At 39.7% G+C, this 72,089-nt stretch overlaps 2 protein-coding genes across 4 annotated transcripts in view; both read right to left on the reverse strand.

The window, feature by feature from the left end:
* Nucleotides 1-2,294: 2,294 nt before the first annotated feature.
* On the reverse strand, nt 2,295-44,391 carry BLOC1S5 (biogenesis of lysosomal organelles complex 1 subunit 5). Of its 3 annotated transcripts, none has more exons than XM_036870030.1 (5): nt 44,245-44,391; nt 39,778-39,860; nt 23,344-23,473; nt 16,302-16,360; nt 2,295-6,085 (listed from the first exon to the last, which is right to left on the reverse strand). In XM_036870030.1, the coding sequence occupies exons 1-5, from the start codon at nt 44,360-44,362 to the stop codon at nt 5,891-5,893; spliced, it is 585 nt and encodes a 194-aa protein (XP_036725925.1). In that variant the 5' UTR covers nt 44,363-44,391; the 3' UTR covers nt 2,295-5,890. The 3 variants fall into 3 exon arrangements, with proteins under 3 accessions (XP_036725925.1, XP_036725926.1, XP_036725927.1); XM_036870031.1 differs by lacking the exon at nt 23,344-23,473 and adding an exon at nt 12,290-12,358 and having other exon boundaries at nt 5,932-6,085; XM_036870032.1 differs by lacking the exon at nt 23,344-23,473 and having other exon boundaries at nt 5,932-6,085.
* A 14,786-nt stretch (nt 44,392-59,177) lies between these two features.
* Nucleotides 59,178-72,089, reverse strand: part of EEF1E1 (eukaryotic translation elongation factor 1 epsilon 1) — a 16,213-nt gene continuing 3,301 nt past the window's right edge. The window contains exons 2-4 of the mRNA XM_036870079.1: nt 71,314-71,514; nt 65,174-65,269; nt 59,178-59,913 (exon numbers count right to left, since the gene is read on the reverse strand). Coding sequence (XP_036725974.1) covers nt 59,773-59,913; nt 65,174-65,269; nt 71,314-71,514 — 438 coding nt within the window. The 3' untranslated portion in view covers nt 59,178-59,772. The remainder of the gene's footprint in view (nt 59,914-65,173; nt 65,270-71,313; nt 71,515-72,089) is intronic.

Here is a 72,089-nt window from a genome sequence, read left to right on the forward strand (position 1 = left end):
GAATGGGAAAAAGTGAAATTCTATAGGATAATTTGGCTCTGCAACTGATAACTGTCCTAGGTCCCCATCCCTGTGGCCTAGAAGAACCCCAGTTTTAAGGACCCGTGCCTGCACGGGGGCAGGAATCATGGCCTGGGACTGTGTTAGTCTGCTTGGGCCACCATAACAAAATACCACAGATGGGGTAGCTTACACAAAAGAAATTTATCTTCTCACAGTTCTGGAGGTAATAAGAAGTCCAAGATCAAGGTGCTGGAAAATTCTATCCTGTTGAAGCCTCTCCTCCTGGTTTGCCAATGGCCACCTTTTCTGCTGTGACCATATGATCTTTTCTGTGTGCACGTGGAGAAAGGGTGCTCTGCTGTCTCTTCCTCTACTTATAAGGACACCGGTGCTATCATATCAGGGCCCCACCTTTCTGACCCCATTCAACCTTAATTATTGAGTTAAACCTCCTCATAGGCCTTGTCTCCAAATACAGTCACACTGGGGGTTAGGACTTCAACGTATGAATTTTGGGGGACACAATTCAGCTCACAACAGGGACTGAGCTGGACTGCAGTACAATTGGTGAATCCCCAAAGGGCACCACTCTCAGTGAGTGAACTACGAAAACACCTAAAGTTTCTCTTCTTTATTCCAAGTAGAGCTGTGAAGGATGAAAAAAATCTCTAGGAATGTCTTATCACAGCCTGACACTGGCATACATTTGAGGAAGAAATTCATACTGCCTGTGAGTAAGTGTCTGTGAGCACACACACACTGAATGACAGGGAGGGAGTGGCAGGAAACTCAAGGTGAAAACTGACTTTGAAGTGGTCCAGGGTTAGAGGGCCATAAGAAACGAAATGGAGGTGCTAGGAAAAAAAACCCAAAAACCAAAAAACACAAAACATACCAAAAATTTCCGAAAATAAAGTTCAGAGGAATGTAAACTCACAATGAAAATTCACTGATCACATCAGAAAACAAGTCACCACAAACTTGTTTCAGACAAAACAACAAACAACTAACTGTAGATTCAGATTCACAAAAAAGGAGAAAAATACAGAAATCATCATATGCAGAATGCAAAATAAGTACAAGAACATTTAATATGTTCAAAGAAAAGAAAAAGAGGGAATAATGGAACTATCCCAAATGACCAAGGAAGTTTGAAAAAGAACCAAACAACACTTTTGGAAATGAAAAAAACATACCCATAATTAAAAACTTGACAGGTTAAATAGGTTAAAGACAGTGACAAGACAGAATTAGTGGACTGGACAACAGATTTAAACAAATCATCCAGAATTCAACACATAGAGACAATGAGATAGAAAATACGAAACGGAGATAAAGCAATATGGAGAACAGAGTGAGATGGGAACACTTAAGTCTAATTTGATCTCCTAAAGGAGAGAATCCAAAGAATGTAAAGGTACAATATTCAAAGAGGTAAAAGTTGAGAATTTCTCATAATTCATGAAAGGCACTAATTCTCAGATTCAAGAAGCTCAGTGAATCTGAATAGATTAATGAAAAGAAATTCACAGTAGACATGTTGTAGTATAATGACATTTGATTGTAGAATGCCAAAGATAAAGAACTTAAACATAACCTGAAAGAGAAGACAGATTATCTACAAAGGAATACTGAGCAGACTGACAAGTGTCATTTCAGAAGCAACACTGGACGTAAGATGACAGTGGAACAACATCTTTAAATACTGAAAGAAAATACTGTCTATATAGAATTGTATACCCAGATAACTTTCAAGGATAATAAGCAAATACTGACTGTAAAAAATAACTATTTTTGGAGTTAAACTGAGATAAAACTAAAATTCTAGACACTTATAAGTTAACGGGAAGCAATCACTTTGTTCAGAAGTCTACTGTTCAAATAAGAGTAAAGACATAAACTTTAGATTCTGTTAACTATGCAAACTAAATTTCATGGTAAGCACTAAAAAGATAAAAATTGAGTTTTACCTTTCAAACTAGTAGAGGAAAATTAATTGTAAAACAAAACAAAACAAAACAAAACTCAGTGTGGAAAAAGAAAAGGAAAAAACCCCAAAGGCAGTGAGGAAACAAAATGGTGGGACAAAAAGCACAGTAAGATGGTACAGCAAGTCCCCTACACGTGAACAAGTTCCGTTCTGAGAGCGCATTTGTAAGTCCAATTTGTTTGTAAGTCCGACAAAGTTAGTCTAGGTACTCAATTAACACAATCGGCTATATAGTACTGTACTGTAATAGGTTTACAATACTTTTCACACAAATAATACATAAAAAACAAACACAAAAAATAAAGAAAACATTTTTAATCTCACAGTACAGTACCTTGAAAAGTACAGCAGTCCAGTACAACAGCTGGGATACTGGGGCTGGCATCGAGTGAACAGGCAAGAAGGGTTACTGACTGGAGGAGGGAGAGGAGGTGGGAGGTGGTAGAGCTGAAGGATCGTCAGCAACAGGAGACGGAGGGCGAGCGGCAATTTCACTCACGCCTGATGTTGATGGCACAGGTTCTGGTTCCTTGCTGGATTCAATTCTACCTACCCTCTTGTAAAAACGATCCAGTGATGCCCGGGTAGGAGCTCTTTTTCTTTGTCGTCACGGATGACCCGGTAGCACCGGATCGCATTCCGAATGGCTGCTGCAACCTTCGTGTACCGTTCTGCGTTCGGGTCCTGTGCTCAAAAACTAACAGTGCCTCCTCAAATAAAGACAATCCCGTTGTCATTTCCTGTGTCGTGAATCTCTTCTGTTCTTCAGTTACTTCTTCTTCCTCTTGTCTCTCTTCGTCCTTTCTCTGGGCCTCCAATTCTGTCAGGTCTTTATTAGTAAGCTCCTCGTGTTGCACAGCAAGGTGTTCAATGTATGAAAGACACGTGAACTAGCTTATGTGATTGGACAGGCGAATGCAGGTTCACATCTTTGAAAATTCGCAACTTGAAGGTTCATATGTAGCGGACTTACTGTATAAATAAATCCTATTATATTAGTAATTTCAACAAATGTAAATGGATTAAAGTCTCCAGTTAAAAGATAATTAGATAGAAAGAAAAAATAATCTAGTTACAGTTTTTAAGGGGCACATGAAAACATGATATAAAGGTCCAACAGAAGAATAAAGAAATATATACCCTACAAATTATTAACCCGCTGGTGTGGCCTGTATAAATCTCTCTTTTAGAAATACAGATTCTAAAGCAATATAAACTGATACAAAAACATTACTAGAAATAGAGGCTGTGACTACAAATATAAGATTCAATTCTAAACTTGGAAGATAAACAATTCTAAACTTGTATGTACCTAATAACAAAGCTTCAAAATATATGAAATAAAAACTGACAGAATTACAGGGAGAAATCAGAAAATCCACTAGAGTAGGAAATTTTAACACACCTCAGAATCTGGAAGATCAAGTAGAAGAAAAAAACAACAGTAAAACAGAGACAATTTAACCAACACAATTAACAACTTTGGTCTAATGAACACCCAACAGTTGGAAAACACGCATACTTTTAAGCACTAACACAACATTTACAAAAACTTAGCATATTTTAGGTCAGATGGCAAATCTCAACAAATTTTAACATCTCAAGTCTTATATGAATCTATTCTTGGACCACAATCCAATGAAAGCAGAAATCAATAATAAGAATAGAACTTAAAAATCTACATGTTAGGAAATGGAAAAAAAAAATCCACATATATAAGTCAAAAAAGAAATCATGATGAAAAATAAAAAATACTTAGAATTTAAAGACAAATATTTCTATAGCACTTTAAGTTGACAAACATTATTTCGTTTGATCATTAGAAACTAATCCTGTGAGGCACACAGAATCCATATTCTCTCTGCTTGACAGCACAACAGCAGAAATGTTGTATATTATGTAACGACTAAAGCTTTTTATATATAAATAAAATACATATCAAAAGTGATTTTAAAACTGGGAAATATAAGTGAAAGTGTTCACTACTAAAAATATTAAAGGGAAAGAAAAGCAACCCTCTCTTTTAGAAGCTATACTGAACAGCTAAGAAAGTCACAAAGAAAGAATTTAGTATCAATGTTTAAAGCTCAAAAAGTCCATTAAATCATTTTGGTTTAAGAAGTCTCTTAGATCCTTCTATAGTATATACAAACTCATATGGTAAAGTATTTATTATTCATATGAGATGAACAAACACTGTCAGAAATCTCTGCACAAGTTGAGGAACCATTCCTGCTCACACACAGTCCTGACCTCCTGGTTCCAGCATCTGTTCAATGGTGCATTGGCAATTAATGGCTCTCCCAAAACTGCCTATGGTACAAAAGGAATTTTCATTTAAGGTTCCCCTCCCTTTTCATGTGTGGGATATTTTGGGAAGTATGTTTTCTTTTTCCATCCACTGAAAGAGAATTAAGAAAATCCCAACATGCCTGAATGTCAGCAAGTGCTCTTTTTCGTCCAGGTACCAGAGGATGATGGATGAACCTGTCAAGCCTACAGTAGCGGACAGAGGGAGTTGGCAGAAGTTCAGTGTTACTGAAAGAAATCTCAAATACTTATTTCATCTCCTCTATTAACTTTAATCACATTTTCAACATGCAGCCAAGAATGAAGCCTTGACAGCAAGCCATAAATTTACACAAGCAAGCACTGTCACTTTTCTGCAGTAGCAACACTGAGATAACACAAGAGTTGAGTATTTTCTTTCTTGTGCCTTTCTTTACTGAAGAGCAATAAAAAAAAAGACCTGAAAGATTTATCCATACCTCAAATTCATTTGCCATAAATCTCTTAAAATTATTGCATTTAATTCTGCTTGGTTTATGACAAATAAACAATCAACTTAGTTCCTCAATTAGATTGTTAAATGCAGATTTTTAAAGATCACAGTGATGACAGAACTGGTATATGTTTCATCTTAATACACCTGCTTATGAGAACAGACATTAAACACTAAAAAGGATTTACATTTAACATGGATCACTTGCCATGTGGGCAAATACTTCTGGTTTACTCAGAGCCAGAATCTTTATATGGTTCCAGAGGGACGCCTTGGCAGATTTTGCTGATTACTCATTAAACAGTTGAAACATGTATAGACATTATTTATCTTACAGAGCTTACCCACAGCAAAACACATGTAAAAATGAGGTAAATCTGTGGGCAAGATTATGGTTCTTGGAAAGGTTAAAAGTCAACTCTATTTTTGGTAAGCTTTTCCTTGTGAGCACATTTTAAAAGCTGAAAATATGAAGTGCTGGACGGCCACAAACTTAACAAGCATGTCTTGTCTTCCAGCGAAACACGGCATTACTCTGCCACGCAAAATCTGCAACTTCTCCCAACAGGCCATTCAGAGACCAACGTGGCTCTCTTTGAAGAGCAGAGACAAAGTTTTGACTCTCTCCAGTGTGGTCTCCGCTCCCAGGACAGTTGTTTCTCAGGGCATGACTCACGGAGTAACACTGCACACATTCCTCCAAGAGCCAGGGAGGCTCCGACAGGCAGCCGCCGTATCGGCCTTCTGGGCCACAATAATAAAGTGACATTAACCCTGCGTAAGAATGAATTAAATCACTTTTCTAAGAAGTCTGTATTTACAGTTCTCCGAGTTAATCAATGGAAACTAAGACCAATCCTCATTAACAAAGCGCATGTTTATACCATTTTCCTCCTACTTCTCCCCATTTATAGATATAGGCAGATACAAGACTTAAAACTGGGAAGATGTGGCATTCTTCTTCTAGGAAACAGCTAAGACTCCGGTAGCAGTTTCTTTTTTCTGCAGAAGAGTGCCACTGAATACACTGCTAATAAACTTGAGGCAGAGGCTAAGCGGTTTGGTGGGAGCGGTTTCTGAGGGGAAGTTAATGTTTTCTCATCAGTTTGTCACTCTTATGGTTCAAGTTCTCCAAAGGCTGGACATTTTGCCAGGCCCTTCTCCATCTCGGCGTATTGTTCTTTAAGCCTCTCCATGGCTTTTCTGTGCTCTTCGTCCACTTCAGCCTGTTTGCTGTGTTGTTCTTTCATGAAATCCTCCCACTGCATTATATGCTGTTTCTCACTAGCTATTAAATGGTCACTATGCATCTGAGAAAAGAAAATTTGAAAGTCATGGGACATTTTGCAGACAATTATTTTTCTATGCAGAGAGACAAAAATAACTACCTCTTGATATTTGCTCACTACAGTCTAACAATCGGCTTGTAAGTCACAATGACAAAACCCCTTTCTAGTTTTAATGTCCAAGAAGAACATGACATATTAGAAACATCTAAGGCTTCTCTTACTATGCCCAAACATGGGCATTCACATTTCTGAAATTTCAAAAATGTCTAGTATTTTAAATGACAGAATCAAACATAATCCAGGTAAATTTTCATACCTCTATTTCTCCTCAAATTCCATTTAATCGCATATAATTTAAAAATTAAGTTTAAAGAATACATGCCAAAAGAATTGTTACTTTAAGAAATTAAAATGCATGTCTCACATAAAATATTTTTTGGACACATTAAAAGAATCACAGATTATTAATCAATGGAAGAGAATTTAAGAACCCTCTCTTGGTTCAGTTCCAAAACTTAAAGCAAATAAACAGCAAAAGCATCTGTGTCGAATATCTAAGTTCATCTTGAGATGTCCCTTAATATTTCTATATGAGGACAAATTTTTTCTTTTGAGTAACACAACAATAAAGATGAAACAATATATAAATTAAAAGGCATAAATTTAATATAATTTAAATTATTATCTTTGAATATGTATTGGGTTGGCCAAAAAGTTCGTTCGGATTTTCCCGTAACATCTTGCAGAAAAACCTGAATGAACCTTTTGGTCAACCCACAAAGAGCTAAATACAAAAAGAAAGTATAAAAAAAACTTTATATCTCTGCCTCAGTATTCTACATATGTGTCTAGAAGTTTTGCCACAGACTAAGTCCTGTTAAAAAAAAACAAGCACTGTGACAGATGCAAACTATCAAAACCTACAAAGCACCAAAAGGCTTACCAATCCCACAGCTCTAATGAAAACAGGAGGACACCTGGTTACTCGGAATACTGGTAACTCAGATGCTGAGAGAGCTATCAGGAAAAAGATGGAAGCCGTGTTTTCCTGCCACCCATAATGCCGCCCATTATCTTCTCTCTCATCTGGGCCATGATGAGAAGCAAGGTGGAGAAGCCATGGTGCTCTAAGTATCTATGAAAGGTGTATTTCTGCTAGTTGTTTTGTATATCTTATCTACTTCTGAGGTTACAGGATTCTCATTTTACAGATGAAGAAATTAAGGCTTAAGAACACTAAATTTACTTCTCCATGGTCACTGAGCTACTACACTGTAGACTCAAACTTAGGACTTGCTGACACCCAAACCTATGGCTTTTCTGTCATGAAGTGCAAATCAGATCTTTCCAGGGAAGTTTTACGTAGATGGCTAAAGGTCTTCTGCAAAACAAACAAAAAAAAAACTATTGCAAGAGTTTTTTCTGCCAATCTGATCTAAAGTTCCTCAGCACCAAGGCGAGAGGTTAGAAGTGAATCTGAAGTTTCAGTTACAGTGAAACAGTCCCCTAAAATATGTCCCGCAGACCCATGTGATCTGAGCAGGCAGTACAGTGGTGGGGAGAGAGGGTTAGGATGGGGTTTGCTGATCCAGTAAGTTTGGGAAACAGGTTAAACAAAATTCAAAACATTTCTTCTTAACCTTTCAGCCTCATGGACTGTAATTCTTCAAAAGATGAATAAAACATGAAGAGTTCATTAAATTCTTTTCATGGAACTTTTACAAAACTATTACATTTTAAGAGAAAAGTCATAGAGAAGAAAAATGCAAATAAATTTCATCAAAATGATACCTTGCTTTGGCTGAAAATTAATTTCTAGTAAGTACAGAGGACACTAACCCGGCATGCTCAGAAGCTGTTAACAGATTAGTCTTTTCTTTTTAACTGAAGCACTGTCATTAGCTCGGCTGACCCTGTGATCTGGGCCATGAGGCAACAGCCCAGGTTCTCCTTCCCACCAGGCGGCATGCTGCCATACAGCTCAACAGAGGAAAATGAAGATTTGGGAAGTGGATAAACCTGGCTTCAAATTCTGGTTCACCTGTTACCAGTTGCATGACTCTGGCCACGTTAAATTTTCTATAATTTGAAAATGAGGAAAAGAGTATTTACATTCATAAATAAATCTGTATCATGTCAGGTTCCTAGCTCAGTGACTACAGTGCCTGATAGAAGGCACGCATTATTATACAGACATGAGCAATGCATCTAGAAGGCAGATCAAACCACTTTTTAATCCTCTTCAATTTAGGGTTTTAAATCTTTAATTTTAATAATCTGATTTTAGCAATCGATTTTTATAATTCAAACAATACAAGGCAACTCAAATAAAAGTAATAGTTCTCCCCTCCCAGTCCCATACTCAATTCAATCTTCCTGGATGATTCCACTATTTACCACTTGGCTGTGAGAGAAGACTTTAATTAAGACATTGCCGAAGACCAGTATCTCCATTTTGCAGCTTCAGAATATTATTACCAAAAGACATACACATCCAAGCAGCTTTTCCAGATGACCTATCACTTCTTGGTCTCCTAGTGCAGGTGAAGAGAAGCTGAATACTGACAATTCCCTAACCGAGCTGAAAATCTAGTCTTGCTTTCACGTCAAGAAGTTTTGCAGACTTGTGGTTGCCAAGGGGGATAGCGGAGGGAATGATTGGGAGTGTGGGATTAACAGATGCAAACGTGTGTGTGTGTGTGTGTGTGTGTGTGTGTGTGTGTGTGTGTGTGTGTGTGTGTGTGTGTGTGTGTGTGTGTGTGTGTGTGTGTGTGTGTGTGTGTGTGTGTGTGTGTGTGTGTGTGTGTGTGTGTGTGTGTGTGTGTGTGTGGGCGCGCGCGCGTGTGTGTTGGATAAACACCAAGGTCCTGTATAGCACAGGGAACTATATTCAATATGCTGTGAAACCACAGTGGAAAAGAATATGGAAAAGAAGATATATGTATGTATAACTGAATCACTTTGCTTAAGCAGAAATTAAACACAACATTGTAAATCAACTATACCTCAATAAAAGTAAAAGAAAAAGGTCTGGAAGTCACTCTTATCTATCCTTTCTTAGTCTCCCACCTTTAATAACAATAACTGCTTTGCAATCTTGCATTCTCCACAACAATCAGTAAAGAAAAAAAGGGAGGGGTAGCTTGTGTATTCCTGTACTGACAACACTGTAATCTTTACCTATAAACAAAAGTCAGCTACCAGAAAAAAACATCTATCTGAAACTCAGTTGAGAACTTCATGGTAAGAACTTTAAGTGGTCAAAAAAAAAAAAACGCACATGCACACACACACACACACACACACCCCAGCCCAAAATGACAACATAACACAAAGTCCATTTAAAAATACTGCAGTATTCATGAAAAACTCTTCTGATTCTGAATTTATTTGCCCTACCTTACACACAATTCTAACCAGGTTAGTTAACTGTTTTCCAAAGCTATACCATATTAAAAGTCAAATTAAAGAAAATGCTGATAAATGAGATAGAAAGAAATGATAGGCATCAGCCTTACAAAAAAGAAGACAGATACAGAAACTTAGAAACAGACAGTATCTGAGGGCATTTGAAATAGAGAAACATTTTTTTCTCTCTAATTCCCTGAGGACACCACCATTTTCACCATAGCGTAAAATTTTACATTCTCAGTAATTCCTAATTCATAAAGAAAATTAACTTGTAACATTTAATAAACTTTTTATAAAAACCAGAAAAGCGTGGAATATACTGTTAAAGATTTCCATCCAAAATAGTTAAAGTGATAAAAGTACTATGCTTCAAGATAAAAATCTCAGCTTTGTGGCTGACCTGGCTATACGCAATGATTCGTGTTCTAAGACTTCTAGACACATGAGGTTTTATTGTATATAACAGCAGAAAAATTCCGAGTTAGCTGTATTTCACATATCACCACCCAGGAGCAAGTTAAAAACTATTCTAAGCCAACAGGAGTGAAGGTTACCTCAGGGCACATCTATTCAAAATGTCAGGAAATGCAGTCTGGGCAGCGGTAACCTCACCAGAACAGAACAACAAGGAGCTGAACTGCTCCTTGATCTGAAGCAGCAAAGACGCCACCTCCTCATGAACCGAGCCCATCCTAAGGGCAGCACGCCTCCAGTTCACGCAGAGCAAGTTATAAACGCCAAAGATTTGGCCTAACATGCCAATGAGTCTGTTTACAACTAAAAAGAACTCTCAGAAATAAGGAACCATCTTTTATAGACAGTGAGCTAACTGCAGACCGTCATCGCCTGTGCACAGTAATTCGGCTTTCACTTTTAATATAGGGGGCTTCTACGTCAGGTTTAGTCTGAAAGAAGGACTCCTCTACAGTTGAAATGCGTTTGAAAGATAATGATCATATCTAACTATTCGTTATGTGCAACAGATTCACACAAGACTAACAGAAGGAACACAACATAGTAATGGAACTACTTACCATTTAAAACTTAAAATTACCTGTAATAGGTAATTACGGTTAGCAGTTAAATTTCTAGCAGCTACCAAAAGAGTACATACTAAATTATACGTTTAAAACTTGATGTTCATGGTGGTGGCAGTAATTAGGGTCTTTGGTGAGCAATTTGCAAAAATCTATCAAAATAGAAAGTATAAATACTTAAGGCTCAGTAATTCCTCTTATATTAGCATTTCCCCTTAATTTTTATTAAAGAAGTATCACAGATCTTAGAAACAAATTCAAATACAAGGATATAAAGGGACAGTCCCCCCCCCCAACATACACATACAAATCCTTTCCCTTGTTTCCTTTTTCCTAGTATTTTTACTAGTTTGATGGGTACACTTACGCTTTTTCCTTTGTTCATACAAACCTATTTACTTAATTACAACAAAATGTAGTCATACGACACATGATGGTCTGCAGCTTTCTTTTTTCAATAACGATACAATATGTACTAATGGCATACCAACAGCACGAGGGTGGGAGAGCTCTGCCCTGGGTGCAAGCAACAAGGGGGTGCACTGTCTGAACAGAATTTAAACCAATGACACACACAACTGAAAGACTGGTTTTTATTATCACCAGGTGCTGGCAATACTGAGTAATGTCAGTGATAAAATACTCTTAACCCCCAAATCCTTCTGAGTTCTAAACAATTATTGAGGTTACTGTTGAAGTTTAGTAATATATAAGTTTCAAATTAACACACTTTCATTGTTTATCCTTTAATAAACCTTGAAGTTAATTTAAAGGACTTCCAGTTACAGAGCCAGTCCTGAACAAAGTGAGTCAGCTACACACGTTCATTTCCAAAAGTAAATTCCTAACAGTTCAGAACCATGTCAGCTTTCTTTAGATGCTCAGCCCCTCTAATCCCTGAATTACTAAATGTCCTTGCATTTAAAAAATGATCCAGGACTTCCCCAGTGGCACAGTGGTTAAGAGTCCACCTGCCAATGCAGGCGACACAGGTTCAATCCCTGGTCTGGGAAGATCCCACATGCCAAGGAGCAACCAAGCTCACGAGCCACAACTACTGAGCCCACACGCCGCAACTACTGAAGCCAGCGCACCTAGAGCTCGGCTCCGCAACAAGAGAAGCGACCACAATGAGAAGCCCACGCACTGCAACGAAGAGTAGCCCCCGCTCACCGCAACTAGAGAAAGCCCACGCACAGCAATGAAGACACAACACAGTCAAAAAATAAATAAAATTTTAAAAAATAAAATAAAATAAAAAATGATCCAGCAGAGCAACTGCAGAAATAAAACCTGAATTAGTTCAAATCTATCATTCTACATTACTTTTTTTTTTTTTTAACTTAGATTTGTATGTTTCACTCTGTAGTTAAAATTTTTATACTGTGGGCACACTGGGAGCCACTAAAATGGTTTCCAAAGAAATAAAGATAGTATTACAATTTCTAGAATTCATTGTGAAATGTGACTTTTATGAATCTCTTCCAGACTTATTCTTATGTTTAATACTTTCCCAAATGACATATCTGTGTATTTTATCACAATAAAAATAATTCAAATCAAGTTCCAGAGGGTTCTTCCTAAATGAAATCAATTGCATACTCAAAGAAGTGGATACATTTGTTTTCCCAAGATAAAAAAGAAAATGCTAACTTTAAAAGAAAATAAAGAGAAAGTTTATTAATGAGCTATAACTGTGTACCAAAAATAATTAGCTGTAATGGTTTTTGTCTCTTTCTACAACAGAGAAAGAAATAGTAATAATAACCCAGCTTACGTTATGTCCCATTGGAGGTACATCTGAAGAGAAGTCAATCCTGAAGGCAAACTGTGTCTAGCACCAGGTCTATAAATGAACTCATGGATACATAATAAAAACACATTTTTGCACGCATTAGTCTAAGTCGGTAATTCTCAGTGGGGGGTGATTTTGAGGCTCCTGTCCCCCAGGTTTTTGGTTATCACAACCCAGTTGGGGGGGGTGGTGATACTGGCATCTAGTGGGTCGAGGCCAAGGATGCTGCTAATAAACACCCTACAGCATGCAGGGCAGACTCCACAGTGAAGATTTACCTGCTCCAAAATGTCAACAGTGCAGAGGCTGAAAATCCCTGGTCTAAGGGAAAACTCTGAATAAAGCAACTAATGTCTAAAAGGTTCTTTGGAACATCTGTCAGCAATATGTGTGCCTTTAATTTTACATATGCCTTACACAGATAAATGAAAAAGTATTTACTTCAATAAGAAGTATCAGAATAACAACTGCCAGTAATTATTTTAAATATTTAGAATATTATGTACAGTCATCCCGTGGTATCCGTGGGGTTTTTGGTTCCAGGACCACCCCCCCACTATGGATACCAAAATCCACGGATGCTCAAGTCCCTTATAAAAATGGTGCAGTATTTGCATATAACCTGTACATCCCCCCATATACTTTAAATCATCTCTAGATTACTTATAATACCTAATACATATAAATGCTATATAAATACAGTGTAAGTGCTACGGAAACAGCTGCCAGCATGTGGCAAATTCAAGTTTTGCTTTTTGGAACTTTCTGAAATTTAAAAAATACACATTTTAAATATCTTGGTTGAATCCGCGGATGCAGAAGCAGCGGACGCAGAGGGCCGATTGTACTGACCCACTACCCTGCATTTTCAAACTCGATCAAGAAGAAATGTATACACCATGCTATCTCATTGCTCTCATAAAAAAAAATCATACAGAGGGAAAACTGAATTTAATAAATATCTGTGGACAAGATGAATCAAAGGATTCATGTTTACTTTATTATTATCTCTAGTCTGGTTGAAAAGAACTTCAATAGCTGATGCCTGTGCGTGAACCTAAGTTTAAACCAGTGAGATACTAATCAGCTCATCATCTGCCTTTGACAGCTTATTTAAGTCAGTGAAGTTTATAAGCCAATTGTATTTTCATTTCACTACTCTTATTGCTAGTGCCCAATATGCAACTTGTATTAGTTACCAGTTTTTAAGACATATGTCAAATAACTGGGGAATGTGCATTTATTGTTCTTCTGAATGTACTTTTAGATATCAATTGTGGGAAATGTGATTTGGATGAATGACGTTTATCATAACTTACTTCCCACAGAATTCCACAAATTGTCTTGACATAAAAGAATGATTAATGGCAATAGTCTATTTTATTCCATTACTACTCCCATCTTTCTTTGTTCTGAGAGCCATTCAAATATACAAAATGTAGCCAATAGAATAACCGAGGCAACAATTAACATTAGATTGTAAAACGCAGCTAGAGGTCAATTTTGCTTTGTACATATTTGCTAGATGAGAAATTAAACTTTACCTCTTTGTCTTACATATATGTAGTCTGAAACCTCTGCCACACGAAGTTTTGACAAAATCAGATATGGCAGTTAAAAAAAAAAAAAAAGACCTTAAAGATCCGTATTTCAAATGTTCTGCTAACTAGATAAGCACTAATAAAAGAAATAAAGACTACATTTCAATATATTCTAAAATACTGATTTTTAATGTGTATTCCATAAAAAAAATAGTTCAATAACATTCTCTGAGATAGTACCTATAAGAAATATATTTAAGACCAAAATACCCCAAGGGCTTTATTATTTCTTGAGGCCTTTTTTTTTTTAAACCAAGGGACAGTATCTTTGAATTTAGAAAATCAAGTGCTTCACCAACCCTACAGACCACAGCAGGGCTCTTATCCAGAGTGATTGCCTGCATCTTAAACAAACGATCGAGGTGGTGGGGAAAAAAAGCCACCTGACATTTGGAAAGTAAAGCTATTTCACATAAATTATATAACACAATATATCAGGTAAGTAGAACATCAATCTATCAGGTAAGTAGAACAAGTATTTGCTTTGAAGCTCAAGGACTTGTCCAAGGGCATACAGTTAGCTAATAAAGGCAAGTACCAGAAACAGAAGACACCAGGTATTTTTTACCCAATCTGGTAATTTTCCTACTTACATACAGTTAATACACCAAACATGAAAAAAGTTCAAAGTGACAAGAGGAACCATCTATCCCAATTATAATTTAATGTTAGGTTAGTTCTGCTTAAGAATGACAGGGATTGCCATTTTATCAGAATCATAACTGCCCTGAGAATGTCTTAGAAATAAAGACCAATATCATGTGAGTGCATATTCACATAAAAACACCCCTTTTCTCATTTTTGTTTTGAAAGCCAAGAGAACTGCATAAGTTACAGCCAGTAACAGCCAGCACAGCCAGTGTTCTATCAGAAAAAGTCTTTCTGATTCTCAAACACAGGAATGTTCCTGGTGCTTCCACAACAAATTGCTTAACATTGAATGCTTGATTCTCTACACTCCTCTCTGGAAACATCCATCTAGACAGTCTACGTACCAGCTCCGTGAGACCACTGACTTCTCCCATCTTTTGCCTTTGCTTCCACTATATCCCTTATCCTACAGTATCTTTCTTCCCATCTTCTATCACTTGAATTCCTACTCACTGATCAAGGTTGGGCTCGGATGCCACTATCTTCCTAGTAAATTACACTTCTTGCCAAGATCGTGCAAAGTTCTTTGTAACTATCACAGCCCTTACTTTATCCTACATTATATTAGCATTAGTGGTTTGGGACTCCTAGACTTTTAGCTCCTACATGTGTGAACTGCCTTAAACTTAAATTAAAATCTTTCACCCCCAGTGGCACCTAGCCAAGCAGAGACTAAAAAAATATCTGCTGTCCAGCTGGGCATGGCGCACTGAAGCCCCCCATGGCTGTCCCCACCGTGCTCTCCGGACACTGTGCAAGCACTGCACCCCGACACCAACTTCCCTGCCCACGGCTCTGCCCTGCCATGTTATCAGTGTTCTCACAGCAGCCCTGCTTCCCAGTCTGGCCTGCTGGGACCCTGTTCCTCTCGGGCAGCCTTCCCACCTGGCTTAACTGCCTTTTCAGTAAGGCTTGATTCATCAAATTGTTGAATTTTTAAATTTATATCAACATTAAGAGTTGAGCAAAGGGTGGAGAAATTTAAACTTGGGCAAGGTTCGTATTTTTTTTTTTACAGTGCCAGATCAGTACCATTATTATGGATAAACCACACATTCAGGAAAAATGGAAATAGTAACACTTGTTGATATAAACACGCAAAAAGGCATTATTTTCAGAGTGACTCAACATTTCTTAACAAGTGTACCCCCACTAGTTTAGAACAATAAAGTTATAAAAATACTTTATGAAAACTGTAAGTTAAAACACCAAATTATTACAGGAACTTAAATTCTTGTGCTGTTTTTCCACGTCTGAATTTAGTTAAGATATAATTCAAATAAGCAAAGCACTACCCAGCAAGTGATTCACACACTCTTATGACTATTCATTAAATAACCCATCCACAGGCATGAATGCCTCCTTTTCTAGAAGAAATATACATAATATACTCAAGGCCTCAGGCCTGAAGATTTATATTTCCAATCTGGTGGGTATTTTTTGTTCCATGTAAAAGTCCTATTCTTTCCCCTCTAAGAGACAAATACCACCTTCAGGGAAAAGTTGAAAAGGAGAAAAAGAGGTCTGCAATTTGAATTATAAAAATACAGATCGTGCAATTATGTGACCATACCTCCTCAACACATCTTCAATGAATTAGCCATTTTTTAATCTTTTAAAATCACTGCATAAGAGAAAACAAATTCAGAGAATTTTTTAAAATCAAAAGCAACTGCTAATAATATGATGATAATAAAAGCCCTGGAGTTACAGCCTCCATTATCCAAATGGTCCACTTTTACCTTTTTTCGCTCCTGTTCCCTCTGTTGGAGTCTACAGACCGAGTCAGTAGCTGCTTGCACTGAAACAAAACAGAGTGGGTTTTCAATCAGCAGCCCTTGTTCAAGGAGAAACTTACCTGGATTAAAACAAAAACAAAACCAAAAACAAAACACAACACTTGTACTGTTTTAGAGCTCAAGAAACTATGCAAAAAAAGCTGGTATTATTTTGGTCATGGTAGGGTGGCTAAAAGGGGGAAAAAAAGTATTCAGGATGTCATAATGAGAACCACTATCATTTGTGAGCTTTGAGCTGCAAGCCAAGGGCATTTAGTACTAATTCCAACGATAAGTTGTCATAATGACCTCAGAATTCTCTAAAAAGATATAAAACACCTGATAAATGTATCATTCCATTCTGATGGATGGAGACTTTACAGAGTCTCTCTGATTCATTAACTTCCCCTGCCCCTTCCTCACTGGTACCCCTGATCTCTTGCAGGCAGGACTTGATACCCAGAATGCTTCGACGACTTTCTACTATTCTTCTCACCTCTTCTAATTCATCCTGGCTGCCACTGCCAGATTCAGGTTTCTCTGGACTGCTTCCTTTTGAGTCATTTCCCTTTTTAATGACTTAAAATTGCTAGTAATAATTATTGTAGTTATTTGCTGAGTATTACTATGTGCCAAGAACTGTGCTAAGTACTTTCCATGTATTACTCCTCTTAATTCCACTTTCCTACTAGGTGAGGATCACTATCCCATTTTACAGATTTTTGTCATCTGTAAAAAACTGAGGCATAACGCAGTGAAATGTCACTCAAGGAGGTAATACGACTAACAGGCACAGAAAGCAGGACTTAAAATCAGACCCCTGACCCTAAGACTTGGCTCTTACCTTCAGGGCTCTACCTCTCTTATAATTTCAACAATGAAACTGGTTTTAATCCATCAGTCGTGCAAACCTCTTCCTTTACCGGATCCATTTTATTTCTGTACACAAACGTTTTCACTTACTTCGCTGGTTGGTGTGCGGGCTAAGAGTCAGCCTTCCTCAGTCAAACCTCGAGTTGAACTTTAATGACGTGTGTGACTGACCTTGGGCTTGTTTGCTTGCTCATTCATTCAGCCATTTGTCAGGTATTTACTGAGCATTTGCTATGTGACAGGTGCTACTGTTGCTGCTCCTAATCTCTCAGAACCTTAGTTCCTCATTTGTAAAATGAGCTTAACAACTAATAAGAGGACTTCAGAATGGACATGAGAAGAGGATGAGATAACGCAGTAGACAGTATGCTTAAAAATAACTGAAAGATTAATAATAAAAGCCACTCAGAGCAGTTCTTCACACATGGTAAGCAGTCAAGAAATGTTACTGTTGCTATTATTCTATGCACTGTCCTCTCCCTACTGAAAGTGCTTTCCTTATTCCTTTCCTCTAATTAAAATGTTTATATGTCTCAAAAGCCCAGTTCAAGGTTTAGTGCCTTCATAAAGCCCTCCAGTTGAATCCTTTCCCTATAAGGATTTTCTCTTATTTGAAATTCTTTTACCAGGTATGTGTATATCCTACCACTTTATCTTGCATTTGCTTAAACAATTTTACCCAGTTGTTTCACAATTACGCCTTTCTACCTCACTCAACCCAGCCCCAAGTTCAAAGTTCCATACAGGGCAGGGGCTGTGACTTCTCTTTAAGAAAAATGTTAGGCCCCTCCCTGAGAGAGTATGGCAAAGAGGAGGATTCAGCTTTTAAAAAGTCATGTTTTTATCAGTAACCATTCATTTTAGTCACATCAAAGATAATACTTTAGTACTAAAAATTAAGGTTCCCAATCATTGTTTGTTCTAATAGAAAAGTTGAAAACACAACAAAATAGGAGTTGATTAGCTCTGCCTTCTTTCTGTGGTATATTAATATTACATCATCTCTCCCGAGTGGTGGTTCTATCATTTCCTGTATTTCTTTTTTTCTTGGCTCTGAACATAACTTTTAAAAAAATCCATTTTGTGGTCTTTGGGTGCTTCATCATTTTCAGATCATTCTGGGCTTAATCTAAAAGAAGAGTTACAGGACTATGACATTTATATTTTGTCATTTGTTATATACTTTAAAAATTTAATTAGAACACATTGGACAAAGGCACACTTTAGTTCCTTATCAGGATTATCTTTGTACTTAGAATATCCATTTTTAGAAATTTCAGTCCCTGAAATTTTTCATTCTTTATCCACATGATAAAAAAGGTTTGCTTTCTGAATTTAATGAAATCTGCTCTTCTAAAACCTAAGAAAATCACCTAACTACCCTTTCTTCCCCTTTCTTCACAAGTAGAGACTCCGAGAGGAAAAGGGCCATTTATCTAAACCTTCCTATCACTTCTACACCACATACTGGTCATTCCTGATTCAGTAGGAAGCCATTTCCCCTGCTGTCTCAGTGTTTCAGGAGACTATATTGACTTTAAGGAGTTAAGAATTCATAAAATTATTTTCTCTAAACCAAAAGATTACTTGAGGAGATTAGCACCACACACAGTAATTGTTACATACAACAGCTAACAGTGTCCCTATGTCCTCACATAAAAGAGAAACAAATTCATTCTGTCACAGTGCGTATGTGTAAACCGCAAATACACACCTAAGAAAGCAGCTCTGGTTTGGCACTCGGAGCAAATGTTGGCTGAATTCTCATTCATTCATTTCAATGAACAACTAGTGTGTACAGACGGAAAAGATGTCCCAGAACCAAGCCTTAGGGCACCCCAATGTCAGAAGTCAAGGAGAGAAGTGGAAACTAACAAAGCAAACTGAGGAGGAGCAGCCTGTGCTGTAGGGGAAAATCCAGGAGAAAAGGTGGACTTTCCTTATGACCTTTCCCGCAGAAGCTTCATTCTGAAGTTGAAAGAGCTTGAGCTCTGGCGGCAGAAGGACTAAGTCTGCATGGCGGTTCCTCCAACTATTAGGGAGAACCATGGATGTTAAAACACTTTCAGTTTCCGCAACTATAAATGTATTGGGAAGAGGGTGATAAATATTTACTTTACACAGTTAAGATAGTCAATGAGGAAAATACAGGTAAAAAATCTAACTACTCAAGTGCCATTAAAAATTCGTATTTTAAGTCATAATGAGTTCTTAAAGTTTTCTAGCTACAGAGGCAGAGTGAAGCAAAATCAGACAAACTTAGTCCCCTAAGTACCTTATAAAATAAATTAACAGTTTTTTAAAAAGGTAAAAAAAAATCCATCATTTACTGAACAACGAGGAATTATATAATTATATTTCAACTTTGAAAAGTGGTGGTCAAAGACTTCCCTGGTGGCGCAGTGGTTAAGAATCCGCCTGCCAAGGCAGGGGACACGGGTTCCAGGCCTGATCTGGGAAGATCTCACATGCCGTGGAGCAACTAAGCTCACGCGCCACAACTACTGAGCCTGTGCTCTAGAGCTTGCGAGCCACAACTACTGAGCCTGCGAGCCACAACTACTGAAGCCCCGTGCGCCTAGATCCCATGCTCCACAACAAGAAGCCACCGCAATGAGAAGGCCGTGCACCACAATGAAGAGTAGCCCCCGCTCGCCGCACCTAGAGAAAGCCCACACGCAGCAACGAAGACCCAACGCAGCCAAAAATAAAAAAATAAACAAATTTATTAAAAAAAACAAAAAAAAGTGGTGGCCAAGAATAGGAACACAGAGTCTATAAAGAACTGAGACTCCTCACCTCACCATAACCACTCCAACCCCTCAAAAATGAGAAAAAGAAAACGGACTGGGACTTCTCTGGTGGTCCAGTGGTAAAGAATCCACCTTCCAATGCAGGGGATGTGGGTCGGTCCCTGGTCAGGGAACTAAGATCCCACATGCCACGGGGCAACTAAGCCTGCTTGCCGCAACTACTGAGCCCGCGCGTCACAACTAGAGAGTACGTGTGCCACAACTACTGAGCCTGCGTGCCGCAACTAAGACCCAATGCAGCCAAATAAATAAAATATCAAAAATTAAAAAAGAAAGAAAATGGATTGACAAAATTCTTATAACTTTAATATGCTTTAATTTGTAGAGAAACAGATGAGGGGGGTAGGGAGAATGGAATACAATATGGGAAAGACAGATAAGACAGACAAAGCATCCATTCTGAAAGAAAATCTAATAAAATTCTCCACAGGTACTTTGTAACATAAAATAACAATATGAATTTATTAAAAGAGATCAAACATGAAAAATGAGATTGCAGAGCTAAGGAGACAAACTATAACATCATTACAAATCTAAAAATAAATCAAAAAAATGGAAAGAAATTGAATAGTCTAAGACCAAATAAACAATTGGCAACATTATTACTGCAGAGCCCAAAGCAAATACTATAAACCCTCATTTGTAAACAAAGTTAAAATTCACAAATGAGAGGTTGGGGAGTAGAGGCAAGAGGGAAGGTAAGAAGTCCTGGCCCCTCCATCTCACACCGACTAATTAATGCAGAAACAATAACACGGCTCTAACTTCTGTACCTTTTTTATGATTATTTTTCTTTGAATGATCTTTTAGTAACTACTATCTTCTATAATAAATACTTATTTTAAGGTATTTCCTTAAATTTTACTTGAGATTTTGTTCTCATAAATTCAAATAAAATTTAAAATTATTACCTTAACTGAAAAATTGTCTGATTCCACTCCTGTCAAAAGTTCTCTCTCCCCCTCATAACTTCCCATCTATTCATTCAGCTACCGCCCCTCCATCCATCCTTCTATTTGGATATATACAAAGATGTCGGGAATGATAATCACCAAAGTTAAAAAGCAATGGTTATCTTTAGGCAACTGAAGTGATTTCTTGCTTCTTTTTCTTTCTTATTTTCTTCTTTATTTCTACTTTCTTATTACTTAGACATATATCCTTTTGTTTAAATAATAAAAAATAAAGTCACTGCTCTTAAAACTTAGTTAATTTGAATGAGGAATAACCTAAAGGCTTTCTGTCCTTCCTACCCTCTAAAATCAAGGGCTGGGTCCTCAATACTAAGCAAGATCTTGAGACAACAAACTTGGTGAAGCTTACGAGTCTATGAAATAAATAATAAGTAGAACACAGACACTAACCAGTGTCTTCAGGATGAGAAAAACGTACTTTACGGGTCACTCTTATGTACCCTCCTAGAGCTCTCACTTACTTTCTGTGTTTTTTAAGGAACCACAGGTGAGTTTTGGTTCTGAAGCCTCTGCTCATCCAATGCTAAGACACTCAGCTAGGATTCTGTCACCGTCTCCATACAAACAATCCGAGACGTCCCCCCCTTAATGCTCCACAGTTGCTCAGTTTCGTGCACAACGATCGACCAATAGCTTAAGATCCACACCACCGAGTTCTAAGATTCTCAGCCGACCACACTCCCAGCTCAGCCCTCAAACATGCAGAGAAGAGATAAATGAGACAGACCTACTAACAGGCACAAAACAAAACTCAACTGTCACTAACCTTGTAAAGTATTAGTTAGATCAGAGTATACTGCCTAGATATAAACTCACTTATAAGCAAGCCAGCGCCATGGCTCAAAATGTAAAGTTTTTAAACATGAAATCCCGCAGGAACAACAGCTGGGCCCAGGCCAATTTTTAAAACTGCACTGGCTCTACAAGCAGATAATTATCTCCATTATCCCCGTGAGGCTCATGATAATAGCTACAAGGAAATACTTAGGCTGGAGCCTGCTGAGGAAGCCATTCCTGCTTCTAGCAGCAGAATTAACTCCAAAGCCACCGCGTGTCTCTAATGCGAACAATAAGGTAGTCCTCAGAGGTTAAAACTTTCATTATTACTTCACATTCTGTGTGCTTTCTTTCTTTCTTTTAAGAGAATACATTTACAGTCTGGATTCCCTGTTACCTGTAAAACTTTTCGATTTCGTTGTGAAGACTATACTTTTAGCATGAGGCCTCACGTCAGAAATAGCTTTGGCCCAAGAACGAAACAAGTCAAAATAACCATTCACAGTTTTCTTTTTCTTACTAAGTTTTATCCAGTATATTTTTATATACTCAAAGTGTGTACAAGGAAAGTTATAAGCACATCTCAAAAGTAAACATAAGCATTCTCATCAATAATAATTTGAGTTTTACTTTTACTGTGATGTCTGGAAAGCTTGTCAAGGTTAAGGAAGTGATGGTATGAACGAAGCAAGGGTGTGTTTGCAGTTACCGTGCAAAAAGCCTGAAGTCAATTTTAGACTCTTTGCTCTTCTGCTCAAAGAAACCAAGTGTGATTGCAGGAGGTCTGTCCTCTCCAAGCCCCTCTGAGCGTCAGAGGGCCCAGGCTAACCTGGACTTGCACACGTACTCTAATGTAGTAACTCAGCCATTAACCAAGCCCCCCGCTACCTTCGCTCACAGGCCATTACATTACCCTCCAGTTTGCTTTCTGTTTCCTCCCCAGAAAGATACTGTTTCATTTTGCCCTCCATCGTTATCTACCAGCATCACCTGTCCTTGGACAAACTGAACAGTGTCAATATGGATCCCAGAAGCCCGGAGTTTCTGATACACCTCTAATTTTAAACTCAGTTACTAATAAACCTCTTTTTATTTTATAGTTTAATATGTTTAATAAATACCCTTTTAAGCAAACATCTCTCCATGTTAAAATATTTTGCTTAATGAAAAAAGTGATAAAACACAAACGTTTTTGACAGGTTTTTTTTTTTTTTTTTTTAAGTTAAAAACTCTAGTATCCTGTTTGAAAAAGAAGCTTCATTTAATATCCTAATTACTGGCCATCAAGCTTTTTCTTATGAATAAGTTTTTTTTTTTAAGGTAAAAAATGTTTCGATTGTCTTACATCCTAGAAGGATTATCTCGTGCACCCATCTTGCTTTGGAGATGAATGCTCTTAGCATCAAGGGCAACACACACTGACTGCTAGATAAGCACTTTATCTGTGACTTCCCTCTCCTGGCTCCCGCTTAAGAATTCTCTCTCCATCTCCCAGCAAATACTCAAGGACATCCATTTTGGCAGAGCATGCATCTGAAATAAAGCAATATAAAAAAATCTCTGGCTTACATCTCTGGAGAACTTGGGTTAAGTTGTCTTGCATCGTTTCCCTACACGTGGGAAGAGTATGTTCATTTGTTTCACGGATCATGTTCTTCAAGTTTTCAAGAACTCGCATTTCTCGAAGACCACGTTTTTCCTATTAAAAGAAAGTAAACGGCTAGTACATATTATGTCTTAAATCTTAGTAATTACTTTCTGGGATTTCCACCCAGGTTTTGGTTATGTTATTACTTACTACTGAAATGTACACAGCCTCCTTCTAATTATTTGGCAATAAATGAGGTCACAACCTGGAGGCATTTTTTTAAATTATGAAATGCTTCAAAAGTTGCAATGTAATATTTTTATACCTATGTTTAAAAATGGGCATGAGAAATACTAAAAGAACAAGAAGAGACCTAGACTCCATGCATTTCAACTGTGGCAAAGAAAGAAATGGTCTGGTTTTAAATTTTATTTTGTTGTTCTTACCATCATAAAGCTTCTATTATTATGCTCTGTATTTTTCATCTGATTCCACTTTTCTCAACTAAAAATGTGTGGTAAAAGTAATAGTATGTGCGTACTTCCCTGTACAGAAAAGAGTTAACACTGAGTGCCTGAGACCTCCTCCTTACAAAGGCCTGCCTGCAGGGTTGGCCTTTGGCTGGGGGCTGGGAACTTGAGCAGGAAACAGCTCCCATGGAGGTATAAGACACCTCTTTCCTTCTGGGAGTCTGGAATTTTGATACGTGCTAGGCAGAGGGTGCCTACTTGTCCAGTCCCCAATAAGAACCATGGACCCCCAGGTTCAGACGAGCTTCCCTGGGAGACAGTATTTCATGCGTGTTGTCACAACTCACTGCTGGGGGCATTCTTGGAAGTTTCTGCCTGGCTTCCTGTAGACGTCTCCCCATGCACCTGTTCCCTTGGCTGATTTTGCTCCGCATCCTTTTGCCATAATAGAGTTCAGCCACCAGTACAACCACATGCTGAGTCCTGTGAGTGAATCAGTGAACCTGGGGGTGGTCTTGGGGACCTCCAGCCCATCCCCCCTTCTGAAAGCTGAGCTTAAACCACCCTTCCACTTGGGTGGGCTAGACTTAGTGACCTGTTTCCAAAGAATAGAGCAGGGAATGAGAAAAATATTAACTTTACAGTGGAGTCAATGAAGGTGACCTCATCAGTGATGTCATGGTGACAGCACGCACCTCCCAATGTAATGTGACAAGAAGGGCACTTTAACCTCTCTGGTACTCTTTCCCAAAGCCCATAAACCCAGTCTAATCTTAGGAAAAACAGCAGACAAACCCAGATTGGGGGACATTCTACAGGATACTGGCCAGGACTCAAGACTGTCAAGATCAAGAAAAACAAGGAAAGACTGAGAAACTGTCACAGACCAAAGAGGACTAGAGAGACATGACAATTAAATGCAGTGTGGTGCCCTGGATTACATCCGAGAACAGGAAGAGGACTGCAATGGAAAAACTGGTGAAATCCAAATAAAGTCTGGTGTTTCATTAGCAGTAATGTATCAATGTCAGTTTCTTAGTTTTTACCAATGTAGTGTGGTAATTAATGTAAAACATTAACAACGGGAGGGGACTTCCCTGGTGGCGCAGTGGTTAAGAATCCACCTGCCAATGCAGGGGACACATTCGAGCCCTGGTCCGGGAAGGTCCCACATGCCGTGGAGCAACTAAGCCTGTGCGCCACAACTACTGAAGCCCGTGCACCTAGAGCCCGTGCTCCGCAACAAGAGAAACCACCACAATGAGAAGCCCTCACACCACAATGAAGAGTAGCCCCCGCTCACCGCAACTAGAGAAAGCCCACGCGCAGCAACTAACACCCAATGCAACCTAAATAAATAAATAAGTAAACAAACAAAACAGAACAATGGGGGGGTGAGGGGTATAGGAGACCTCTGTACTACCTTAGTAACTTTACTGTAAATCTTAAAATAATACAAGACGAAAAGTTTACTTAAAAAAGGGTGGTAAACTTGATTGTAAGGAAATAATGTTAGTTACTGGGGGTTTTGTTTTGAACCATTCTTATGGAGCAGCTGTGGTCAGATTTTTACTTGAATTTTTCCATAATAAAAAATTTTAAACTTATACAAAAGTTGAGAGAGAATGAAAGAATGAATCTTCATGTACTCATCACCAAGCTTCAACTTGTGGCTGACTTTGTTCCCCCTGTAACACTCCGTACAGCCCCCTACCCACAATCCTAGATTCTTTTAAAGCAATATTTCAACATCTACCTTTAAAAAACAAGGACTCCTCTTAAAAAAAAAAAAAAAAAAGAATGAAACCACAGCGCCCTTCCCCTCCCCCATATCCTCCTTCCCCTGCCCCCACCCGCCCACCCACTCACTCACTCTCCCTTTCTCAACAATTCTTCAATACTAAATATCAACGAAGTATTCACATTACCTCAAATATCCCAATGTTTCCTTCTATCCCCCAGTTCGTTTAGACCAAACTCTAAATAAGATTCATACACTGCAATTGGTTAATATGTTTCCTAAATCTTTTTTAATCTACAGATTCCCTTCCATTTTTTTTCCCGCCTTGCAATTTGTGGAAAAAAAGTGAGTCATCTGTTCTGCACAGTTTCCCACAATCTGTTTTTTAACTGAATGAATCCTAATGGTGTGATTTAAGATATCCTTTTGTCTCTTCTCTTTCCTGTAAATTAGTAGTTAGAACTACAGGCTTGATCAGATTCACAGTTTTGTTTTGTTTTTTGTTTGCAAGCATATTTCAGAGGTAGAGATTGGTTCAAGATGGCAGAGTAGAAGGACGTGTGCTCGCTCCTTCTTGCGAGAACACTGGAATCACAACTAACAGCTGAACAATCATCAATAGGAAGACACTGGAACTCACCAAAAAAGATACCCCACATCCAAAGACAAAGGAGAAGCCGCAATGAGATGGTAGGAGGGGCGCAATCACAATAAAATCAAATCCCATGACCACTGGGTGGGTGACTCACAAACTGGAGAACACTTATACTGAAGAAGTCCACCCACTGGAGTGAAGGTTCTGAGCCCCACATCAGGCTTCCCAACCTGGAGGTCCGGCAACAGGAGGAGAAATTCCCAGAGAATCAGAGTTTGAAGGATAGTGGGATTTGATTGCAGTAGTTCGACAGGACTGGGGGCAACAGAGACTCCACTCTTGGAGGGCACACACAAAGTAGTGTACGCATCAGGATCCAGAAGCAGTGACCCCATAGGAGACTGAACCAAACCTACCTGCTAGTGTTGGCAGGTCTCCTGCAGAGGCAGGGGGTGGCTGTGGCTCACCATGGGAACAAGGACACTGGCAGCAGAAGTTCTAGGAAGTACTCATTGGCATGAGCCCTCCCAGAGTCCACCATTAGCCCCAACAAAGAGCGGGGTAGGCTCCAGTGCTGGGTTGCCTCAGGCCAAACAACCAACAGGGAGGGAACCCAGCCCCACCCATCAGCAGACAAGCAGATTAAAGTTTTACTGAGCTCTGCCCACCAGAGCAACACCCAGCTCTACCCACCACCAGTCCCTCCCATCAGGAAGCTGGCACAAGCCTCTTAGATAGCTTCATCCACCAGAGGGCAGACAGTAGAAGCAAGAAGAACTACACTCCTGCAGCCTGTGGAACGAAAACCACATTCACAGAAAGACAGACAAATTGAAAAGGCAGAGGACTTTGTACCAGATGAAGGACAAGATAAAACCCCAGAAAAACAACTAAATGAAGTGGAGATAGGCAATCTTCCAGAAAAAGAATTCAGAATAATGATAGTGAAGATGATCCAGGACCTCCAAAGGAGGATGGAGGAAAAGATTGAGAAGATGCAAGAAATGTTTAACAAAGACCTAGAAGAATTAAACAACAAACACCTAGAAGAATTAAAGAACAAACAAACAGAGATGAACAATACAGTAACTGAAATGAAAAATACACTAGACGGAATCAATAGCAGAATAACTGAGGCAGAAGAACGGATAAGTGACCTGGAAGACAGAACGCTGGAATTCACTGCTGCGGAACAAAATAAAGTAAAATGAATGAAAAGAAATGAAGACAGCCTAGGAGACCTCTGGGACAACACTAAATGCACCAATGTTCACATTATATGGGTCCCAGAAGGAGAGGAGAGAGAGAAAGGACCCAAGAAAATATATGAAGAGATTACAGTCGAAACCTTCCCTAACATGAGAAAGGAAATAGCCACCCAAGTCCAGGAAACGCAGAGTCTCAGGCAAGATAAACCCAAGGAGAAACACGCCAAGACACACAGTAATCAAATAGACAAAAATTAAAGACAAAGAAAAATTATTAAAAGCAACAAGGGAAAAACAACAAATAACATACAAGGGAACTCCCATATGGTTAATAGCTGATTTCTCAACAGAAACTCTACAATCCAGAAGGGGGTGGCACGATATATTTAAAGTGATGAAAGAGAAGAACCTACGACCAAGATTACTCTACCCGGCAAGGATCTCATTCAGATTAGACGGAGAAATCAAAAGCTCTACAGACAAGCAAAAGCTAAGAGAATTCAGCACCACCTAACCAGCTCTACAACAAATGCTAAAGGAACTTCTCTAAGTGGGAGACACAAGAGAAGAAAAGGACCTACAAAAACAAACCCAAAACAATTAAGAAAATGGTCATAGGAACATACATATCGATAATTACCTTAAATACGAATGGATTAAGTGCTCCAAACCAAAAGACACAAGCCGGCTGAATGGATACAAAAACAAGACCCACATATATACTGTCTACAAGAGACCCACTTCAGACCTAGGGACACATACAGACTGAAAGTGAGGGGATGGAAAAAGATATCCCATGCAAATGGAAATCAAAAGAAAGCTGAAGTAGCAATACTCAAATCAGATAAAATAGACTTTAAAATAAAGAATGTTACAAGAGACAAGGAAGGACACTATATAATGATCAAGCGATCAATCCAAGAAGAAGATAGAACAATTATAAATATATATATATATATATATATATATATATATATATATATAAATATATATGCATCCAACATAGGAGCACCTCAATACATAAGGTAAATGCTAACAGCTATAAAAAAGGAAATCGACAGTAACACAATAATAGGGGGACTTTAACACCTCACTTACACCAATGGACAGATCATCCAGACAGAATATTAATAAGGAAACCAAGCTTTAAATGACACACTAGACCAGATAGATTTAATTTATATTTATAGGACATTCCATCCAAAAACAGCACATTACACTTTCTTCTCAAGTACGCACAGAACATTCTCCAGGATAGATCACTTCTTGGGTCACAAATCAAGCCTCAGTAAATTTAGGAAAATTGAAATCATATCAAGCATCTTTTCTGGCCACAACGCTATGAGATTAGAAATGAATGACAGGGAAAAAAACGTAAAAAACACAAACACATGGAGGCTAAACAATACGTTACTAAAAAACCAAGAGATCACTGAAGAAATCAAAGAGGAAATCAAAAAATACCTAGAGACAAATGACAATGAAAACACGATGATCCAAAACCTATGGGATGCAGCAAAAGCAGTTCTAAGAAGGAAGTTTATAGCAATACAATCCTACCTCAAGAAACAAGACAAATTTCAAATAAACAATCTAAACTTACAACTAAAGCAATGAGAGAAAGAAGAACAAACAAAACCCAATGTTAGCAGAAGGAAAGAAATCATAAAGATCAGAGCAGAAATAAATGAAACAGAAACAAAGAAAACAATAGCAAAGATCAATAAAACTAAAAGCTGGTTCTTTGAGAAGATAAACAAAATTTATAAACCTTTAGCCAGACTTATCAAGAAAAAGAGGAAGAGGACTCAAATCAATAAAATCAGAAATGAAAAAGAAGTGACTACGGATACCGCAGAAATACAAAGCATCGTAAGAGACTACTACAAGCAACTCTATGCCAATAAAATGGACAACCTGGAAGAAATGGACAAATTCTTAGCAAGGTATAACCTTCCAAGACTGAACCAGGAAGTAATAGAAAATATGAACAGACCAATCACAAGTAATGAAATTGAAACTGTGATTAAATTTCCCCCAACAAACAAACGTCCAGGACCAGATGGCTTCACAGGTGAATTCTATCAAACATTTAGAAAAGAGCTAACACCCATCCTCCTCAAACTCTTCCAAAAACCTGCAGAGGAAAGAACACTCCCAAACTCATTCTACAAGGCCACCATCACCCTGATACCAAAACCAGACAAAGATACTACAAAAAAAGAAAATTACAGACCAATATCACTGATGAACATAGATGCAAAAATCCTCAACAAAATACTAGCAAACAGAAGCCAACACACATTAAAAGGATTATACACCATGATCAAGTGGGATTTATCCCAGGGATGCAAGGATTCTTCAATATATGCAAATCAATCAATGTGATACACCATATTCAACTGAAGAATAAAAACCATATGATCTACAGATGCAGAAAAAGCTTTTGACAAAATTCAACACCCATTTATGATGAAAAGTCTCCAGAAAGTGGGCATAGAGGGAACCTACCTCAATATAATAAAGGCCATATATGAGAAACCCACAGCAAACATCATTCTCAATGGTAAAAAACTGAAAGCATTTCCTCTAAGATCAGGAACAAGACAAGGATGTCCACTTTCGCCACTATTATTTAACATAGTTTTGGAAGTCCTAGCCATGGCAATCAGAGAAGAAAAAGAAATAAAAGTAATACAAATTGGAAAAGAAGTAAAACTGTCACTGTCTGTCGATGACATGATATTATACATAGATAATCGTCACGATGCCACCAGAAAACTACTAGAGCTAATCAATGAATTTGGTAAAGTTGCAGGATACAAAATTAATGCACAGAAATCTCTTGCATTCCTGTACACAACTGACAAAAGATCGGAAAGAGAAATTAAGGAAACAATCCCATTCACCATTACAACAAAAACAATAAAATACCTAGGAATAAACCTACCTAAGGAGGTAAAAGACCTGTACTCAGAAAACTATAAGACACTGATGAAAGAAATCAAAGATTACACAAACAGATGGAGAGATATACCATGTTCTTGGATTGGACGAATCAATACTGTGAAAATGACTATACTACCCAAAGCAATCTACAGATTCAATGCAATCCCTATCAAATTACCAATGGCATTTTTTACAGAACTAGAACAATAAATCTTAAAATTTGTATGGAGACACAAAAGATCCCGAATAGCCAAAGCAATCTTGAGGCAAAAAAATGGAGCTGGAGGAATCAGACTCCCTGACTTCAGACTATACTCCAAAGCTACAGTAATGAAGACATTATGGTACTGGCACAAAACCAGAAATACAGATCAATGAACAGGACAGAAAGCCCAGAGACAAACCCATGCACCTATGGTCAACTAATCTATGACAAAGGAGGCAAGGAAATACAATGGAGAAAAGACAATCTCTTCCATAAGTGGTGCTGGGAAAACTGGACAGCTACATGTAAAAGAATGAAATTAAAACAGTCCCTAACACCATACACAAAAATAAACTCAAAATGGATTAACGACCTAAATATAAGACCGGACACTTACTATAAAACTCTTAGAGGAAAACATAGGAAGAACACTCTATGACATAAATCACAGCAAGATCTTTTTTGACCCACTTCCTAGAGTAATAGAAATAAAAACAAAAATAAACAAATGGGACCCAATGAAACTTAAAAGCTTTTGCACAGCAAAGGAAACCATAAACAAGACGAAAAGACAACCCTCAGAATGGGAGAAAATATTTGCAAACGAATCAATGGACGAAGGATTAATCTCCAAAATATATAAACAGCTCATGAAGCTCAATATTAAAAAAACAAACAACCCAATCCAAAAATGGGCAGAAGACCTAAATAGACATTTCTCCAAAGAAGATATACAGATGGCCAAGAAGCACATGAAAAGCTGCTCAACAATCACTAATTATTAGAGAAATGCAAATCAAAACTACAATGAGGTATCACCTCACACCAGTTAGAATGGGCATCATCAGAAAATCTACAAACAACAAATGCTGGAGAGGGTGTGGAGAAAAGGGAACCCTCTTGCACTGTTGGTGGGAATGTAAATTGATACAGCCACTATGGAGTATGGAGGTTCCTTAAAAAACTAAAAATAGAACTACCATACGACCCAGCAATCCCACTACTGGGCATATACCCTGAGAAAACCATAATGCAAAAAGACACACGCACCCCAATGTTCACTGCAGCACTATTTACAATAGCCAGGTCATGGAAGCAACCTAAATGCTCATCGACAGACGAATGGATAAAGAAGATGTGGTACATATATACAGTGGAATATTACTCAGCCATAAAAAGGAACGAAACTGGGTCATTTGTAGAGACATGGATGGACCCAGAGTCTGTCATACAGAGTGAAGTAAGTCAGAAAGAGAAAAACAAATACCATATATTAACGCTTATATGCGGAACCTAGAAAAATGGTACAGATGAACCGGTTTGCAAGGGAGAAATTGAGACACAGACGTAGAGAACAAACGTATGGACACCAAGGGGGGAAGTGGGGAGGGGTGTGTGTGTGGTGGTGTGATGAATTGGGAGATTGGGATTGACATATATACACTAATATGTATAAAATAGATAGCTAATAAGAACCTGCTGTATAAGAAAAGTAAAATAAAATTCAAAAAAAAAAAAAAGAATATTTCAGAGGTGGGCTGTGCACTTTCAACAGGATGCTGGTAATATTCCGTCTTCATTTATCAGCAGGAATACTTCCATAAAGAGAAATTTCCCCTTGGCAACTATTTGGTTACTCTGAGATATGCTCATATGAAAGGCAGAATAAAACATTTGATTACTTCTCTTTATTCACCAGTTTCAAAAATAATGGTGTGGTTCCCTAAATTCGCTAAAGGTTTTTTTTTTGTATGTTTCCACGCATTCCTATGACTCATAGGAATATGTGAAGTTTTTAACCCATTGCAGTATTTGTCCCCACTGATGCTGAAATCATCCTATCTGTTTCCAGGGAGAGCCTATTCACCCTGGCTCTGCAACGCTGCAGTCCAAACCCCAAGGCCCCTTAGCAGCTTCTTTGCTTTCTAGTGCGACCTGATGCTCCAGGCTCTTCTCGTCCATTTCCTGACCCAGACTGGGAATCAGCAGGTCTCTAAACACCACTGGTATTTAGAGACTGAGCACTAAGGGTCAGTCATCATTTCTAGCCCTTTGAGTGGACAAGGCTAGGAAATAGGTATTTTTGTGAAAAGAAAAGAAACATCTTAAGTTCACATTCATAATCAAACTTAAATTCAGGAGACTTCCCTGGTGGCTCAGTGGTTAAGAATCCGCCTGCCAATGCAGGGGACATGGGTTCGAGCCCTAGTCCAGGAAGATCCCACATGCCGCGGAGAACTAAGCCCGTGTGCCACAACTACTGAGCCTGTGCTCTAGAGCCCGCGAGCCACAACTACTGAGACCGCGCGCCACAACTACTGAGACCGCGTGCCACAACTACTGAAGCCCGCGCGCCTAGAGCCCGCGCACCGCAACGAAGAGAAGCCCCCGCTCGCCACAACAAGAGAAAGCCTGCGCACTGAAACAAAGACGCAACACAGCCAAAAATAAATAAATGAATTTATTTAAAAAAAAAAAAAACCTTAAATTCAGGACTACAGGATTTTTAGTTACCCTCCTGTCTTTGTTTCTTTTTCAATTCTGAAAATACCAACAGAGTTACTCATTTGCTTTATCACCAAGTCAATGAAATAACGATACCAGTGCCAGAATTAACAAAATGACTACTGGAAACAATTTCAGGTTTGTTTTTTTTTTAACTTTCTGTTCTGAAGGGTATTCCACTAGAAATGTACACAGTCAAATTACTGCGTTTTAAAGTTACCTGGAAGAATTTCTCTGCGTGGCAATGCCACCATCTAGGAAAACAGGTTTGCTTTTTTACACATTACTTGATTTTTAGGGATTCCTCCTTAAAATTTAATTTTCTTTTAAATTATGTAAAATATTTACATGGCTCCCAAACTACATCTAAAAAAATATATATTCAAAAAAGTCTAGCTTCTATCACTATCTTTTGTATCCTATTCCCTCTATCACTCTCTTTAGATAATTATTTTTACATTTTTATCCTGCCATTGTCTTAACTATAAGGATATACATCCACATATATACATATGTATATGTATACACAGATGTGTATATAAACATATATGTGTGTGTATATACACATATGTATAAATATATATATATATATTTCAATTCCTTCTTAAACAGAAACATGATATTCAGACTTTTCTTATTTCACTTTGAGTCACGCTGATTCACACACACACACCCTCAACGTATATAATCTTTCTCTATGTGGTCATGCGGTCTATTTGTTCTCTCTTTTGGGTATCTCTTTCAGTATTTCAAAAAGTTGGCGTTTTTGTTCTCATGGTTATGTTTATACTAATACTTCTTACAACACCCCGGTCTCCACTCTGGCTCCTGTCTGTTGGTTCCCCACTCTAAGCAAGATTAGTATTAGGTGGTCACCTCTTCCGTCTCTAGCCTTTCCCTCTCCCTCAGAATCTAATCTGCAATAGCATCCTTTCCCTCCCAGTTAATACTGATAAGGCAACAAGTGAGGACAGTCTCCTTTTCATATGCCCTCCCCTCTCCTTCCGTTTTCTGATAGGCTGTATCTACACGGGCAGAAGACAGAGCCACTGCATGTGACCTGGTTAGGCTGTCTCCCTTATAGCCATTGTTGAGCCTTAAATTACACGTTACAGTAAGTGAATTTGTACCGTCACCTCTGTAACAGCCCATTAATGACAATAATTAATTTAAACAACAAATAGGCCCATCTGGTATGTGCTTGTTTATATGTTGATATTTTTGGCTAAGGTGTACGGTTGACACCTACTACAAAAGGAAGACTATAAACCAACATCTGTTTATTTGTTATATGAAAATTATTTCTGGGGTGAAAATTCTCAGAGCAAAGCACAGCAGCAATGAAGCTTGGTTTCTGATGTATAACACCCCATAAAATTACATATACAGTTAATTTTTCTCAAGTTGAAATTAATGACAAGTGCTCAGGTAATGTGCTTCAAGACAGTGCCTGGCACTAAATGCTTCAAAATGTTAGCAATTGTTCATAATGTTAGTACAGTCACTGTAATATTTACATTAAAGATGTAACTTGATAGTATTAGAGAGGAAATGAGAGACCGATGTAATATTTAAAATTTTCTTTCCATCACAAAATGGTCAGTCCCACAAGTTTTTTTTTCTCACAAGTTTTAAAACCGTTATCATACATACGTGAATCTATTACATGCCACATGGGATCGACTTTTTCCTGACATTTAATACTCTGACAGCTACTCTTACAACCTAACAAAAATGAGATCAGATGTCAAATGAAATTCTTGTCTGTCCTGCCTTTTAAGGGACTTTATCTTTTTATCAGTACAACTCACGTTCAGACGCAGCAATAAGAACCCTCACACCTCCTGTAACTACTGTACTTATTTTAACAATTTTTTTTGCCTCAATTTTAATCAACATTTCCTCCATTTTTTCCCTATTTCTCTAACATCTATTTTTCTTTCTCAGTTCAAGTATCAGCCCCGCTTCTGAAGATTTCCCTCCCAGCTCAGTTGGGAGTTATCTCCTCTTCTGAGATTTCAATCACTTTGTGCTTATTTTATCATAATAATTTCACCATTACAATCTGTTCTCCGCAGACTGTAAATTCCTGAAGGTAGAGACAGTTTCGTATCTATTTTCGCGCATCCAGTGTGACAGACAGCTCTGGATCCATCCCCCTCGTCTCCTCCTCTCAACACCCAAATACCACTTGGTGGTAAACCTGCGCGTAACAGACACAGCTAGCCATCGCCCACCTGCCGTCCTTTCTGCTGCATGAAGCGCACGCGCCATGGCTGGGCTCCCACAGCTACCCTGTGAGCATGAGCCTGGGGTGAGAGCAGCACGGCGGTGAGGAAGAAGCAAAAGCTGGAGGAAGAGCTGACGTCTAGGGCTGCCACACCAGCCCCAGGCTCTGGCTGCTGTGAGAGAAAAGTAAGCACTTAGGAAAGCCACTCTCCTCAGGTGTCTGTCACTAGTGACCAAACACCTTCCTTATGATACACCAAGGGATTCAGGAACCAGTCAATAAAGCAGTCAGAGACTGAAGTTTGCTGAAGATGAGTTCGTGCAGGACTGCGCAGCCCCTAAGCACTTCATAAGCGCTGACCTGCACGGCCTCCCCTCTGTCTCACACGAGAGAGGCCCCGGCGTCCTGCAGCTGGAGAGAGAACAATGCAGAAGACCATGCCTTTACTCACTGCCACAACCAGACAGGCTCACTGGAGGCGCCCTGCCGGGATCTCTGTTCATAGTATTTACTGGAATCGTGGGGAATAAAAGAGCTGTGTGCAGTTGGGAGCAAGACAGTCAACTGTCCTGAAATACTAACAAACACAAAAAGAGAGCTTAAAATATTACAAGAGAACGTCGATAATTTAAGTAATGCTGCCACCGTGTGGCACTTAGTCCCTTCTTTAAGAAAGAAAATTTTATAAAGAAAAAGATTATCGTTGCCACGTGCGTTAACCTTTAAAAATATATAAACTATAAACGAGTTTCCTTTTAAATGCTAGCCAGTTTTTCTTCAAGTGAACCACATTTAAATGACCTAGAGAAGACAAAACTTAAGGACCTACTGTGTGGCACAGGGAACCATATTCAGTATCATGTAATAGCCTGTAATGGAAAAGAATCTAAAAAAGAACATACATATACATGTATGTGTGTGCGCGTATATATGTATGTATAACTGAATCACTCTGCTGTCTACCTGAAACACTGTAAATCAGCTGTACTTCAATTTAAAAAAAAAAGACGAAACTCGTAGGAAGCCCTGACAGCTCTGCCTCCCGTTCCTCCGGTCCAGCTGTGCGACGCTGGGGAACGACCACTTTTATTAAACAGAGGATGTTTTTATTGGGGCCAAGATAGAAAAGAACGGTAAGTAATGCACATATCCATTCAAATCTAAATCTCTAAAATGCTTTCAGCTTTTCTCTCGTAATTTGAGGGGAAAGGTCAGTGTGTAACAGACAGAAAAGGTAGCCGAGCCTGACGTACAGGAAAGCTTCCAGGAGACACTAAAATAGACGGACGGGGGAGGTGACTGCGTGTAAGGACGGCATCAAGTACTTTTCAAGAAGAGGAGTCATGTGACCAATTAGCTGGAGAGAGCGCAAACGCAGCTGAGGAAATATTTCTGAGCCCTTCAGAGACCATTCTTCAGTGACAACATGAGCCTGCCCTGCTGCATAAAGGCTGGGCCCCTGTCTGTCTTACTCAGGGATACAGCACTGGTTCCTGACATGAGGTCTCACACAAAGTAAGTGCTGAAGACATTCTGTTTCACTTTCTATAATAAGCTTAAATCTGTCATACCCAGTGTGAAAATTTTATTCTTTAGTAAACATTTTCCTGAGATGTCTATGTCATTTGCTTAGCAAATCGTTGTTTTCCCTAAAGATATTAAAAACTGAACCAAAACTCATTCAAAGTATTGCAAATTCTGAATTAATACAATTTTGATTTTACTTGCTCCCATCTTTCTCTTAATAATAACAGTTACCAACACCTGCCTAACATCGACATACCAGGGATTTAAAAAAATGATATATTACTTAATCCTCACAAAAACTCTGCAGCATGTATTATTGTTCCCATTTTAAAAAAGAGAAAACTAGGCCTTAGTAGAGCAAATAATCACAGCTAGGAAGAGGGATACCAGGATTTGAGCCCAGATATGTCACACGTCCAGCTCCAAGGCCCATGTTCTTTTACGCTTCAGCACAGCCCTGTCTCCAAAGAGACCCTGAAGGGCTGAACAACGCAGAACCCAGGTAACTGCTCTCCTCTCAGGCACACGCCCGTCTTCTCTCAGCCCCAGTTAACAGAGGTGTTGGCTTCAAAAGGGAGTGAGCTCTTCAATATAATATATTCCGCAGCATAAATGTAATAACACTTCTTTCATCATCCATTCAAGACTCAGTCTTGCTTGTACAGCCCTTTCACAGGAACCACCTACATTATCTAATGAGCGCTCATCCACTAATCAGCTGTGTGACCTTCCACACATTTCTTTCCATCTCTGGGCTCAGTGAAGCTGGGGGGTTGGATTAGAGAAGTCATCTTAATTCCAAAATTCTATGCTTCTTTTATAATATATAGTAGGCCTTTAGAGATACATTTACAAACTTTTTAAAAAGAAAAGCTATTTAGCATTTCAAATTAACTGGACTGGCAAAAAAAAAAAAAAAAAAGATGACTTATGAAAGGATGTTGGAAAAGCCAGGTTTTAGGCCAAGCTCTGTTAATTGTGTTTTTGAATCATATTAAGTACCTACAATGCACAAGACATTCTTTCAGGCACTTTGAACACAACAGAGCATAAGAAAGGTAAGTGTCTATATTCTAGGAAGGACAATGGGCAATAACCAAGCAAAGAGTAAGGAAAATATAGGTAATAATAAGAGCTCACAGAAGGCAGAATTCAAGATGGACCCTGAGAGCGCCACCCCTAGGATATACACACCTCTCAGTTACTCAGTCAAATCCTAACCGAGGTGCTGTTGTGTAGCTATTCTGCAGGTTTACTTAAAGCCCCAAATCAGCTGACATTAAGAAAAGGAGATTATCCCTAGTGGGCCTGACTCCATCAGGTGAGTCCTTAACAGGGATGGGACTCTTCTCGGTAAGAGAGGTTTAAAGCATGAAAGGGAGACTTCACTTATGTCTTTGAAGAAGGAAGGGGCCGTGTGGCAGGGAATATGGGTGGCCTCTAGGAGCTGAGACCGGCCCCGGCCGACAGCAAGCAAGGAAATGGGAACTTTGTCTACCTGGGCAAGGAACTGAGTCCTGCCAAAATCCTGTGAGTCAGAAAGAGGACCCTGAGCACCAAGTAAGAATGGAGACTGGACAGCTCCTTGATTTGAACCTTGTGAGACCGTGAGCAGAGTACCCACCATGCTGTGCCCAGACTTTATTCCCACTACTTTATTCTCACTAATTGAATTATTAATAATCTTTACATAGCATGATGAGGGAATAGTCTATGGTTAATTTTCTGTGTGTGGGATAATTATTCTTACCCTACAACAGCAATAGTAATGATGATGAAGATAACTACCAGTTATTCCTAGGTACCAGAAAATATTCTAAGATACACACACCTTTAATCTTCACAATAACCCTGTGAAGCAGGTATTATGCAGATTTTGAGTCTCTTGAACCCAGAAATGGTGTCTAATGCAGCAGCTCTGTCTCTCTGCTTTGAGTGCTCTGTACCACAGGCTTCCTGTACTTTTAAAGGGTTTATGGAAAGGTTCTCTCCTTTTAGCAGGTTTAGACTTCCTGCTTGGTTGTAGTCTCATTTGAAAATAAAACCCCAGGAATTCTCTGGTGGTCCAATGGTTAGGACTTGGTGCTCTCACTGCCAGGGGGTTCAATCACTGGTTGGGGAACTAAGATCCCGCAAGCCACAAGGCCAAAAAAAAAGAAATAAAAGAAAACCCCAACTTCCACAAAATCACAAAACTGCTTGTGTAACATCATTTACCATCTACCCAACAGTAGCTTGGGATGTTACTATTCAATGCACAGTGAACCAATTATACATGTGCAAAATCATAGTCAAACGAAACAGAATGGCAGGCTAGTGCATCAGGACTGTTGGGACATAGCACACAAGGTGGGGTGGGAGACGGTAAAGCTAGAAAGATAGGAGCCGGGTCATAGAAGGATGCTGGGCTTTGTCCTGTAGACAGAAAATGATATCAAAGGTTTTTAAAGAGTTAATGTCAGAGCGCTCTGGCAGCAGGGTGAAGACTGGATTTGACTGGGTTGATAAAGCAGGCCTACCAATCAGAAAGGACAGAGATTTGTTAGGTAACATTTGGAAGGCTTGATCATTGAATGTAACCTAAAGGGGAGGGAATAGCCACGGGCAATTCTCATGTTTTCACTTGAGTGCTTTGGGTAGATGCTGCTGCCCCAAATGAGAAAAAAAAATATAGAAAATGGGTGTGTGCAAAACTGACCCATTCATCTGTAGAACCATTTTTTTCATTGTATCTCATTTTATACATGAAAACCTGAGCTCAACAGACAGTAAACACCCGAGAGCAGGCACCAGAACTGGAGCCCAAGGCGCCTGCTGTCTACTCTTGTGCTCCCTCCATTCACGTCAGTGCCTCTGAATACTCTGTATATTTTACGAACACATGAAGAGAAATCATAGATTTTAAAACCAGGGGATTTCCCTTCCATATATTAACACACTAACAATTAGGGCAGTCTTTTTACAAAATAGGTTTCAAATACTCACTTCAAATTCTTTCACAAAATAACGGGTTTCACCTTGGATAACTGGTCTGTGATCTAACAGCCTTGAATGAATTTCTCCAAGATCTGTAAAGACAAAATGAAACTCAAGGTCAATCCATGCTAAGTGGCACAATCTCTAGCTTTACTCTTCCTGTTCCCCATAAATGTATGAAGGTTAAAATCCAGTTCAGACTATGGATTATCCAGTCAGTAAATTGGTAAAGTACTTTTGAGAGCAATTTGGCAATATCTAATAAAGTTGAAGACGTATACCTAGCAATTTCATGCCTAAGTATGTGCCCTAGAAAAACTCTTAAACAAAGGAAAATGTATAATGTTTACTACAGCATGAATATAATGTCAAAAGAAAAAAAAAGGGGAATGACCTAACATACTCATAGGATGGATATTACAAATCAGTGAGTGAAAATGAATACAGTGGGGTTACATTTATTAACAAGGATAAATCCCGCAAAAAAGCAACTTTCAGAAGGATAAAGCCATTTATATAAACTTTCAAAATATGCAAAATCACTTCCTGTTGGGACATATACAGAAGCCATAAAGCTATAAAGAAATGCACGAGAACGATAAACACCAAATTCAAGACAGCGGTTACCTTAGAGGAGGGAGGGCCGTGCAATGAGAGCAAAGGGCACGATGGCGCTCTTCATGTGTGTTTATTAAGATGGCTGGTGAGTGTTCACTGCAAGTCTCCATAAGTCATAATTAAGGGAAAAAAGTTCTGAATTTTAACTGTTTTTGGTGAGTCATCCCGGGGCATATTCTGCTCTCATACCACTTACCATATTGTCCTGAAATTTCCTCTCTACTCCTGTGAGTATCTCAGAGACCAAATTGTTTGTATCATCCACAGAGGGTTAACACACATTTTTCTATATGACTGAGAAGCCATTCCACTGATTTTGGGACATGTGCGTCTGTGGCCTGATGTAATGGGAATTTACTTAGTCTTTGGAGAATTCAGTTCTGTTCAGAAGTGGATAATGATCACCTCTGAAGCCCTGACTGCACTCCAAAACTTAAGATGTGAAGATCAGGGGGAAGAAAAGATTCTGAAACACACACGATCACAAAAATTAAGCTGGTTTTGTAATAACATTATAACAACAAAACAAACACATTATAATAATTCAGAGTTGCAGGCGTCCCAAGGATTACAAACAAATTCTCTCAGTTTAATAAAGTAAAGGGAAGCCACATATTTCCACATAAACTCAATCCCAGCCCTGCTACAGGCAAAGCACTCTTTTGTTGTTTGTTAACAAGGCAAAAGATATAATCCTTTGTTCTTCAAAGTTCATACTCTAACGTGGGAGTTAGAAATCTCTTCACACAAAAGATAGAAATAAGCACTTCAACAGACTATGAGACAAGAAAAGACACAGTAAACTGCAGATCTCTCATTATCTAATAAAGTTCTGGCCCTGAACTTGCAGACCTTTGATGTAGTACGTGGATCTTTGCCCATCATAAGGAACAATTTACTGCAGAGTAAACTTTTCTGATAACACCCACATCGTCACCACTGTCACCTCACGGCTTCTCACATCCATCCCTTCTGTTCCATCCTTGCTTGTCTTGGACTATTTCAACAGAGTGAGTCACACCCCTCTTCAACCCACTCCACGTACAGTCAATTCCGCTTATCTGCAGGACAGTAGGCCCTTTGTATTCTCTGGTTCTGCAGTTACAAATTCACTTTATAAAGTAGGCAAGTTCACAAATGGGCCTCCTGCAAGACGAGGATCCACTGTACCTGCCTGAATGTTCTATTTAAAACACAGATCTAACCACATGACTCTTGTACTTATTGTTGTTCCATAACAATATGGAACATTCAACAAGAAGTCCAATCTCCTTAAAAAGGCAAGAATTCTTCTTCGGTCTGATTTCCACGTGTAGTTTCCCAAACATGCCATGCTGACTCAGGCCTCCACGCCTTTGCTCATGCTGTTCCAAACTAAGTCCAAAATATCCTTGCTCTCTTTTCTCAACTACTAACCCTTTATTCTTCAAGACTCAGGTCAGACACTCCATGCCCCAGGAAGCTCCCCCTGTCTCCTAACAGCCAACCACAGCCCAGAAAACCTCAAACACCTGGGGCCTAAGTATTGAAATCATTTATTTATATATTTCCCTTTCACTAGACCCTGGCAATAAAACTCGACACGTATATTTTCACAATCGATAGTCTTCAAGTAAGATGAACTAAAAACAGATTTTCAGAATGAAAATAGTAAATGGTTCCACAAAAAAACCCAAGGAGGTTCTAGACGTATTTTCAATTATAACTCAATTTTGAATTAACCTGAAAAACTCCCTTTGAATTACCTTCTTTTAAAGAAAGTACTACATCTGAAACTAATATATTGTAAATCAACTGTACTTCAATTTAAAAAGTACTACATCAAAATCACAAACTTCTGTGCATCAAAGGACACAATCAACAGAGTGAAAAGGCAACCCATGGAATGGGAGAAAATATATGCAAATCATGGCTGTAAAGTGGCTAATATCCAGAATAGAAAAAGACCTCCTACAACTCAACAAAAACAAAACACACTACCTGATTAAAAAATGGGCAAAGGACTTGAACAGACATTTCCCCAAATAAGATTTACAAATGTCTAGTAGGCACATAAAAAGATGTTCAACATCATTAACCTTAGGGAAATGCAAATCAAAACTACAAGACACTGGGACTTCCCTGGTGGTCCAGTGGGTAAGACACCGAACTCCCAGGGCAGGGGGCCCGGGTTCGATCCCTGGTCAGGGAACTAGATCCCATGTGTCGCAACTAAGACCTGGTGCAGCCAAAATATAAATAAATATTAAAAAATAAAAACAAAAACAAAACTACAAGATACTACCTCACACCCATTAGAACGGCCACTACCAAAGAAACAGAAAATAACAAGTATTGTTTAGGTTGTGGAGAAACCGGAACACTTGTGAACTGTTGGTGAGAATGTAAAACGGTTCAGCCACTACGGAAAACAGTAGAGTGGCTGCTCACGAAGTTACAAATAGATTTATCATTCGATCCAGCAATTCAGCTGTGGGTATACATCCAAAACAACTGAAAGCAAGAACTCGATATTTGTACATCCATGCTCACAAGCGCCAAAAATGCGAAGCAACCCAAGTGTCCATCCATGGGTGAATGGATGCCCAAAATGTGGGTGTGTGGGTGTGTGTGTGTGTACAATGAAATGTCTGAATCATATTCAGCTTTAAAAAGGAAGGAAATTCCGACACATGCACGATTTTACGTATATGAAGTACCTAAAGTAGCCACATTCAGAAACAGAAAGTAAAATGGTGGCTGCCAGGGGCTGGGGCGGGGGAAAGGGGAGACTGGGGAGGCCGTGTTTAATGGGGACACAGCTTCAGTCTGGGAAGATGAAATAGTTACGGAGCTGGATGATGGTGATGGTTTCACAACAACGTGAAACGTACCAATGCCACTGAATTGTACGCTAAAATATGATTAAGAGAAACTTTATATTCCACGTATTTTACTGTAATTAAAAAAAAATTTAAGTAATAGCTCACTAAGATTGCACATGTAAACAATTAAGGCCTAACACCCCTGCACTACGCCCACACTACTAACTAGATTTGAGACACCCTGAATTCTACACAAACCTGACAGATACGGTTAAAATGCAATAGGCATGAACACGAGGATGCCATTCCCTGGGCAGCGCTGAAGGGCGCCGGAATCCTACAAGGGCTTCAACACTGCAAGACGGTAGGGCTGCCGGCAGAAGCGAGGGGTTAAGAGAGGACGGAGATGAGAAGGTGTGGTATTTAACTGGCAAAGATCTTCCTGCAGGAAACAGTTGTTGAGAGCTTGGAGAATCAAACCAATTCAGGTTCTGTGAGAATCCGGGCTGTAGCTAGGTTGTGACCTTCTCCCAGCTCAAAGCTCGTCCACGGGACGAGTGGACATCGCTACACGTGTTGGGGGGCTTTCGTGTTTTAAGATGCCTTCACGTTCTCTCGTTTCCACCCTGCACGACCCAGGAGCAGACAGGGTCAGGGCGAACGGCCTAGGCACACACCTCCTAAGCGGCCTGCCTGGGGGCGCGGGCCCTTCCCGACTCCCAAGCTCAGGGCATCACACGTGGGTTGCGAGCCCGCGTCCACGCCAGCTCCACGCAGGGTCCCGGCCTGGGGGAGGGGAGAGGGAAGCCCGAAGGCTCCCGGCTGCGGCTTCTACGAGGAAGCAGGAGGGGCTGCGGCGGTTTGCTGTTACTGGGAGGCACCTGGCGCGGGGAAACAGGCGCCAATGCGCAAAGACCCCTCCCCCACCCACCGCAAACGCCAGGCCGCCCGGGAGCCGGGGGTCGACCTCGGGCTCGGCCCCGGGTGAGAGGACGCCGCCTGGGAGGTGGGGCTGTGCTGGGACCACCGGGCCGAGAGCCCTAGTACTCCGTACCCTTGATAATGAGGTGGGCTGGCGAGCCCCCGGTCCCCAGCGAGTCCTTCTTCTTGCCGCCGCCGCCGCCCGGGGCGGCCTCACAAACCACGGGGGTCTCTGTCCCTCCGCCGCTCATCCCGGCCAGCTCCGCCCACCCGCGGCCGCGCTGCGCCTGCGCAAACCTACGCGTCCCGCTTCCCCCGCGCAGGGTTTTTGCGTCATCAAAGGGCATCGGGGACGCTGAGCCTACCCAGCGGGCGGTTCCTATAAAGCCACTATGGTGTGGCCAGGGTCGTGAGCTTGAAGAAGCCGGTGCCGCCATGTTGGGTTAGGGCAGATGCTGCCGGAATAGGAAGGTGTCTGAAAGTTAGAGTTAAACTTATTCCTCCCTAAACCTGCTGAAATTTATCGTGGTTTAGAGAGGTTGGCGGAGAGGGGATCTAGTTATAGATGAATATGAATAATAGTGGTGTAAATACGTCATCTATATTATTACCTGCCACCAGTATTTAATGGAGGTTGTTGACGTGCGTGCTTTGCCACATTTGCTCATCATGGCAACTGCGGGAAACAGTTTTGTCCTTTCTTTCTAACAAAAGAAGAAACAGGATTAGAGATTAAGTAATTTGCCCAAATCACTTCTCAGACTCATTCATGCCCATGTAAAGAGCAAAATCGTCTGTTCTTGGCATTTGTATTTACAACATCTCAACCAGTTGTTATAGGGGCTAAGATAAAATAAATGCATGTAATTATGGAAGGGACCATAATTTGCTAGGCTGCTTTGATTCGTAGCCCTGAAGAGACAAATCCGGTGCTGACAGATTTGTATCTAGTGCTGCTGTTTGGTAAACTCCTTAGAGTTGATCTTGTATTCTCAACAAGTTGTCACTCCCTTCCTGGCACAGGCCTTCCCCCATAGCCTCTGCTTTAGCTCCTCTCTGAAGTACGTAGATAATAGTAATTGATGCAATTTTCCTGAGGTGTTTCACAGATGTGAACCCACCCCCATCAAATGGAAGATGTTAACTACTTGATGACTATGAGCATGTAGCCCCAGGCCTCCCGGAGCCCAAGGACTGATAAAGTTAACCCCTGTGACACCACCCTGTTCCTTCATCATCAGCCAATCAGAGTATTGTGCACGATCTGATCGCGTACCCTGCAGACCCCTCCCCCCACCTCGCACTTGGCCTTTAAAAATGCTTAGGCGAAAACCCTTCAGAGAGCAGGAGGCTTTTTAGGACATGAGCCACCTTGTCTCCTCGCACGGCCTTGCAATAAACCTTTCTCTGGCTCCAAACGCTGACGTTTCAGTTTGTTTGGCCTCACTGTGCGTCGGGCACATGAACTTGCATTAGTATTTGTGCCTGTTCAAACGACAGACGGTGCAACTTTGCAGTGACTCCTTCATCTCCTGTGTTCACCCAGCGGTTCTTTCTAAGAATCATCTCTTAATCTCTCCCTTCTCCCTCCTCTCTTCCTGCACTGTCCTTACCCTCAAGGGTCTCTCAGTCACCAACATTTACAGACTAGGGCCTTGTATATGACAGGATGGAGGAAAGTGCAGCACATGTGTGGGACACCTGGGGGCAGGAGGTGGCCAGGAACGACTTCCCAGAGGAGGTATATTTTGTCTTCAGAACTGAAATGTTGTGTAAGTCACGTGGGGTGCGGTGAAGATGGAACTTGGGGTTTTCTAGCACAGGAATAACAAAGAGGCATAAAATAGATGAATTCATAAATAGAATGTGAACTTGGTTAACTGCATGTTATTGGGTCCGGCTTCTAACCTTTTACTTCCCTCGCTTTGGCATTAACCTCTAGAAAACGTAATTATTTTTAAAGCCCCTCATTATCCTCCCCACTTCTAGGCACTTTTCGTATTCAAGTTTTCTTCTGCATCTGCCAGACTAAATCTTCTCTAAGCTTGTCTTCTTAGTTTCTTTGAACTACTGAAAAACCTGGGAAGACTTGATACTGAGCAGGACACTGTGGGGCTCCTGGGCACAAAATTCTGTGTCCCTCATTTCTCGATTACAGAAAATAGGCTTCATTCAGCCTCCATGACCTTCCCAGAGTTCCAACCAGCAGGTTCAAACGGTTGCTAATTAGGGAAGGGAGAGGATGCGGAGACAAGTGAGGAACAGTGAAAAGAAACAATAGTGTCAGAAGTTCCTTAATGGTCCAGTGGATAGGACTCAGTGCTTTCACTGCAGTGACCTGGGGTTCAATCCCAGGTTCCCCTGGTGTGGGAACTAAGATCTGGCAAGCCACGCAGTGTGGCCAAAAAAAAAAAAAAACATAGTGCAGCCTTGGGGCAGGGATACATAACAATATCTTTGCAGATACTGAAACCCCTACCAGGTGGGAGAAATTAACCGTAATAAGCACGTTGACCCCAGACCGGTTAGAACCAGAAGGTTGACGATGCTGACTCCCACTTACTTCCCCACCAACCAATCAGAAGAATGTCCACGAGCTGATCACGCCCTCTTTGAATCATTACTATAAAACTTCTCACTACCCCCCTCTAGATTGGGACACACAGTTCTGAGAGCAGGAGCCTGCTGTGGCCTCCTTTGCCTGGCAAAGCAATAAAGCTATTCTCTTCTACTTCACCCAAAACTCTGTCTCCAAGATTTAATTTGGTGTTGGGGTACAGAAGCCAGATTCGGCTTCAGGCTCCCTCTAGTAGTGAGATTGATACTTCTCCCACATTAACATGGCTGTTAAAATTGCAGATTCTGGGTTCTGCCTCCCCAGATTCTGTTTCAGTAGTTCTAGAGTAGCTGCTACCTCCCCTTACCCAATTGCCAGTTGATTATGATATAAGAATTCCAGGTGCAGCAGTTAAGACTTTGGAATCAGACAGAACTGGGTTCAAATTCTGGCTGTGCCATTTGCCTGATGTTCCTTTTCTACAGAATAGCAATAAGATATCCATATTATAAAGTTGTGATGATTAAAGAAGATAATACCTGTAAAGTACTTAGTGCTTGGCACATAGCAAATGCTCAATAAATACTATTTCAATAACCTCCTCTATCTCCTTTTAAAGCCCTGTATAATCTGCTCTTTCTCCCAATCCACCTTTATTTGCCACCACTATAATGTCTTGCACGTGTTTTGCCCTTTACAATTTATAAAATGTCATCACACATAACATACCATCTTCTCATTAATCTAGTTGGGATAAATATTATAATACCCATTTTCAGATACAGAAGCTAAGGATCAGAGAACGTGAGAGAGTCTCTAAGATGGCTGCGATGTTTCCTCCCTTCCCGCCCATCAAGAGATGGAGTTTGTTTCCCCTCCCCTGGAGTCTGAACTGACCTTGTGACTTGCTTTGATGGGTAGAACATGGTGGGCCTTAAGCCACCTGGCAGTTTCTGCTTTTGCTCTTGTCGGGAAGTCTAGGCTGTCCTGCTGGGGAGAAGCACGGGAAGATGAGACGTCCCCTGTAGAGAGAGGCTTTATAGGTGAGAACGGAGGCCCCCTAGCAGCCAAGGGTGAGGGAGGCCTTCTTGGATCTTTCAGCCCAGCCATCAGCCAGCTGAATGCAGTCCCATGAATTGCAGTGGAGTGGATACCACCACATGAAGCCAGAAAACTGCCTAATCAACCCACAGTGTTATAGAAACAGGAGGGAAGGGGGCAGGACACAACCTCTAAAAGAATGACATAGCCATTGAGGATATGACAAAAACTGGCTAGAAACCACGTGGTCCAAGACGGTGGAAGATTCGACTTCCAGTGGACCTTGAGCCTCATTATATGCTCATTGTAATACATCAGCTAAATGACACACCCACCAGCGCCATGACAGTTCTGAGGCTGATGATAAAAGGCCAAAAAGTGGGTGGTGGCCCAAGTCCTGGAAATCCCCACCCCTTCCCCAAAATAGTTGGAATAATCCTCCCACTCATTAGCCTATGAAATTACCCAGCCCATAAAAACTAACCACCCCATATTTTGGGGCCTCTTGCCTTCTGAGATGGCCCACATTGTCTGTGAAATGTGTTTCTCCCATGGCCACTCTAGCCTTTTGAGACAGCCCGCATTCTGTCTATGGAATGTGTATCCCCCTAAATAAATTCATTTCTTACCTATCACTTTGTCTCTCGCTGAATTCTTTCTGTGCTGAGACATAAAGAACCTGAGCTTCATTAAGTCCTGAGACCAGGTGTGTGATTTCAATTAAAAGACAGTGGGTTCCAAGTCCCAATCTGAATTGTGGGGTTTCATTATGAGAAATAATAAATTTTTGTTGTTTTAATACACTAAGGTAGGTGTGTGTGTGTGTGTAAATTATGCCCACCTCTTATAGAAAGGATTTCACATGGCTTACAATGATCTGTAAATATACTCCCACAAGATGGTACCATAGTTATCAAATAGCAGAACCATGGTCAGAGCCCTGGTCTATGGACTTCAAGGCTGGTGCATTCTAAAACAGCAGAGCTCAATCAGCTGGGGTGGGGTGGGGAGGTGGTCTCTCTACTATGTCATGACTGTGCCAGACATTATTTCTGCCTCTTTCTTTTTAGACACCCCCTTCCTGGAATGTTTTCCTTGCCCCTTCTGCCTGTTCAATGAATTGAATCAACTTTATTTTTCTTGTATAATAAAGAACTTGGCTGATCTTTGTCCCTGGTTCCTGGAAGATAACCTCTAAATCCTTGGAATTTCGAAAGTGATGGGAGTGGCTTTGTTATTCTTGGTGGGCCGGAGGTTATGCTAAAGCGCTCACTCACGTGGGTCCCGGGATGGTTTCAGGATGGGGGCTGGCCATACATGAAAGACCACCATGTGATTAAAGGGTTGAGGCGTTGAGGCTTTGAGCCATGTAATATCAGCTTGACTTCTGGCGAGGAGAGCGGGCTGGGGATTGAGTTCAGTCATGTGGGCAATGATACATCAACCATGTCTTCACAGTGAAACCCCAGTAAAAACCTTCTGGACAGCCCGGGTGACCTTCCTGGTTGGTAGCCATACTTTAATGTGCCAAGAGGGTGAGGCAAACTGAGGACCCAGAAGCTTAGCGTTTGGGACCCTCCCAGACATCTATTCATTTGGCTGGTCTTGATTTGTATCATTTACAACAAAATTGTAATCATAAGTACAGCACTTTCCTGAGTTCTGTGAGTCATTCTAGTGAATTATTGAACCTGCAAGGGTAAAGTGAGACCTCCTGACATTTGTAGACAGCTGGACAGAAGCTCAGGTGGCCTGGGAACCGCCAGAGCTTGTGGAGCCTTCTGGAGTCTATGAGGTCTGGGCTAACTCTGGGAGTCAGTGTCAGAACTTGCTGCAATTGAACAAACACTTACATGGCACTTACGACAGGCCAGCTAATGTTGTAAGTGCTCTACACGTGCTGATCCAGTTAGGGCTCATGGCAGTCCTCTGCAGTTGGTAGCATTATTATTCTCCTCATTTGACAGGTGAGGAGGCTGAGGCGTAGAGAGGCTAAATGCCCAGCTGGTTTGGGGCAGAAACAACCTGGTCCCTGCGTACGTGTTTAAGTGTAGGTGGTGGACAAAGAGAAAGTAGGGGAGGATGATCTGGAGAGAAGGAAGAGGGAAGCCATACTACCTCTAACTGGCCTTTTCATTTCCTCATTCAAACACGTTTAACAAATATGGATTGAGCACTTTCCGTGTGCCAAGCGCCGTGCTAAGGGCTGGGATATAGCACTGACCCAGCCTTTTCCTCCCCTCACGGAGGCGACATCTACCAGAGGGGACAATATTAAATCCCTATGCAATGACTTTCCTGCAATTCTGTTGCTTACAGCCTGTAGATACACGTTCCAGCTGTTTGATTGTTTTGTTCCGCCCAGCACTGCGTTGCGCTGTTCTCTGGGATGGTCAGGTCCAGAGTACACCTCGGTTTCTTTCTCCTCTTTTACAGAAATCTTTAAACTGCAGCTCAGACAGCAAAGAGCAACTGAAAGAAGAGTTCCAGTGGCAGAGCGCTCCTGCCAGACACCTTGGGCTGGGGGCGGGGCTGCTCTGCGTCCTTGCTCTGTGACCCATGGAATCTCAGAGTTTTGAGGACAAAAAGGACTCTGTCATCTCCCTGAAGGGCTTGTGTTATCTCTAGCTGTCTCCGGATTGATGAGACGTTTCCTGTATTATTTAAATAAAACTTTTATTGAGATAATTGTAGATTCTCATACAGTTTTAAGACATAATACAGAGATTCGTCGTACACTTTGCCTGATTTCCCTCCACTGGTAACATTTTGTAAATGTGAATATCATAACCAAGATATTGACATTGATACAGTTCACCAATCTTATTTAGATTTCCCTAGTTTTACCTGTACTCATTGTGTGTGTATTATGTTCTGTATAATTTTATCACGTGTAGGTTTATGTACCTGTCAGCACAGTCAAGATATTGCACAGCTCCAGAGCCATAAAGATCCCCCTTGGCACCTTTTTGTAACCACACCTACCTTCCTCCCTGCCCTACACCATCCCCTGGCAACCTATGATGTATCCTCCATTTCTAAATCGTTTTGTCATTTCGAAAACATCACCTAAATGGAATCATACACAAAGCACTTCTCCTGTTTTAAGAATAGCTGTTCTCCCCCTGCATAGCGCTCTATGCTTGATCCTTTTTTAGAGACTCTCAGTATCAGACACTTCTAAATCATGGAATGGTAAAGGGATTTTGCCAATTATTGTGCTTCTTGAGAGTTAAGGCATCTAAAACATGGAAATAATGCTAATTTAGAAGAAGTAAATTTCTGACTTCAGGGTAAATTATTTGCTAACTCCTTATTGAACCTTATAAAAATTAGAAAATAAAAATAAAATGTGTATTTAATTACATGCCTCTTGAGAACAAAATTAAAACTCATTCCTTAGTATAAGCCCATCAAGGATAAGCATAGCTGCGGGAGTGGGCTCCTAAATTTATTTTGCTTTTTATCAAATCCACATCATGAGATTTCCTCTGGATATTTTCTGTTGGCGTTACTGTTTATCCTTTTTTGTCTAACCTATTTTTGAAGTGGGTTAAAAAATTAAAAATGGAAGAAACTGATGAAAATAAAGGAGGGGAAAAGATTAGACAGTCTTTTGGGGTAAAATACTAAATATTACTGTGTGTTAATCATACGAAGTTTTGGAAATGCCTCTGGCATGCTAAGCCCAGAGGCTGTGTGGTGTGAAATAACGCGCTGGGTGTTGGCATTGGCAGCGACTAGGCAGCGACTTTACAGACCTGGACTGATCCTTCCTGGACTGAATCCTGCTGTGCTCCTTACAGCTGCTTCCGGTGTAGCTCCGTCACTTGGAGAACATGCAGTGCTTTACCGCGAGAGCTGCTACAGACAGAAACTCCTGGGACAGAGCCAACCAATCAGAACTCAGGACGCTCCATCACCAGGCTAGGCCCACCTCCAGGAAACTGGACTTAGCTATGCAAAAAGACAGGAGCAAGAGTTTTTGGATGAGTGCAGCTGCTCTGTGTCTGATTGTCACCCAAGCTTCGGACAGGTGTAGTATAATGGTTCTCATGGTGGGGTCACCACACCAGACCTCTTGAATCAGAAACTCCAGCCGGGACCCAGCAATCTGTGTTTTGAGAAGCCTCAGGTGATTACCACTCATGCTCAAGTCTGAGAACCACTGCTTTCATGTAATGTCTGTCACCCATGCCTCAAACTTCTGACGATGACAGTCAACTCTACATTTCTTTCATCTAAGTCTCAGGGCTCGAGTCAAATGCCGAACAGTCAGGAACTGGTAAGGTCAACCAGACGGTTAAGCATTTCTAAGGGTTTTTAACATAAGGGTGTGTGCGTATCTGTGTGTGTGTGTGTGTGTGTGTGTGTGTGTGTGTGTGTGTGTTGCAGGAGATTGGGAAAACTGGGGCAGTGGAGGAAGGATAACCCACCTTGTATGAAAAGACTGGTTCATGGACTGCACCAAAGAAACTTCGGAATTTGTAATCAGATGGCTGGAAGTTTGTGGTCTTGGTCAAAGCAGGCCTGGGGCCTTGCTGTTTAGAGCGATGCTTTGTCGGGTTAGTTGTGTGGCTACTGTATTTCAAGCTTAACTTGGACAGACAGGCCTGCCAGGCACAAATTTCTCAAGCAGATGATGTTCGGGAAGGCAAAAATTATCCACGGCAAGACCGCGAGGACAGATGACCCTTAGCAGAAATGGCAAGCCAAGTCCGCAGGATCCCTAATACGACTGGCTAGCCCTAGGGACCCAGCCTCTCTGAAGTGGAACAGACAGCACAGATGAGCCATCAGATAAACTCGCCAGGCTGGAAGAGATGTGACGCTTTCATTCTCCCCACAAAGAAACGAAAGTTTAAAAGATGAAAATATTCCTAAAGGAATCACGATAATGGAAGAAGAAACCCTTGAGACATAATAGCAAAAATGGCCAACATCTCAAATTCTCCTGACTTCCTGTCTCCCTTCTTTTGGCCTCTCTCGTAAGTGAAAGATGAGTTTTGCTAGATAAGGTAGCAGTTGGAATTAGTTTTATTCATCGGCGGCAGGGAGAGTAAAGGAAGAGCCTGCAGGAATATGGGCTCCAGCAACAAGTAATCATTATTACAAAATCAAATTCCCCATCTCATCTCTGATATGCCTGTATGTAACCCTAGAGCTGGGCTTCAGTGTTATAAATCCAGCATACAAGACATGGAGCAGATAGAGCCCCTTGTGTATCGAAAAGCTCTGGCCAGCAAGAGCGATATATGATAGCAAATTTCTCCCCACTGCTTTTTCAATAAAATTCACCCAGAGCTCCAGGAAGAGTTGGGAATGTAATTCAGCTTCAATAAATCAAGACTAAAATTAAGATGGCCAGATATGTAGCAGACTACTCAGGTGTATGGAGAATTTCAAATTTAGTGCCCTGGTAATGGGTAGGAGCAGGTAATCTCATTATGGAGAGAAAGAAGAAATATCGCTCTCTGGAGCTAAAAAGCTAAATGCTCGAATCCACAAAACCACAACATCTCTGCCAAAGCTGGATTAATATTAAAGTTTGTGTAACATCTGACTTTTTTTTTTTTAAAGGAATGAAGTCAAATGATAGAAAAAACATACATAAATGAAAAAGCTGTACTTCACAATCATTCTAATTGACTCCTTGTCAAAGAGTTGTGTATTTTATCTCTCGGTGTGATGTACATGTACCTGATTGCAATAGAGTTCTATTCTTTCCTAACAATATCTCTGCTTAAATTTTTATCAACACGTCTTGAAGCTATTCTGGAAGGACTTTTAGCAGGGCTCTCACACGATGCACCAGCAGTGGGTGATCTGCCCATTCTTTCCACTCCTACCTTCCTGCCTTGGTCCCTGCGGTAAACCTAATGTGCCCATTACAGACTGTGGTGACTACAGATTCAGGTTTAACTTGGGGGAGCCAATGGGGGACCTATATGCTTAACAGGGAGTAAAAACGAGCATGCCCACGCATCTGTTAAAAACCTCCATGCGGTAATCTTATGCTGAATCTGGATGGGGATGGAGGAGAGTTTAAGTTAGGTCACTTTTTCTACCATTTTGTGACGGAACTCCACAAATCACTTCATGACATCTTGGATGCTTTGGGTATAAGTGGGACGAAAGACAAACGGCCTTTTTTTTTTTTTTTTTTTTGATATTTATTTGGCTGTGCTAGGTCTTAGTTGCGGCATGCATGCGGGATCTAGTTCCCTGACCAGGGATCGAACCCACAACCCCTGCACTGGAAGCGTGCAGTCTTAACCACTGGGCCACCAGGGAAGTCCCACAAATGGCCTTTTGATATTGCTTCCAGTTCTATTATTTCTATTTGGTTTGTTTACTTATTGATTGATTTTTATTTTAGGGGCAGCGCCGTGGCTTGTGGGATCTTAGCTCCCCAACCAGGGATTGAACCCAGGCCCTCCACTGTGGCGTCCTAACCACTGGACCCTGGGGAATTCCCCTCTATTTGGTTTTAAACCATTATTTATGGTAATTAGTGGAAAATTTGTGGTTCCTCAACTGAAGAATGATACTTCCCTACTTGGAATTTTTGACCTGTTCTTGAAAGTTGCACAGGGCGTAGGGAGACAGGGCTAGTATCTAGTCAGGGCCGTCAAATCAAACCCCAGGGCATAAAATGGTGACGGGTGGTGTCCTCCAATTCTGCAGTTGTACAGTTCCCATTCACTCCAGCCGTGCTCTAACTGGGTGCTCAGCATGTGGGTTAGCCTCTGCCTCTGCCCTACCTCCTAAAGTAACATGAGATAATGTGAAGGTTGTAAAGTGTCCGGTACAGAGCCCAGACACAGTAGCCACTCAGTAAATGGCATCTGATTATTTTATTTACTTTCAAAGAATGCTGAGCGGCTGGCTGCCTCCCCAAGGATGCTTTACCTGCTGTTTCAGGAATCTGTTTACAGACCATTGGATTGGAAACCCTATGAGGGCAAGTGTGTACCTGTGTTGTCCACAGGCCCTAGTCGACTGTCGACACACAGTAGGTGCTAAAGAAATATTTGAGGGTTGTTATTTTTTTTTAAATTGAAGTGTAGTTGATTGACCATGCTGTGTTAGATTCTGGTGTACAGCAAAGTGATTCAGTTATACATATACATATATCCTTTTTCATTATAGGTTATTACAAGATACTGAATGTAGAGGGATTATTAAATTTATTAATTTTTTAAAAATTTATTTTATTTTTGGCTGTATTGGGTCTTTGTTGCTGTGCGTGGGCTTTCTCTAGTTGTGGCGAGTGGGTTTCTCACTGCAGTGGTTTCTCTTGTTATGGAGCACGGGCTCTAGGTGCGCAGGCTCAGTAGTTGTGGCTCACGGGCCTAGTTGCTCCGCGGCATGTGGGATCTTCCCGGACCAGGGCTAGAACCCGGGCTCGAACCCATGCCCCCTGCATTGGCAGGCGGATTCTTAACCACTGTGCCACCAGGGAAGCCCTAGAGGGATTATTGAATGATGAGTGCTGTAGGCTTCTGGGAATTACAGAAAGGAAATGGTGGAAAGGGGCATCTACTTTTCAGAAGGAATGGCATACACTTTATTTTAGAGGAGCTTCGTTGATCTTTTAGGGAAAAAAGAAAAAAAGAAAAATAGTATGCTCCCTTTTTTCAATGGTTTGAAAGATGTGAGGACCAGAGAATTTTAAGCTGGTGAGTAATACAATGGATTCATGTTTTACCAAAATCACAAGATGGGGACTTCCCTGGCAGTCCAGTGGGTAAGACTCCGTGCTCCCAATGCAGGGGGCCCGGGTTCGATCCCTGATAAGGGAACTAGATCCTGCATGCCGCAACTAAGACTGGCGCAGCCAAAGTAAATAAACAAATAAATATTAAAACCACAAGATGCTCTGCCTAGTTATCTTATCTGCTCTTGTTGAGCAGGTGCCTCAGAGATGGCCGGTGGGAAGAGGCTTATGGATTAGTTAAGAATTTGACTTTATAAAATTGTGGGTTACGATTCTACAATCTTCCATAGCAGTTTGTCCTTCACTGATCACTTTCTGTGTGCCAGGCACTGTGCTAGGTAATTTTTATACCGTCTTATTGCAAATTAAATGAGATCAGTCATCTTCACCTCGTTTCATAAGAGGAATTTCACATGCAGTGACTTATCCAAGGTCTCATAATTAATATACGGTGAGGCTAATGTATTTGACTCAGAAAGAAAGAAAGAAAGAGAGAGAGAGAGAGAGAGAGAGAGAGATAATAGTGAGAGGGGAGAAGGGGAGGGCGGGAGGAAAGGAGGGAGAGAGAGACAGAGAGGAAGGAAGGAAGAGAAAAAAGACAGAAAGAAAGAAGAAAGAAGAAGAAAGAAGAAGAAGGAAGGAAGGAGGAAGGAAGGCAGGAAGGAAAAGAAAGAAAGAAAGAGAGAGAGAGAAAGAAAAAAAGGAGAGGAAGAAAGCTGCTTTAGGACTTCCTTTGCGGTCCAGTGGTAAACTCCCGCGCTTCCAATGCAGGGGCGTGGGTAATCCATGGTTGGGGACTAGATCCACATGCCACGTGGTCAGCCAAAAACAACAACAAAAGCCTGCTTTATTAAGCTATAATTCACATATCACAAAATTTTCCCATTTAAAGTGTACGAGTCAGGCATTTTTAGTATATCCAGAATTGTGGAAACATCTAATTTATTCTCAAAGTTCTGTACACTTTTGTTTTATCCAATGCCTAGGGCAGCTTCTTCTAAGGTTGGCAAAAACGAATTTCACACGTTGGTTAAGCAGAACTTGCCAGGCACACTGGTGCTCACAGACTGAGTTTGAGCCAGACACTCGACTGAACCCCAACCCCTGGATACTGGCTGTGACCCAGGGAAGTTCCTTTACCAATCTGTGCCTCAGTTTCATTATCTGGCAAAAGGGGATAAGAATTAAAGGAGTGAATTCACTTAGAACACTTAGAGTGGTGCCGAACACATACTGAGCGCTCAATAAGTGTCAGCTGTTAGTGCTGTTATTAAAAGTGCATTAACAGAACCTCATAACTCAGTACTGCAGGATCCTAAAATAGTTTGTGAACCTTGAAAACCGTGATCAGTGAAAAGTATTCAGTCTATGGTATTCGAATTCTTTGCAAACTGATGACCCATGGAATGCCAACAATTTACTCACAAAAATTCTCTTACAACTGGATTATTTAGCATTCAGAAAGTATTTTCCCATTTAAACACTACTTACCGTGATAGAGATAGCTAGCTGCCTACCTAGCTGTATCCCTCTCTTCCTTCTTCCTCATTCATAGCACAAGTTTGGTTCTGGCTGGCAACGTGTGTGCTAAAGGACTACATTTCCGGCCTTTCTCCCAGCTGGGATGGCCAAAGACATGTAAATAGATTTTGCTGACTAGGGCTTCCCGGAAAGGTCCTTCAAGTGGACTGACTCAGCTGGGAGAGGAGTCTTTTTGCCCTTCCTCTTGGCCTCCTTCCTTAGGTCTTGATCATGGACTTGAAGTCTAGAGCCAATAGCCATCTTGGACCATGAGTTGAACTTGAGAAAGAAAACTACTTGTTCAGTATGAAGAAGCAGCTAGATGCCTAATACCAACTGTGGACTGTCTTCTTTCACATAAGAAAAAAACAACCCAGTTTAATGTTATTTGGTTTTTCTGCTATACACCTGTACCTAATTGCAATTCACACTTACACTTTTCTTGGTTAGCTCAAAATGGACTTAATACTAGATTCTTTCAACACACATCAAGCATTTACTGTTACGTGTCAGTTATTGTTTGGACAGCTGCGAAAAGACAGCCTCTGCTCCCAAGGAATTAAACATCTGGTGGAAGAGACTAGTGATCAAAAATAGCACAATGACGTCAGTGCCAGATGGGAGGCAGGGGGAGGTGGGTTGGTCAGCGTGGACTTGACTTCCAGGACACATACTGAAGAGGTCATCAAGTGAGAAAGAAAGGGCATTTCAGGTAGAGAAGTACCTGACGGAAATGACCCAGGACGCCCCGCAGCTTTTCTAAGGGGAAATGAATTGTTTTCATTTAGACGCTGAGAACATCTAACCTTATCTAACCTTTGCCTACGGGAGCCAGGATTTTCTCTTTCTGCCACCCCTGCATCTTCCAAGATCATCCTGACACGTAGTAGGTGATAACCTACTGAAGCAATGATATGCTCTGCAATGAAGAACTGACTAGCAGATATAAGATTCACAAGGGGGACTTCCCTGGTGGTCCAGTGGTTAGCACACGGCGCTTTCACCGCCGTGGGCCGGGGTTCAATCCCTGGTCAGGGAACTAAGATCCAGCAAGCCATGGGGCGCGGCCAAAAAAAAAAAGACTCAGCAGGTGGAAGTGGGAAGAGGATACATTTGGCAAAGAGGTATCCGGTATCCTCTGTCCCCTGCTTCCTCACAGCTGACCTACACTGAAGGAAAAAGAGTGAAATGGTTGGGACGGGAGGACTGGCTAGCCCATCTCTTGCCTATCCTGTCTATCCTGCTTACCTCCCCGGTCCAGGGGAGACCAGAGAAGTGTGAGGGGAAGGAGTAATTTGCAGCAGTGGAATTTAAGGTGGAAGCCTTACAGCAGACCCAGCTGGGGCAGCGGCATGCGTGAGAAGTCAGACTGGGCCTGCCTCTGTAGCACACGTACTAACTCCCAAGGGGAACTTGAGCCCTTTAGTCTCTGAACATGCAAATACAAGTCCACAGTTTCTAATAGAAAGGCTACTTTGTAAAAATTAAAAATGCTCCCAATAGCAATGAATTGTGAAATCCAATCCTGTAAAAATTATCTTTATCTATTACAATATACTCAATACTCTTGGCCTATTAAATCTCTTGACTCAGTAACATGAAGAACAAAAGCAGGAGGAGTGGGGGGCCTCTTACAAAGAGAAACCTTTACTGACAGCCATGGGCTGTATGTTAGGCTTTTTCACATATGGTTTGTCTCCACAAACCCTCAACATTTAGAGTTATCTTTACTTCTACATTTTATGTTTAGAGATTAAGAAAATATGGTTAACTGATTTGCTTTAGGTCATGCATTCGGCTAGTATGTGATCAAAGCAGGACTGGGCCAAAGGGATGGATACTTCCCAAGTCTCTGCTCTGTGCACTTGAGCTTTGAATTGTACTCTACTGAGACTCAGAGTCAGCACCAAAATGTTACACAGCATTAACAGTGAAGTGCTCAAAGACAATTTTTCCTATTATTTGTAAATATAAGCTCTTTAGCTCGCAATCATTATTTATTTACTCAGCCACTAAGAGTTATAAACTGTATAGGTTTGTTTTAATACAGTATGAGTCTTCGTTCTTTACACAGAATGTCAACAGCAGCCTTTCTATGTTGGTTTTTAGTTTAGAAAAATCTAGTAGTTACCAAGTCCAAAATTAGTGGGATAGTGGGAATTTCCCATTGCTTTTTAGCTACTGCATATTCCAATGAGCCCAAAGACAACAAAAGAACCATTAATTGGAGGGAATGTATTTTATTCCACTTCCCTCTAGGGCAGTGCAGTAGTTTCACCTCAATGAATATTGACTACAGGAAAGAAACAAACAAAAAATGACTTTTTCAACCACGTTTACTGGCTCACATAAATATTTGAAAACAAATCCATCTGTCTTCCCTTTTTGTCTCCTTGGCACAATTTATCCTAGTTCTTAAAAAACAAACTACTATAAATATTCAGAAGGGGAAAATTAATTTATAAGATGAAAGAGGTCAATAAATAGCCAAATATGTCAACCATCGGAATGACTATTTTTTTTTAAGATTAAGCCACTGATTTGCAACTTTTATTAAAATAAATTTCATCTCTAAAAACAAGATAATTGATACCTTGATCTCAACTCAAGTTTTGACAGCACTTGAAGTTTTACATTAAAAAACTGCAAAATTTCAACTAAAGAACAAATAAAATGTTGGGACACAAGTTTATACTTTAAAAATTCTACCAACTTCAATGAATAAAGAATGGCTGCCTATCAATTCATGTCAGTCCTCTGGTCCAGAATACACTTTCCATTTAAAATATCTTAATCACTCTTCTGTACAGCGCAGATGGCTTCTAGTGGGAATTAGTATATAGTCTGTTCTTGATGAAGACAACACTAGACAGATGTTGCCTGATGCCTGGATAATGCTGAATGTGACAAAACCAGCGAGACACGTTAAGATATTTCTCCTTTTCTTGAACTGTCAGGTCAACCTAAGTAGAGATTAAAAACACACACACAACACAGACATTACATAAGTGCAACTATTAATACCATTTGAGTAGGAGATAGAAATTGGGGAAAAAAAACCCCCACAGTTCTCAAAGCCAACATATTCAGATAGGAGTGAACCATTTCAGCCACTTGGACGAGCCCACCATTTGTTTAATGATTTCATGTTCAGTTCAAAACCAGATGTGCTTAGGGGCGAAATCTGAAGTTTTCAACAAATGAAAAATTTACATTAACACAGGATCTGGAGGACTAAAGTTTGTTTTTTTACTTTATTGTAAAGGAAAATAGAAGAAAGGAAGAGAATAGCTTCTGAGAGACTAAGACATGGTTCTTTCTCCGATATTTTTCGCAAACCTAAAATAAGAAAGGTTTATTGGCATCTAACATACTTAACAAGGGAATACAATGTAAACTCAAATACATATATATATATATTTGTAGATGACTGGTGTATATGTATGTGTAGACAACTGTTTCTTTCTACTAAACTCTGGGGAAAAATTTTACTGAAGAAGACAATGACTCATTTAATGTTAGGGGATTATTGCTTAATACAAGAAGGAAGGGCTATTTCTGGGGTGTATGTCTCAGATCAACAACAGACCTTCTGAAGTCTGTTTGCAATAAAGCTGCACTCGATCTTTAGAGGATGTAGCAGTTCACAGAATTTACTGTCAAGCTACAGGGATGCCCGGAGATTTGGTTAGGGAAAGATGCAATCAAAACAGTGGGTGCCTGTCATTGCACTGGGCTCAGATCCCAAAGTAGGTGACTTGAAGCCTTTTCTTTGAGCCAAATCTTGGATTAGAATCATGAAGAGGTGTCAGGTAAGGAGAAGCCAGTAGGACGGCCACGGACCAGGTAAGATTAGTGTAGTTCCTTCTCCTGTTGTTAATTCATTTGTTTAACATATTGCAAGTCTCCATAAAACTGACAAGGAATGTTCACACACACCAAAAATCTCAGTCACCCTCACGCACTTCAAACCCATTAGCAGTATTGCTTGTTGGAAGGCGCTTTTAGCGATGGATGCCCTATGGCTGTTCAGAATTTAGCAAATACTTGTGCCGACAGGCAAACACTCTGCTAAGTCACCAGGTGAACAACACTGAAGGACAAATCACTCTGGTATCTAATAATTATTACAGAATAGAAAATATTATTAGCAATAAAATTAAAAGGTAGACATATAGCATTTTCTCAATAAATGTTTAATTGAACTTGTATTTTCATTTCACATTTACTATAATGCAGTCTAAATAGAGAAAGTGATAGAAGTCATCCTGCCTTCCTTTTTTCCTTTTTTCCTTTATGACATTAGGATACAATTGTATCAACATCCGATCTGTTAACATCTTTGGTGTCAAATGTCTATCTCTGTTGGACCAGTTTTACTAGCAGGGGGTCTCACTGCTACTGTTATGTAAAATTTAAGTTTCTGGTCTAAATCCTACACAGCAAGCTGCTACAGCAAATTACAAAAATATTCTCATCTTGTTTAAGGGGGTGGAGGGGTGCATCCAGTCATCAGAAACGTGTGACTGTAACTGTTCACCTATAACGTAGTTAGGCCATGGCAAGCAGATAAAAAATTAACACATTAGTCAAGAAAATTGGTCAATAATGTCTTTTTTTTAGTGTAAAAGTTACTTTTTATTAAAAGAGAATTCATGGTTTCACATGTAAAGAATTATATTTTTCCTGACTATCTTGTGTGCTGTACATAGAAGGCACTTAAACAACCATTGCGGAATAAACCGAGTATCAGTCCATATTTCAAAAGGTAAAACACATTTTGTAAAAGAGCTAACTTTTTGTTCTTTTTCTAAATCTTTACCATAGGTGAACTTCACCACTGACTTCTAAAGAAAATACAAGATTTTTAAGAAGTTCAACTACTAGTAAACATAGCTGCAACTCTAACAGGAAATGGGGGTGAGTTTTCCTTCCTTCCTTCCTCCTTCCTTCCCTCCCTTCATACATAAATACATACATACGTATTTACATACGTAAATAAAATTCAAAACCAACTTCAACACACCTCTTTACTGACAGTTAAAGCAAAAAGTAGCAAGTATTACTCCAACTTGATTTCATGTCAGCTTTTGAAATACATGATGAATCCAATCTGACTGCTTACAAATTTGACTAATTTAAGAACTCTTTCATTTTAAAAAGTCTCTACTCAGCCGTTTTGTGAGATGTTATTTTTCAGAATGAATTAAAATGCACCGAGAAAGCATTTCCAAACAATAAAGTACTGATGCTTGTTTGATCTACGTTCAAGTTGTTCACTCAGATTTTGACACAGGGAAAAAAGGGCGGTGTCTATTTACTGTTTACACTTCAGAACAGCGTTTGGTATCACCCGGACTAGCACATGCTGCCACCAGGCCTATCACTGAAGATTATAACAACAGCAACAAACTACAACACATGGCAAAATTGATATTCTCCAACTTAAAAATTTCACTGTTTCGGTCTCTAGTGTAAGGATTACAACAGACCCACAGCACAAAATAACTGTTATTCCAGGAACTTCTAAAGTTTCTTCTAACATTTCCTAATTTATTCCAATAATTTTAACTAGATGATCTATTTTAGAGAATGTAAACTTGTTCATATTCCCTCAGAACATTTTGCTAGAAATGCAGCACTTTTTCAGAAGGATCAGGTTATGCTTAACCTTCTGGTTTAAACTGTGGAGCTTGCCCCTTGAGTCTGAGAAAATTATGACTGACCTCGCTTTGTTACCGCCACTACTTTTTTGGTAGACATTCTATTTCTGAACGTACTGTAAACAGAGAAACAAACAAACAAAAAGATTTTACCCTCACCAAACTTACATTTTTTTTTAGAACTTTTGGGATGGGATCCCCATCAAATATTTTACTTAAAACTGGTTTTCCATCATTTCTTTCTAATTGACTATTTTTTTCTTCTTCTTTTTTTTACAACAGGAAACACAATGCGGTTGTTCTAGTTACCATTTCCTGCTTCTTACTGGTCAGAATGCCAGTGAGTCTACAGCGATGCTTGGCTCTTCTACCTAATCATTCCTTCTTATTTATATTGGCACTCTACAACTAGTTTGAACTTTAAAGCCAAACAGATAACATTCTTAGTCACTAATTTTCCATGAAGACATGTGAGAAACTCTTTGAGTGACCCATTCCAGATCAGGGTGAAATGTTGGTTTGCTACCTTTCCAACTGGCACCATGCTGCCTCTGGGACATTCTTTACGGCCGGCGTTCTGGGACTGTCTGCAGCTCTTTTTACTTTTCCTTTCTTTCTAAAAGAATGACACCTCCACTGGTGCTCCAAACTTGGAAACAAATGTATCTCATTGATAACAATCTTATAGTCAAGCAGCACATAACTTTACAAAGGATTTTAATAATCTTGAGTAACAGCCTGTTCATAGGGACTGCTATCTACTGAAGAAATCACTTTAAGAAAGCAATGAGTCACTGGGGTGATCATAAACGGCCACAGTAACTGGCAGTTTAACAAAGGAAGAACAATGTAATATTCCTCAGAGGGAATTAAGATGGACCAGATCTCAGAGTAACACAGCCACCGCTAAAATCGGGCTCACACTGAAACAAAATACAGCAGGACTATTTGATGCCTTGAAGGTTCCCTGACTACTGTTTTGTATACTGCGCTGATTGCGCTGACTTACATATTAAGTATTTAATAACGTGAACCAGTAAACGAAGGAACGTATGAGGGCAAAAATAAATGCACTGCCACGGCAAACAAAGCACCAGAACTGTCTGATGAACACAAGCAGGAAGCCAATCTGAACCTCCCGTCTACTCTGCCTGAACTTAACACCTAGTAATCACTTTTTTTCTCACCTGGGTATATTTATACTTCACTCAACAGGAATGTCATTTAACACCACAGGGCAACGCTGTCACAGCACAGGTTTCATCTGTGAGGCCCGCTCCTTGAGAAGGTGTTTACTTCTCTGATATAATCTGCCTGCAGGTGGACCAGGGTGGGAGAGCTGCTTTGGTTATGGACTCATTTTATGAACCCAAAGGAACGGTGAACAGTGATTTACGTATCATTTCACTCAGTTTTGTTTTGAAAACAATAAGCATGAGATACTCAATCATAATACTGTAATCACTAAATATAAAAAGGATATACATGTCAAAATAGGGAATATAAATAGGCAGGGATCATTGAATATTGTTAACAGAAGCCTAGTTTTTTTTTAAGTTTTATTTTATTCACTTTTTTTGGCTGAGCTGCGTGGCTTATGGGATCTTAGTTCCCTGACCAGGGATTGAACCCGGGCCAGGGCAGTGAAAGCCTGGAATCCTAACCACTAGGCCACCAGGGAACTCCCTGGAAGTCTAGTTTTCACACGTGGCATTGAATGAAACTCTTCTAACCTGCTTGAAAACCATACGCCCTTGTGGGCACCTAGACTCACAGTGAAACAGCTTGGCAGCCAGCGCTACAAGTGCTGTGCATTAGGACCCTGTCCACTCTGCTGGCAAAGAAATTCCACACAAGCTCCCTCCTTCTCAGGGTATTTCCTTTCCCTATCGCATGACCTGTATAAGCCAGAGAGGGAAGAAGGTAAATATACACGTTGGTTTGCAAGAGTTACACTTCCTTGTCATCTTTTATTTTTTTAATTAGAGGGGAGAAATGCTCATCTTCTTAATGACAGCTTGTGTGTGATTTCTCCTATATAGCTCAGCGGGGAGATAGGACTGAAGGCACGGATTTGGACTGACCAAGAGTTGGGGATTTGAGTTACACAAAGGGGATCTAGGCTGGATGGGGAAGAAAGTGTACAGGTTTGGAAAGAGGGAAGGAATTGAGTTACTTCGGATAATGATGGAACTAGGGAGTAAGATTAAGAGCTAGGGTAAGAGATGGCACAGAAGGTGCGGTACTGAAATCGAGGCATAGACCTGGAGTAGAAAGGGGACGGTGGGGTCCAGGTGAGGATGACAAGTGAGTACAAAGGGTGGCAAGAGAAGGAGCCCCAAAGAAAAACAAGAACAGGAATCAAGCAGGTCAAGGAACAGGAAGCTCCTATGCGTGATGGATCCATGGAAGGAATATTTGCATAAGGTACCTTGTATAAAAATAATTCCTTTCACTTTCATGTGATAAGTTGAAAATTCAAATTTGATTTAAATTCAAGACAAAGCAAATCATTCTGAACATCACAGACAAAAACACCAATAACTATTCAAATACTCACAATAAAGCGATGAAGTCCATAGTATAAGAGGATATCTGCTAATGTGAAGTTATATCCTGTAAGGTAGACTTTATCTTCAAGATATGAATTAAGATCCTAGGGAAAAAAAAATAACAAATATTAATTTAAAAAACAGTAATAATAAAGTTAACTATACATTTGACTTGAAACATTTAGAAGGCTATTAGAAAATACAATTCTGACATTTAATTTAATAAATTTAATCTTTGACAATAATAGATTCGAATTCATTCAAAATCATAAATCACATAACAATCAACTCATTTTCTAAAATAAGGTAAATATTATTAGCCTTATTTTAAGGAAATAAGAAAACATTAGAAAATGATATTCACAGTGCCATCTCTGATCATTTCAAAGACTCCAATTTTTTTTGGGGGGGGTGCATTTTGTAAATCATGCTCATGTTGGATTTATTTTTTCCATTAAAATATAAAAAGCTCCTCAACAATTCCTATTTTTTTAAAAAATTTAATTATTTTATTTATTTATTTTTGGCTGCGTTGGGTCTTCATTGCTTCGTGCGGGCTTTCTCTAGTTGTGGTGCGTGGCCTTCTCATTGCGGTTGCTTCTTTTGTTGCGGAGCACGGGCTCTAGGCGCACCGGCTTCACTAGCTGTGGCACACGGGCTCAATAGTTGTGGCTCATGGGCTCTAGAGCGCGGGATCAGTAGTTGTGGTGCACAGGCTTAGTTGCTCTGCGGCATGTGGGATCTTCCCGGACCAGGGCTCGAACCCGTGTCCCCTGCATTGGCAGGCGGATTCTTAACCACTGCGCCACCAGGGAAGCCCAACAATTCCTATGTTTTAAGAGAATTATAATTTATTATAATTATAATAACTATAATATTATTATAATTATTAATTACAACAATTATAATCAATAATATTAATATCAATTAATTATATATTAATCAATATATCAATATCATTATAATATTGATCGTATTAATTATATATTAATATATAATTAATATTAATTATATTAATGTCATTAATAATTACTATTATAATTCTTATTGTTGCGTTTTAATATGCATATATTTTTACCTTTTTAATTGAGGTAAATACATGTAACAAGTAAAATTAATCAAATTTTAATTTACCACCGTAACCATTTTTAGGTGCATAATGCAGTAAGTGTTAAGGGTATTCACACCGTGGTGCAATCAATTTTCAGAATTTTTTCATCTCAGAAAACTAAAGCTCTGTACTTATTAAACTACTCCCCCTTTCCTTCATCCCCCAGGCCCTGGCAATCACCATTCTGCTTTCTGTTTCTATGAATTTGACTATTTTATATGTTGTATATAAGTAGAATCATATACTATTTGTCTTTTTGCGACTGGCTTATTTCACTGAGCATGATATCCTCAAGGTGCATCCATGTTGTAAAATGTGTCAGAATTTCCTTAAGGCTGAATAACATTCCACTGTATGTATAGACCACATTTTATTCATCCATTCATCTGTCAGCAGACACTTGGGTTGATTCCACCTAACTGCTACTGTGAATAACACTGGCATGAACATGGGTGTACAAATATCTCTTTGAGACCTAGTGTGAATTCTTTTGGTATATTTCCGTAAGTGGAATTATTGGATCATACAGTAAATATGATAATTTTATTTTAACTCTTGATGAATCGCCATACTGTTTTTCATAGCAGCTGCACCATTTTACATTCCCACCAACAGTGTACAAGTTTTCCAATTTCTGCACATCCTCACCAATACTTGCTATTTTGGTTTTTATTTTTGGTAGTAGTCAACCTAATGGATATGAGGTGGTATCTCATTGTGGTTTCGATTTACATTTCCCTAATGATTAGTGATGTTGAGCATCTTTTCATATGCTTATTAGCTTCCTATATCTTCTCTGGAGAAATGTCTACCTGAGTCCTTTGTTCATTTTTAACTGGGTTCTTAGTTTTTTGTTGTTGTTGAGTTGTAGTTCTTCATATATACTGGATATTACCAGATATATGATTTGCAAATATTTTTCTCCCATTCCATGGGTTGCCTTTTCACTCTGTTGATTGTGTCTATTGACGCAAAGAAGCCTCACGTTTTGATGAAGGCCAATTTATCTATTTTTACTTTTGATGCCTGGGCTTTTGGTGTTATACACAAGAAATCGGTGCCAAATCAAATGACATGAAGCCTCCCCCCTAGGTTTTCTTCTAAGAGTTCTACAGTGTTTGGTCTTATGTTTAGGACTTTGATCCATTTTGAGTTAATTTTTAAATATTGTGTAAGGTAAGAGTCCAGTTTCATTCTTTTGCAGTTGGATATCTAGTTTTTCTAACACCTTAAAGACTCCAATTTTAAACACCATTTAAAGCTACAGAAAGTTCTCTGTCATTTGTTCCTCAGACAATGACCATCAATTTTTAAAAGGTTAAGCACTGAGCTCCCTAAACAGCTGAGAGGCACTTTTGAAGGAAAAAAAATTTTAAGTACATGTTAAAAAATTAAATAAAAAATTTAAAGGATCCTAATCTAAATCAGAAGTATTGTCTGATAGACCAGCATAAATAAAATCAATTAGTTTCCTGAGAAAAGAAAAAATCTAGACAAAAGAAAATATATTATATACATATTTTTGGTTTGAAATTAACATGTAGTTTAACAGCACAGGAATTTACATTAAATTACATTCACATGAAAGGAGACAAAAGATTCATCTCACCTTCAGAGAAAGATTTATAAATATCAGGTATTCTCGCAGGCTCCTCTAAAGACTAGTTATAAAACACTGCCCCAGAGGTCAATAGCATTCATTCTAGAAAAATTTCTTAAGCTGTAGAGAGAGGAGTCTGTTTTGATTCTCAAATCATATGCCAAATGCTTGGCACATAGTGGTTCAGTAATCAGTAAATGTTTGCTGAATTGAATCTGATCTCTTTGAGTTTGCCCATGCCTTCACTTAAAGACAGTAATTTTCAAAACGGTATATGAATATGGGACTGTTAGGGGTGGTACAGATGATGACATAAAGGAACATGGACATAAACAGGGAAGCAAATGCATAAGAATCAAAATAAAATTGGGTAGAGGGTAAAATACACTGGTCTATTACAGGCTACCACTTAAATTCTATAGTAATCTGCTTAATGGAGATGGTTTTTCTTCAAATGTCTTCAAATGAAACAAGTTTGATAAAGCATAAGAATAAAATAAATATATCTACAATTAATGTTAAGAAGCATTTTTAAAAAGGTCTGAAACAATAATTCAACACTGCTTTGTATAGTATATATATTCTTAAAATAGAATCCATATCTATATTTTAGCTATAAAGACTCTTTTAAGGTTATACTCTTTAGTTATAAAGACTTTGAAATGGAGTTTCAAAAACTATGACTAGGTAATATCTTTCTGATTAGTGATATAAATCAAAATTTTCAGAAATTAAATCTGATTTTTTCAGAAATTCAGAAATTTTTCAGAAATTGAATTCTGAAATTCAAAACAATTTCACACATTCAAAATATTCAGGGAACAGAACTAATGTCTGATGTTCATTACATTTTTTTTAAACAAGTCTTTCTGATGCCATTGCCAAACTTTAAAAAATATTTCCCTCTATAGAGTTCCACCTGATTTTTCTTTTTCCTCTTAACTACCTATTATTAAACCTTCTAATAATATTGAAAAAGCAGTATAATAAACAACTATATATCCTCCATCTAGATCCAAATGTTAGTGTATCATAATGCCTGCTTTCTGAAATTACACATTACCTTAATTATGAGCCACTGTGGTTTTAACTCTGAAATGGAACTTTAGCAAGTAAATGAAATCCTTTCACAATATCCTTAGTAGCAACATTTTAAAAAAATGAGTAATAAAAACAGAAATAGCCCAGTATAGAAACAGGCAAAGAATACGTATAAGCAAATTTTTAAAAATAATGAAGATGCTCATAAGCATTATGAAAAAAATGCCACGGCATTAACAATGTCAAGGAAAAAAGTGCGAAGTAAACAAAGAGATCACTTTTTGGTTTGTTCTGGTTATGAAATTGGGGTGGTAAAGGAGGAAAAGGGGTAACATCCAGGGCAGCAAGGGTTTTGTGGAAGAAGCCACTGTCAATACACTTTTCTGGAAGGCAGAGGAGCAACATAGCCTTAAAGACATATACAGCTTTGGCCCAACCATTTCCCTTGTAGGGATTTGCCTAAGGAAACCAATGGGAACGTGTGAAAATATTCAGCAACAATCCAACACTACATGAGGACAGACTAAATCTTGGCACAGCTATATGATGGAGTACTAACAGGTTATCAGAGACTGTATAAGCGAGTATTTATGGACTTGAAAAGATGCTGTCAGTGAACAACATACTGTCAGTGAACAAAAATAACAAGTTACAGTGTCCAAGAGTGGCCCGTTTTAAAAATACAACACATATATATATGAGAAAAGAAAAAGCACGTGAAGAACACAAAAGGGAGTCAATAATTCAATATCTGAGGACCAAATATAAGTGTTATTAACAGTTCTCACTTGATGGTGGGACTACAAATGTTCGAAATTTCTCTTATTTGCTTACTTATATTTCTTAAAGTTCTACAACGGATACTGCCTCTTAAATAAAAACGCTATCACGAAATAGCAAAAAGCAAAGTAAAACAGTAAACAACCATTTCTCATCTGGCCCCAAATCACACATACATCTGTCTCCCCCACTGGTCTGAGTTCTGTAAGGGCAGGGGCTGTGCCTAGTGGGTCATTGTATCATCAGCCCCTAGGACCGTATCCTACTCATCACTGTAGGGACAGATGAGCAAACAGTGGCAGAGCAAGGGCGGCAACCCAAATCATCCAGTGCCTTGTACATTTCAAAGATGGTCATATCGCCAGCTGGATTCTCCCAGTTGAGACTTCAGATAATAATATTGACATATCCCAGACACAATGTTTTATACTTCTATGCTCCTAATACCAAACCTCTGAATACAACTTTTGAACTTATACACCCAATTTCAATGAAATATTTCAGAATTAAATACTTCACTACTAATGCTTTCTTTTGGAAAACTGTAAGAGAGAGTTATATTTACTTTTTATTTGCCTGAAAGCTCCCATTCACTTAGAGGGAAGACATGCTTGCTTCCCTTTGGGAACGCTGCCACTCGTGGGTATTAAAAAAGAGTTGTTGATCAGGACAGACCTATAAAGGAAAGAGACCTGAAATTTATTTTCTACCAGTTCTATTGATGGTATCTGTCAGGAATACAGTTTAAACCATTTCTCCCAGAATGATAAATGAAAAACTTTCAGTACCATAAGATCTTCTTGTACAACTTATATTACCAATTTATATTATAATTGGAATAAAATTAGGAAACAGAAGGGATTCTTACAATGACATGTGGTTGTCTGGGTGATCTCTAAGGTTCCTTCAAATTTTAAGCTTAAAAAAAAAACAAACAAAAAAACCCCCAAAACAACACTTTATTTTTATATAATTAACAAAAATAATTTTATTTATAAAGATTTTTTATTCTTAGTGATTCTGGAGCCATATTTGGTTTATATTTTATATCAATAGATTCTTTAATTCTAACTTGACCTCTTTAGAAAGAAAATACAAAGCCCAAAACAATCAGTCTCAAAGGCGGGAAATGTGGGCTTTCTCAGATCAAGTGGACAGTTTTTTACAAACTACAACCCCCAAAACTTTGATTCCCCCTTGGCTTTAAGAAGGTACTTTACTGCTTAGGGAATCAGGACTGCTGAGTGGGGGAAATGAATATCAAGCCATCACATTAAAAAAATCATACAAAGCTATTATTATTGACTATGATTAGTGCTGCAAAGGAAAAGCACAGGGTGCTGTGTTAGGAAAGAAAAGCATTTAGAACAAGGAAGTGCATCTGTTTGAGAGACAGTAACCAAGGACGAGCTGAGGAAGGGGTATCTGAGCTGAGGTCTGAGCAGAGGGGCTGGCAGAGTCTGTTCCAGGCAAAGGTAATAACAGCTACAAACTAACATGAGGCAGAAGGAAACAAGTAAAGAAAGCCAACAACTTCAGTTACTGAATCTCAGGGAAGAGACATCCCTGTTATTAAGAGTTCACACATTTCAGCCTATAAAGAGACGTGGCGATACCTTCAGAACAGTTCGGATGTCGTCTTTATTGGAGTGTCCATCTACTTGAGTTACCCTGTATTCTAACCACTGTTGAACCACTGCTTTTTCCTCCGCGGTGCTCCCCAGCAAATATTCCTTGTTGGCCTGCTGGACTAAGTGAGCTGCTATGGTAGTCAATCCCGTTAGACTTGGACCATTGTTCGTCTGAAGAACTGGAATCTTAAAAAGAAAAAAAGTTCTTCAGATAAATTTTAAAAACAAATACCATCACGACTGTAAGTTCTAAGTAATCGCTAAATCCCAAACTGTTTTTTCAAATACCCTTAAGATATTAAATTACCTACAAATGAGTCAGGAAAATAAGAGTTACATAATTTACATCTGATAATAGATGCCTGATGCTATGAAACTGGTAATAACATTGCAAAAATTAGTAATGATGCTTCTGTATAATTTATAACTACATATGTACAAAAAGAGAAAACAGAAATCCTAATAATACCACATTAATTTTGATCAAGATTACCCACACCTTATTTAGCAAGGTGAATGAACATGCTTAAATAAACCCAACTTCTGTAACAACAAAAGTAAGAAACAGTTATAGTGAACACTGAATTCGTGTTGATACAGCTAGAACCACCAAATGAGTTCTATCCTGGTTTAAGTGATATGTGATCTAATATGAATAGTTATCTCATTAACTAGGTGTGGACTAGTGATGGTGATTTCCTTGCCATGGATTGCATATTCATCAATTCTGGAGTCATTTAGAGTGAGGTCACTGATTATAA

The sequence above is a fragment of the Balaenoptera musculus genome, chromosome 11 (genome assembly GCF_009873245.2).
Source record: "Balaenoptera musculus isolate JJ_BM4_2016_0621 chromosome 11, mBalMus1.pri.v3, whole genome shotgun sequence".
NCBI lineage: Eukaryota > Metazoa > Chordata > Mammalia > Artiodactyla > Balaenopteridae > Balaenoptera > Balaenoptera musculus.

Bases quoted from the DNA above. Each gene is read 5' to 3' on its own strand.
- BLOC1S5 (XM_036870030.1), bottom strand. From the start codon at position 44,362: ATGAGCGGCGGAGGGACAGAGACCCCCGTGGTTTGTGAGGCCGCCCCG. The intron at 39,861-44,244 runs GTACGGAGTACT...TTGTCTTTACAG, and splicing joins AGCCCACCTCATTATCAAGG to ATCTTGGAGAAATTCATTCA. The intron at 23,474-39,777 runs GTGAGTATTTGA...TTCTTTTAATAG, and splicing joins ATTTTGTGAAAGAATTTGAA to GAAAAACGTGGTCTTCGAGA.